The 72,089-nt window shown below is 43.9% G+C and overlaps 1 protein-coding gene across 2 annotated transcripts; it reads left to right on the top strand.

Moving 5' to 3' along the window:
• The first annotated feature begins 23,241 nt into the window (after positions 1–23,241).
• Vapa (VAMP associated protein A) lies at positions 23,242–56,996 on the top strand. Of its 2 annotated transcripts, XM_027397759.2 has the most exons (7): positions 23,242–23,398; positions 42,059–42,211; positions 43,405–43,508; positions 44,100–44,180; positions 51,317–51,439; positions 55,313–55,486; positions 56,235–56,996. In XM_027397759.2, exons 1-7 carry the CDS (start codon positions 23,320–23,322, stop codon positions 56,391–56,393), a joined length of 873 nt encoding a protein of 290 aa, XP_027253560.1. In that variant the 5' UTR covers positions 23,242–23,319; the 3' UTR covers positions 56,394–56,996. The 2 variants fall into 2 exon arrangements, with proteins under 2 accessions (XP_027253560.1, XP_027253561.1); XM_027397760.2 differs by lacking the exon at positions 51,317–51,439.
• Positions 56,997–72,089: the final 15,093 nt, after the last annotated feature.

Here is a 72,089-nt window from a genome sequence, read left to right as displayed (position 1 = left end):
TTTCAGAAACTGTTAGGAGATATAAACTGGGTTAGATGTTATTTGAAGTTACCAAATTATGAGTTAAAACCTTTGTATAGTGTGTTAAATGGGGACTCAGCTTTAGATTCCCCTCGACAGTTAACTCCTGAAGCAAGGGGTGCCTAACAAAAGGTGGAGGAAGGACTACAAGGTGCTTTCCTACAAAGATGTAGAGAAGGCCACGCCACCACACTATGCTTCCTTCCTACATACTAGCAACCTACAGGCTTGCTTTGGCAAGAGGGCCCGCTGCTGTGGATCTACCCGAAGATATCTCCTGCTAAATCCATTGAGCATTATCCCACTGCAGTGGCAAGGTTAGCCTTAAATGGGATCCAGCAATGCTTACAATTTTTTGGCATGGCCCCTAATATGATTGTGGTGCCTTACTCCAGTCATCAAGTTAAGGTTCTTTGCTCCACGGTTGACGATTGGGCCATCCTGCAATGTGGATTTAATGGAAGTATAGATAACCATTATCCTAGACATCCATTATTAGGTTTTTTCAGGGAACACCCTGTGATATTCCCAAGGATGACATCGCCTCAGCCGGTTGGGGGAGCCCCAAATGTGTTTACTGATGGTTCTATGACTGGATGTGGGGCCTACATGATATCAGGACAAGAGCCTGTGCTACATCAATTCCAGCCTGGCTCCCCCCAGATTGTAGAATTGAAGATAGTAATAGAGGTTTTTAAGGCATGCTCCTTCACTTTTAATTTGATTTCTGATTCAGCCTATGTTGTTAATGCTGTTAACATCCTGGAAGTGGCAGGACCCATAAAAGGTACCAGTCCAGTTTGCCTTTTGTTTAAGCAACTTCAACACTTAATTTGGCAAAGAAGGGCCTGCTTTTCTGTCCTACATATCAGAGCCCATACAGGTCTGCCAGGACCACTGAGTGAGGGTAATGACAGGGTTGATCAGTGGACCAGAATGGAATACATATTTGTAAGTTCTTGGAAAAGGCAAGAGATTTTCATAAGACGTTCCATGTAAATGCCAGGGCTCTGCAACGGAAGTTTCATCTTTCTCGAGCAGATGCTCGACAAATGGTTCTAAATTGTCCTCAATGCATAGTGTATCACCATCCACCCAGCTTAGGGGTCAACCCTAGAGGCTTGATCCCCCTAAAAATTTGGCAAATGGATGTCACTCATGTTTCAGAGTTTGGAAGTCTTAAGTATGTACATGTTTCTGTGGATACCTGCTCAAGCATTATACATGCCACGCCCTTATCTGGGGAAAAGGCACGCAATGTTATCGCCCACTGCCTGGAAGCATGGGCAGCATGGGGCAAGCCACAACAGCTGAAGACCGATAATGGGCCGGCTTACACAGCTCAGAGCTTCACTTCCTTCTGCCAGCAGATGGAAATCCAACTTAACCATGGTCTACCTTATAACCCTCAGGGGCAAGGCATTGTGGAACGTGCTCATCGCACTCTGAAAGATTGTTTATCAAAACAAAAAGGGGGAATTGGCCATGGCCGCACCCCCAGGGAAAGAATATCCCTTGCCTTATTTACTATCAATTTTTAAAATTTGGATGCCCAAGGCCGTTCTGCGGCTGATAGACATCAGGACCCACATGGCCCTACTAAAGGGATGGTAAAGTGGAAGGATATTCTGACAGGCCTTTGGCGTGGGCCTGATCCCGTGCTCACATGAGCACGAGGTTCTGTTTGTGTCTTTCCACAGGATCAGCAGGATCCAGTCTGGGTTCCAGAGCATCTGGTCAGAAAAGTCCAGCATGAAGAGTGTCCAGAATGCCAGCATGGTGACCCTTCTGCTCCTCCTCTCGATGAGCCGGCTGGGGGGGACGGAGCTGAGATGGGGCATCCTCTCTTTGTTTCCAAAACCAATACCGGTGATGTATAGTGCTCAAGTTTTCCCCCGCTTTTTTGCTAGTAACAGAAGTTTTGGTTTGCCCTTTTTGCATTTGGATAGACAGTTGAGCCCCATATAAGGAAATAGGACGTTTTTGCTAAAGGGCAGCCTGTGTTTTGTGTTGATTAGAAATATTAGTGAAAAGTCTCCCTGCGTGCAGCTATATAATCAATCTGCGGCCTGGTTCGAAACTCCTTGGACACCAGCCCGGGCTTCTGTAAATGCCTCTTGGATATCTGGGTGGTGGCCTAGTAGAGCAGGAGAAGGATCTCCTCCTTCGCAACCTATGTGGGCTCCCTTTTGTAGTGGGGATATTGAAGGAGATGGCAGGTTCCCCTGGACAGGCTGCCAGAGTAGAGAGATTGTCTGGGCCATGAAGAATTATTTTTCCTTTTCCCCCTGCTATGAGTACTGAATTTAATAGATCTTATTCAGGAGGGAATTTTACTAATCAGGACCCGGGATACTTCTATGAGGTTAATCCCTTTGATTTATGGCTGTTATGTGGGATAAATGGTAGCTGCACAGATCTAGCCCCTTTTTCCATGATTGGGGGAGGTGCCCAGGGAGTAGGGCGATTTAACTGGACCCTCCATAGATCGTTTGGAGACTTTTTCAATCCTCGGCCTGTTGCAAGAATAGTCAAGCAGCCTGGCACGACTACACCCTCTTATATGGTTTTGGGAGCTGGAGAGGAACCAAGTACCTTTGAGAATTTGTATAGTACCGAATATTCCCCTACCCCTGTGTGTGTGTGGCCTCCGTTTGTGTGGATAGTCAGTAATGGCTCTATGGAAGGGGATAGGTTCAATTGCTCACCAACAACCTGTTTTTATGCCCTTTGCTGGAATGCTAGTGTGTTTCAGCTGGCTGTGGTTGCTCGCCTGCCCAGGTATGTGCCTATTCCCGTGGAGGCTCCCAGCAGCATGACACTGCTTAGACCCAAAAGAGATTTTGGCATCACTGCTGCCATTGCGGTTGCCATCACTGCCTCGGCCGTCGGGGCCACGGTGTCCGCAGTCGCCTTGTCTGGCACGGTACAGACGGCTTCTGCTCTGAATAACTTGTCCGCTAATGTGGCACATGCCCTGGACTTGCAAACATCTCTTAATTCTCAAATAAAAGGAGGGCTTATGATTGTTAACCAGCGCATTGATTTGGTTCAAGAGCAGTTGGATACCTTATGGCAGCTAGCACAATTAGGTTGTGAATGGAAAATGCCAGGACTGTGTATCACATCTGTCCAATATACTAATTATACTCGAGCTGCAGAGCTGGCGAGGTCCCTGTCCGCTTATCTTTTCCAGAACTGGTCCCTGGAATTTGAAGACACTTTGAAAGAATTGACACGTGGTGAACGTGAATTCTCCCCGGGTTGATCTCTCCCTTGCCGCGGGACTGCCATCGGGGCTGGACTCCGCCATGGACCATCTAAAAGAATGGGCGGGCTTGGGGGCGCTGACAGGCCTCTTGATCTTGGTCTCCCTGATTTGCCTGTGGTGCATATATAAGATCAGAGTCACACAGAAACGGGATGCAGCCATGATTGCTCAGGCCTTTATAGCCATTGTAGCTGGACAGTCTTCCCAGGTCTGGTTGGCCGCTATTAAAAGTTAAAGTGATATTTCTCCCAACCGGGGTGCAAGGCAGAGCACTGCACGGGGATCTGCTTGTGTGCAGTTAAGCAATCCCCGGGGAGCATGTCTGACTGCAGGAAGGTTGTACCCCAAATCCTTCCCCTGGAAAAAGGGGTACCAGACGGGCCAGGGTCACAACGGGCAGAGAGCCCGTGGTTGATTCCAATGCGATGTTCCATGATTTGCATACCAGGGATCAGACCTCTGCTCTCACCCGTGTTGTTTTTAAAAATAAATAAGGGGGAACTGTGGAGAGCTGCACTTTGTCGGCCCAAAAGATGGTGCCGGCTTCTGCCTCCCACCATCCCAAGGGTGAGAGGTCTTTGTCCTGGACAATTTCTTATCTGGCTAAGGCTGGGCTTCAGGCCTGCTTCCGTGTATGTGGACCCTTCTGCTTTCGCCACGTGGCAGTCTGGGGTGGGCTACCAAGGGCCTTTTAAGCAGAGGGTCGGGTTTCCTCGGGGCCCCCAGAAGAAGATTGTACAAGGCTCCTGAAATAAACTTCAGGAAGAAGAGTTCCCGGGTTGTGTCTTTCTTGCTGGTCAAGATAGGCGCAGCAGGGGCCTATGAGTTTCACTTAGGGATACGCCTAGATCATAGCTCAAGTTAGAATTAAGAGAAACAGTTGGGGCTGGCCAGTGGTGGTACATGCCTTTAATCCCAGCACTTGGCAGACTAAGGCAGCCGGCCTCTGTGAGTGTGAGGCCAGCCTGGTCTTAGGCTGGCTCAAATTCCTTTAATCATAACACTGAAAGACACAGTCCCAGGTTTCTCACCTGCACTCTCATCTGCACTCTCTAGGAATTTACGGAATCACTGTATGGTATAGATATTAGAATGAACAGCTGTTCACCTTGACCTTGAAGAATCCTTGTGGAAAACAATGATTGTTTTGCTGAGGGGGCCTTGTATCTCTAGCCTACCCGATGCTCTTGTATTACTGTGTATTACACACCATACATAATAAAGGACTTAAGTCATAGAGGCATGTGACGCTCTCCTTCAGGAAGACATGTAAATTAGATTAGGGACCTTGATATGAGGAAATACTTTGTGTAACAATCAATAAATATACCTTTGTATGGCTGTTTGGTATCCAAGCTCAGTCTAGTTGAATCTAATTCAGTCCTCAGAAGAGGCTGGACCTTCCTGCTGTCACATAGGCCTTAAAATGCCTTTTTTCCTTGAATTGACAATGAAAGAACATGGCAACAATACAGCAGAACAGAGAATAAAGAAGGAAACCATTAAGAGAGAGTGTGAGTGTCTTTTTCCCCTAAACCCTCAGGGAGAAAAGTCTAGTATGTGTCGACACCGTGGATTCCTTTCAAGGCCCGTGCTGTTTGGAGGCAGGTGTAGTGTTGTGTCTCCCCCCAACCCCCCAGCAATAGGAAACTGGTCACTTTCTCAGTGGAATTTTTTTCTTCACTCTCAGTTCCTTGGTTTAGAATTTCACCACCAGAAAGTAACGATGCATAGCATACGAGAGTCACTATCACCTAAGTTCCATACAAAAGGCTTGGCTGGGTCCAGTGTCTATCTGATTTCTTCTCTAGTGTATCACACAATCTTCTGTAGTGTCAGCTAGAGCTTGGGGGCTGGAGCAAGAGTCACTCCCTAGTGACTGGACCGTGCAACCCATGCCCAGTTGTCTCCCTTAGGGGGTTCCTCAGTCTGTGACGACAGACAGCTGATATTCCTGTGAAGTAAGGATGCCAAGCAAATGATGCCACTCACCACTCATTGTGTATAGAAGTCACAGTCAGGACCCTGACTTCTGCAAGAAGAGAGATTCACTGAAGGTCAACTGGGCTAGCAAGATGGCTCAGTGGATAAAAGTGCATGTTACACAAACCTGATGACCTGAGTTTGTGCCCTGGAATCCACAGTGGAAGGTGAGAACTTCTGAATTCTAAAAGTTGACCCACAAATGTGAACTATGGCACGCATACATACACACACACACACACACACACACACACACACACACACACACACTTTTTTTTTTTTTTTAACGAAAAGCATCCTCAAGTCTCCTTGGTAGTCTAGAGTGTGTTTGCTTTTATTTGACTTTCAGGAATTGATGGGCCTGATAACGACTTAGGGCTTGATTCCATACAGTTTCATGTCTTCTGTTTTTTACTGTAAGTTAAATTTAGTCATGGTATCACTACACAGCCCAGGTCAAGCATCAAACTTGCTGTGGAGCCCAGAGTGCTCTGGTCTCAGGCTTGACGCCTTCCTGCCTTACCCACCGGGTGTTGCTGCCACTGCAGGCTTGTGGCACTACAGCAGCAAACCCTGCTTTTGGCTGCCATCCTTGCAGGTGTAGCTTCCTGACCTGAACCCTGAATGAACTTCCTGACCTGCGCTCTGAAAACCTTGAGCCCAGTCAACCTTGCTTGGGTAGTTGAGATTTTAAGATGCCTCAGGCAATTGCCCATCCTGTAAGACATCTTATGCAGTGGTTGAAAATCAAAAAGTGGCTTTAAAATCCTTTGCATCAGGTGAGAGAGCTCATCTGGATTAGGTGTTTTAGAAGGAGACAGAGGAGGCGCTCAAGAGAAAGGAGAAGGATGAGAGCTCCGTGTTAGTGGGACCAGGCCGACTGATAAGGGCTGGTGATGATCAGAGTGAAGAGACGGTCCCCATGGTGTCTTCTGGACTGCAGTTGTATGCTTTTTTTTTTCTTTCTTTCTTTCTTTTTTTTTTTTTTTGGTTTTTTGAGATAGGGTTTCTCTGTAGCTTTGGAGCCTATCCTGACACTCACTCAGGAGACCAGGCTGGCCTCAAACTCACAGAGATCTGCCTGCCTCTGCCTCCCGAGTGCTGGGATTAAAGGAGTATGCCACCAACGCCCAGCCAGTTGTATGCTTTTGATGGTAACTCTTGTTTTGTTCCCTTTGATGATGACACTCTTGGGTATGGTTCTGGGTCTGTGAGAGAAGCTTTGCCTTCAGGAGACACAGGCTTGTGGCCTGTCTGGCAGGGGCTCCTTGAGTTCCAATAAGTAGTGTTTTCACTTCATTGTAGTAGGTCATTGGGATAAATCAGTCAGGCCTGTTACAAAAAGTCTTTACTCCAAGCCGCCCGAGCCCTGCTGTTTACCTGAGCGCTTTCTGCCAGGCTGTCCAAGTTCCAGCTTCCGCCATGTTATGGTCCCAAGTAACACACAGAGACTTATATTAGGTACAAATGCTACTTGGTCAATGACTAGGATTTCTCATCTGCTAGCTCAGTCTTAATTATAACCATAAAGACTTATCTTATGGAGGACGCCTTCTGTTGGCGTCTTCTTCATTGGCTCACATGGCACCTCAGAGCAGAGACCAGGAGGAAGAGAGAAGGGGACGACTTCCTTCTTGCCCTTGCTTATATATGAGTCTCCCTGCTGAGTCACTTCCTGCCTGAATCACCACTTCTTTACTACATTTCCCAGAATCCTCCTTGACTCCTCCTCCTGCCTAACTTGCTGCCTCGTTGGCCAAACAGTATTTTATCATCCAATAAGACAAACACATATACAGAAGCACTTCCCCCATCACAGGCCCCATTGCTCAGTCACATGTACACTGAATTCCAGCAGGGGTTAATTTTCAGAACAGGCCCAGCTATCAGCCACTTGGATCTGGCCAGAGTTCTGAAGGTCGTTTAGACAGAGGGCTTCCTCTGTGGATGGGATGGCATGTGGATGAGATGAAGCTGTGCTATGTTGGCACAGGCTATAGTTGTAACACCAGGGTGGCTAAGATCTTTAGCTCTAAGCCTGGGTTACTGGGCTACATATCGAGTGCAGAGCAGCCTGAGATACATAATGAAATCCTGAGTCAAAAGAAGAAAAAGCAGCTCAAAATGATCCAAACAGAAGGGTTCCCTATTTTATAAGAGGTGAACAGAAGGCGTTCTGGGATACAGGTTATGTCTGGGGATAGGTATTTTTATTCTGCTTAATCATATAATAAAGAAATTATGTATAATAAGCAATACTGGAGGCCTCTACCACTCACTGTTGAGATACGTCTAAGGACTACTAACAACTGTTAGAAAATAACAAACCTGTGGGGACTGAAATAGAGAAGAGTGAGTGTCCTTGGTCCAAGGTCAAGAATAATCTAGATGACTTCCCAGCGTGTCTGTGCTCTATCTGGATGTTATGGCTTCATACTCTGATCTAAGAACAGAGATGTAGTAATAGATGTTCTGTTGGGAGATGAACTGTGTGAAGGATCATGGGTAGTGTGAGACAGGTGGTATGTGCTCAGGGCTTTGATGGCTGGTGCCATAAACTGTATTCACTAACTTTTCTGGTTGCTGTGAAAATAATGCCTGATAAATCTGTCAATGAAGGAAAGATACGTTTTTGTCTGGTGGCTTCGGAGGATACATCCTGCAATGGTGGGAAAGGCATGGTGGCAGGAGAAGTCAGCCCTAAGCAGCAGGAGTGAGAAGCAGCTGGTCACATTGTGGCGGCTGCCCAGGAGCAGACAGTGCCAGGGTGGAAGCAGAAGTGGGTATGACACCCCAAGCTCACTCCTAGCGCCCATTTCCTCTAGCTAGGTGCTATCTCCTGATGATTCCATAACCTCCTAAAACAGCAGTGCTAACTGAGGACGAGATGTTCCAACACACAGTGTGTGTGTGTGTGTGTGTGTGTGTGTGTGGCGTGAAAGAGGAAAGTGAGTATGTGTGAGTATTTGTCTGAGTGTGTGTGGGGGAATTCAGTTTCAAACCTTAACACACAATCACCTTGAAACTGGTCCAAATCTCGAAATTGCAAATTCTTTCTAAAATGTTTGATTACATTTTTCTTTTGAACACATAAGGTGTGCATATAAGGGTGTGTGTGCCATGGTAAATGTGTGGAGATAAAAGTACAACCTGTAAGAATTGGTTTTCTTCTTCCATCATTTGGGTTCCCGAGATCAAGCTGAGGCTGTCCATCAGACTTGACAAGCAAGATCCACTCAACCACCTCCCTGATCCCTAATCTGTAAAATTTCTAAGGGAACCAATATTTCAGAGAGATGCAGACATTGAAACACCACCGTCAGGACAGGGATGTTTCCCACATCTCAAGTCTGCCTTCCATCTTGATTTTATCATTGGTTGTTTTGTGGATCATGATCACAGATACAAATTGAACCTTGTTAGCTAATTGCCTCAACAGAAGTCCCAGTGCTCTGATTGGCTGGCTCATGTGCCAGTCCCTGAACTATTTGGAGGAGCTGAGACACCTGATTTGTCAGGCTTAGGAACTTGTACACACCTAGAATATGGTCAATTCCACCAACCCAGAGAAGTGAAGGGGGCAGTGCTTTAGGAAGTGGCTGGGAAGAGGGAGTGAGAACCGGTCGCTGAGATTTCAGGAAATGGCATTTGAACACTACTGCATCAGACTCAGAGCCCACACTAAGGATATGCCAGAGCCATCCTTATCTCCACTTACAAATCCCCATGAAGAGTCCAGCCCACGGAGGGCTGTTTAGCTGTCAAATTCCTCTTCCACATACCTCCTCATTTCACTTTGCTTCTCCCTGACCTTGAGTCTTAACTATATAGCCTTAAAACCAAATAGAATCTGTCTTATTCAAATGCCAATTGTGATATTAAGTAACTTTCACTAACATTGGCATAATGGATACGAATCAAAAGCGAATAGGAAACATGACCTTAGTCTGTCTCATGCTGCTATAATAGAACACCCGGCAGGGACACTTAATAAAGAAAAGAAGGACCTCATCTGCCCAGCCTCTGGTGCCTCCCAACATGGCAGAGGAGCAGAAGGGAAGCATCCTGCTCACAGGAGAGCTGACTCCATGACACCAGCTTTAACGACTTCCGCATGCGGGGGTGTACCTCTGGTCTTATCCCCATGAGCTGCACCTCATACTTTTACCTCCTCAGTCACCATGCTGAGACCAAGTTGAACAAACCCACACAAACCATTTTTTTTTCTTGTGTGGTTTTTTGAGACAGGGTTTCTCTGTGGCTTTGGAGGCTGTCCTGGAACTCACTCTGTAGACCAGGCTGGTCTCGAACTCACAGGGATCCGCCTGTCTCTGCCTCCCCAGTGCTGGGATTAAGGCATGCACCACCACTGCCTGACTCTGGGGGTCTGTTCTTCTAAGCAATGCTTTTGAAGCTTACTCTTTGCATCTGAAAATTCAATAGTGGGGTTTTGTCTCTTCCAATGTTAATGCCAGTCTTTCTGAGGTAGAAGTGGTTTCTTCAAATAAATCTTATAGAGCTCAAACTTGGAAGTTATGGTGTGTTGTTGCTTAGAATTCTATTGTTATTTTTAGCAGATAATTTCATGCTTCCCAGACATTGTAAGGGACCACGAGGGGCTACATGCTGTTGTTATATAAAGTAACCGAGGGCTGGCAAGATGGCTCAGTGGCTAAAGGTACTTGCTGCCAAATCGACAACCAAATTCAATTTCCAGGTTCTACCTGGTGGAAGGAAGGAACTTATTCCTGGAACTTTTCCTTTGAATCCCACATGTATACGCAAGTACGTACACACACACATATACACAGAGACTCTCTCACACACACACTCATACACACTCACACACAGATTCACACACACACTCACACACAGAGATTCACACACACACAGACACACACACATACACATATATACATACACACATACACACAGAGACTCTCTCTCACACACACACACTCACACACAGGATTCACACACACACACACACAGACACACACCCACTCACATACAGAGATTCACACACACACAGACACACATACACACTACACACACATGCACACACATACACACACACTCTCACACACACACAGAAACAAAGACAGAGACAGAGAGACAGAGAGAGACAGGAGAGAGGAGTGTTTCAGTAATGAAACTTTACTTAGAAATGTAATGAAATTGGGATTTCCAAATTCCAGAATGGAGAAGAAGATGAGCTATTCAAAAATCCAAACTCTGATCATTGAAAACGGTAAACGAAAGGCATGACATTTGGCAACGGCAGTCAGGGGTTGAAACAGAGAAACCTAATTACGCAGACTAACAGAAATGATGTGCTGCTTCTGTGACTGGTTGGCTAGACAGGCATGTGGTTTCTAACACACGCATTGAGGGTGTCCTTTAAGTTAAAAATAATGTAAGAAAAGTGAGCTGTGGCCCTGAGAACACAGGAAGAGCAGGGCCATTCTCCTGTGCTCATCTCTGCCCATGCTTGTTTCTCACGACTTCATCTCTCGAGAAAGAGAGGAAAGTGTGCTACACACACACACACACACACACACACACACACGCGAGCGCGCGCACACACACACACACAACACACACACACACACACACACACACACACACACACACACACACACACACACACACACACACACACACACACACACGCACACGCACACGCACGCACGCACACACACACACACACACACACACACACACACACACACACACACACACGAGCGCGCGCCCCCTGCCACCCTTGCCTCTGAAAGCCCACAACACTGTGGTGTTTGAAAAGCCAAGCTAAATGTGAGGCTAATGACTCCGAGATCAATATCTTCCTCTGACCTCAGACAGAGGAGGAAGCCGCTGGGTAGCTAATGGGCCTTGGCTTAGAAGGTACAGCAGGAGCTGGGTTCTTCCTGTAGAACGGAGGACAGAGACCTCTCTTAAATCACGTCAGGTAACAGTGGTCAGACTGTGGGGTGTGGCCCTGCTGACACAAGAGCTGAAAAACAAGAATTCGAGAAGCCTGCTTGTATAGTAATTCAACTCCAGCCCGTGTGAGGGCTGCTGCCTGAGTCCATCTCCTTAGTGACCCGACCTGGGCCTTCCCGCTGGACTGCAATCACTGTATGAGAAGGTCCTCCCCTCCCTTCTGATCCTTCTCCTTTTGTTCTTGCCTCTTCTCTTCTCCTTCTGTTCCTTTTCTCTGTCTCCCTAGGACTTGCTATACAGCGCAGACTGGCCTAAATTCAGGATCCTCCTGCCTCAGCCTCCCCAGGATTACAGGTGTATAACATGTTTAGCTTGATGGAACTGTTTGGGAAGGATTAAGAGGCAGGCCTTGTGGAAGGAGGTGTGTTCCTGGGAGCAGGCTTTGAGGTTCCAAAAGCTCGCTGAATTCCCAGTTAGCCCTCTGTGTGCAGTGCTTGTGGATTGAGCTGGGCGCTTTCAGCTACTGCTCCAGTATCACACCTGTCTGCCTGCTGCCATGCTCTCTGCTGTGATGAGGAGATTTGGACACATTGATAACTGTGTCCAGACTCTAACTCTCTAGACTTGTGACCCTCCAAATTGAATGCTTTCTTTTGTAAGTTGCCTTAGTTATGGTGTTTTATCACAGCAATTGAAAAATAAGTTGGACAATGCCACTAGCCACTAGCCATCTTTCCCTGGAATTCCAGATATTTCCATGTTTCAAGTGAACCTTCAGATTCTTAACGGATGATTGTAACTCATTGGATATCTTTGAAGGGTGTCTTTTTAACTATGGAGTGACATCGTCTATTTGGCTGTCTTAAAGGACGGGTACAGGGTTGTGAGTATTTACTTTTCTGTACAGTAAACATAATGGCTACCTGGGCTCACACTCCTATTTTTGATGTAAAGATTAAGAGTTCAACCTGGCACGGTGACACATACCTTTAATCTCAGTGCCCATGGAGAATCAGGTGGATCTCTGTGAATTTGAGGGGTGATCTACACAGCAAGTTCCAGGCCGAGTGGGGCTACAAAATAAGTCCCTGTCTTTAAAAAGAAAAAAAAAGGATTTTTTTTAGTATGCTGATGAAATTATAGTCTAGGCTTAAACAATAGCACCATAGCAGCAAATTCACTTGGGAGTAGCTCTTTTGACAGGTTGTGCCATTGAGTCCCCAGTGGTAAAGATCCACTTTTTAGTGTGTAATTTTCCTTAGCCATCAACCTGTCCAAGCCCCCTGACACAGAGTGTCTCCCTCCATGCCATCTGCTGGTGACTAATGGGAGGTGTTTAGGCAGAGGGGCAGAGCCCTCTGATGAGTTACTGTCTCCCTCTTGAGAGCAGATCATCTAAGGTGGAAGTTCAACTCTGTCCACTGTCTTTTGCCATCCCCTCCTCTTTCTGCATACCTGGCCCAGACCCAGAGCCTTGCCAAGTTTGTTCTTCCAAAGCAAACTCTTTTTCTTTGTAAGTAAGTTACCCAGTCTCAGATACTCTGCTACATCAATAGAAGATGAAACTTAAAAGAGAAACAAATAAAATGACATGTATGCATATGAACAGTTACAAAATAAATAATACTAACAGTAATTGACTACTTACAAATGGCAAGTATTATGATCAGTATTCAGGAATATTATCTTGTTTGATTTTTCACAGTGTGGTAGGGCAAAGAGTTTGATTAGCCTCATTTAAAATACTTTTATTTGGCTGGTCATGGTGACACACACTTTAGTCCTAGCACTTGGGATGGCAGAGGCAGGTGGATCCCTGTGAGTTTGAGGGCAGCCTGGTCTACAGAGTAAATTCCAGGACAGCTAAAGATATGTAATAGACTGTGTCTCAAAAAACAAAAATGTATTTTATATGTATAAGTTTTTTGCCTGTGTGTCTGTGCATTATGTATAGTTTAATGCCTAAGGAGACTGGCAACTGCCAAGCCATCTCTCCAGTCCCTTACTGGCCCCGTTTTAATTAGAGTTGAACTTAGCCCTAGACTCTTGATCCAGATGCTATTGTGTAAGGCCATCGTACATGAGGTAAGAGCTACTGAAGACAGAAGACATCAAAGACACTGTTACAGCACTGAATGATTAACCATTTGCCCTAAATGATAATAGCAAAAATTTTTATTCTTTTATTGTGGTAAGATATGTCTTAACAATCATTAGCACAGTCCAGTCATGTTAAGAATATTCACGCCCTTGTACAATCAGTCTCTAAAACTCTTTGCATTCTGTAAGACCTAAACTTTACATTCTTCCCTCCCCATGACCCCTGGGAAGCACACCCTGTCCCCATCTGTTGGGTAACTCATGTGGGTAGAATCACATTTGTCTTTTAGTTTTATTTCATTTTGAATTCTCAAGGCTCATCTCTGTTGCAACATGTATTAGAATTTCATTTTTATAAAAAGCATTTTATTTATTATGTAAACAGTGTTCTACCTGCATGTGTGTCTACAGGCCAGAAGACATCAGATCTTATTGCAGATGGTCTTGAGCCACCATGTGGTTGCTGGGAATTGAACTCATGACCTCTGGACGCCCAGCCAGTGCTTTTAACCTCTGAGCCATTTCTCCAGCCCCTAGAATTTCATTTTTTAAAACAGGATCTTGCTCTGTAGCTCTGGCTAGCCGGGAATACTCTGTGTAGACCAGGCTGGCCTTGAATTTGTTAAAATCCACATGCATCTGACTGAGTGCTGGTATTAAAGGTGTGCACCACCGTGCTCTGCCTGTTGCTTTTTTCAGACAAGGTCACACTATGTATCCCAGGCTGACCTGGAACTTACTGTGCCGCTCAGACCCTTGGGAGCTGGGGTCATATTTGTGAGCCTACTGATGCAGGGATTGGGAACTGAGCTCCCTTCCTCCCAAAGAGCAGCAAGCTCTCTTAACCGCAGAGCCATCTCTACAGCTCCCATTCGTTCTTTTTAAACATTATTTGTAAGTATGTGTAGTTGTGTTTGTGTGTGTTTGTTTGTCTCTGTGCTTGGGTGTGCAGGAGCTCAGGTGGTCAGGGCCACCAGATTTCTCTGGAGACAGAATTACAGGCAGTTGTGTGCCTCCTGATGCCAGGAACTCGGAGTTCTAGGAACTCGGAGCCTCCTCTCCGGCTCCAGCCCCCTTCCCTTTTAAGGCTTAACAATATTTGACTGCAGGCAAATATTGGTTACTTTTCCTGTCGCTATGACCAAGTAACTGACAAACTCAGTTTGAGGAAGGAAGGAAGGGTCTGCTTAGACTTGAGGTGATTCAGCCCATCATGGCTGGGGAAGGCTTTACAGTGGGGGTTGAGGAAGCCAGGTGCACTGTGTGTGTAGTTGTGTGGAGAGAGGCAGTTGTGGGTTCACAACTTGCTTGCTCCTTTCCCCCCTTTTTCACCAGGCTAGTGGATGGTGCCACCCACATTCACGTTGGGTCTTTAATCCTTCAGTTAAACCTTCCTGGGAACACCCAGCAATGTGTTTCCTAGGTGGTGCTAAAGCCAACCAACTTCATAATGAAGACTAGCCATCGTGGTACCATATACCTAGTTTTGCTACTTACTTATTTGAGGGTGAGCACTTGGGTTGTTTCCATACTTTGGATATTGTGAACAATGCTGTTATGAACACAGATGATCTTATCAACATCCCCCTCTCCTGGGGAAAAGAACTTACTTGCTCTGGTAGAAAAAAAATCTTTAAAAAGTATGCTTCTGTGTATGTGTTGGTATATGCCCTGACATTAAAACAAATAAACAAACAAACAAAAATCCGGTCATGGTCTCAAAATGGTCAGACACTTCCAAAGGCTTTCTCAAATATCCTAGATTTCAGTTTCCTTTTCACTCCCTTCTCTTCCAGTGGTTCACACATTAGGCAATGCTTGTGCGTGTTCGTTTAGACTTTTTACACATTCTGGACTAAGACTAGGACTCTAAATCGATCATTGGCCATGTTTTGACTAAGTCGTACAAAAAAGTCTTCATCATCTTCAGGAAAATCTAGACCCTTAACTTCTGTTTAAAAGACATTTGAACAGAGAGACAGAATTTGGTTGTGGATATAAGGGACCAAGAAAACCAAGTCTCAAAGGATATAGTAATACCAAATCATTTCTGTTAAATGTTTGGTTAAATAGAATTAAGTGTCTAATGAATTATATCATTTAGTCCTCATAGATGACAAAGGTGAGTTGGATTGTTGCTACTTTATGAATGAAGCCATAGAGTTTAACTGTATGGCCACACAGGGCAGCAGAAAGCTATGGTGACCTAACACTTCTTGTGCTGCTGTACAGAATGCCATGAGCAGCCAGGCAAGGTGTCAAGGAAGGCTTCCATGTTCATTGATATTTTTCTGTCTGGTTGAATTTCCTTCAAGAACAACTGCAGTTGTGGTGGGAACATTGCCAGCTCGGAGAGTGACAGGGGCTCTTCTTGCCTTTGCAGCCAACGGAGAGCGATGGGATGAGCAAAAGGACAGGGTCGGAGCAAGGACTCAGGATGGATCCAATGGAAATTTAGTAAATCAAGAGTTTTTAGAGGGCGGATAAGCTATTCAAGGTTGCTCATGTATGTCACTGAAACTTGGTGTGCTGTGGAATAATAACTCTTTTGTACACTGTGAATATGTATTTGCTCTCATTGGTTAATAAAAAGCTAACAGGCCGGTATCCAGGCAGGAAATATAGGTGGGACAGCCTATATTCTGGGAAGAAGGGTGGAGACAGAGGAGTTGCCAGCCAGATGAAGAGGGAGCAGGAGATGAAGTGCCATGCTAATAAAGGTATTGTCACCTAGCAGAGCATAAATAAGGAATATGGGTTAATTTAAAAATGCAAGAGCTTGTTAGTAATAAGCCTGAACTATTGGCTGAGAATTTGTAAGTAATATTAAGTCTCAATGTGTTTATTTGGAAGTTACTGGTGGGATAGAAACTTTCACCTACATGATCAAGGAAAGAATAGATGTCTATCCTTGCCAGATGTATGCATTGCTATAACCCTTTGGATAAACAGTGTCATCTATATTAAAAGATTCCTTGATCTGGTGGTCCTGCCACCGTATGCCTTCCTGTGGAAATTAAAGTGTCCTGTGCTATAAATAATGTGCTCAAGGTTTTTTGCTGCAATGCTAGTTGCTGCTTTAGAAAAAGAAGCATGTAGCCAGGCGTTGGTGGCACACGTCTTTAATCCCAGCACTCCGGAGGAAGAGGCAGGCGGATCTCTGTGGGTTTGAGGCCAGCCTGGTCTCCAGAGCGAGCGCCAGGATAGGCTCCAGAGCTACACAGAGAAACTCTGTCTCCAAAAACCAAAAAGAAACCAAAAAAAAAAAAAAACCAAAACCAAAAAACAATTATGTAGCACTGTGTTAGAATTATTTTTTAATTACTTTATTTTATGTGAACGTGTATTTTGTCTTCAAATATCTTTGGGTGCTGTGTGTGCCCAGTGCCTGGAGCCTGCTGAGGCCAGAAGAGAAAGCTGGATCTTCTGGGAACTGAAGTTAAAATGATTGTGAACTGCGATGTGGGTGATGGGAACCAAACCCAGGTTGTCTTCAAGAGCAGCCAGTGCCCTTAACCACTGAGCCATCTCTCCAGCTCCAGAATTCTTATAAATGCTACTAATGATCACGACAAGCTGAATATTTGTAAGAAATTGGGGAATGACACGGCACCTGGCAGGCCATGTTGGTACCCTGGTCTATCTAGCGGGAGATGAGGTAAACTTCTATTTACATGCCATCAGATGATGTAATTTATTGCATAGGCACACACACTGCCTCTAATGTAGGAAAGATAAAGAAAATCATAGTCTTCAAATTTGTTTTTACACATGGAGATTAGTACTCTGGTTGAAGCTACTTCATCTGGTCACACGAAGAAAAGAGTTCAAGGTACTTTTTGCAGCGCTTTTCCGGCTTTGACCATTTCAGGCGATGCTTCAGTTCACCTTTTGTGGGAACCTTGCTTTTTCACAGAAGTGTTACAGACATGCTACAGCGAGAACCTAGGTGTAAATCTACAACCACACAGTTGTGTGTCCTGTGATTCTTCTGACCTGGACTCAGGTAGTTATCATCTCCATCCCCATCTATTAAACAAGTGCACCTTCTCATTTCTACCCTTGAACTATGGTCATTCTGCAAACAATGTTTCCGGGTCCTGCCCATCACAACCCATTTTCTGCACCACTCAGGTATTATAGCCAGGAGGTAACATGATGGTGGCAGTTGGGTGCTCATAAAGTCTTTTTGGTGAGAGCTGGAGAAGCAGGCTTTAAACTTGGCTCTCTGGGACAAGACTGTGCTAACCCTACTGGGCACCCGTGCTGCGGCTGGAATTGACAGTGTTAAGACGCACATCTCTGATCCAGAGACCAGGAAGCAATGCTCATTGTTTCTCGTAGTCATGGCTCTTGTTGACCTTACAACAGTTAACTACCTCTGGATTCCTAGGAAACTAGCCAAGGTATTTTAAGTCTTTGTGTTCTTGCTCCAGCAGAAAAATATCTGGGAGAGACAGAGTAATGATCTCTGAATATGTCTCCTTGTTTGACGCTGTGATGGTTTGAATGGAATGTTCCCATAGTTCTGGGCATTTGAACATTTAGTCCCTAGCTGCTGTTGCTGTTTGGGGGAGTCTTAGGGCGCCTGGCCTTATTGGAGAGTATGTCCCTGCAGGCATTGTATCATTTTGAGTTTGCTCTCTCTGCTTTCTGCTTGCAGTTCAAGATGGAAGCTCTTAGTTTCTGGCTCCAGACACCACACCTCTGCCATCATGGATTCTTATTCCCCTGGAACCATAAGCCCAAATAAGCTCTCTTTTATAAGCTGCCTTGGCCATAACGGTTTATTCACAGAAATAGAAAAGTCACTGATACAAGAACATCTGATCATCAGAATCTTAGCCCCTCAAGCTCAGGAAAGAATCACCAAAGCGTTTGAGAATGACAAAACTGGGCCACTAGTTGTGCTGTCTTCCTAGTTCTTCTCTCTGGCCATACTTCCCTACTGATCCCACAGTCTATGTAATGAGCTACTGAAAATACACAGCTTACTGAGAGTCCCTATGACACTCCCCATTTTCCTAAATAGTAGATGATTTCATCCACACCCATCATCTCAGTCACCATGCATGCTCTGACTGAGATCGGTTTCCCGTGCAGGTCTCCTGGTAGAACATCCCATCATCTCAGTCACCATGCATGCTCTGACTGAAATCGGTTTCCCGTGCAGGTCTCCCAGCAAACATCCCATCATCTCATTTCTCCACGAATGTCAAGAGCATCTTTGCCACTGTCTAGCCTCCTGATCGTTCCATCCCCGTATCCCAGCCCTAACTCTTTCCACGAACGGCATCCCTGCCCATGTAAAGCAGAAGATGTCGGGCTAGCCTTCGCTGCCTCTGTTTCCCTTCCCACCTTACTGATCGCCACCCTAACCAGTAACACATTGGTTATTGATCCTACATGAAGTGATTGTGGTTTTCTGCATCTCCACAGTTCCTACCCTGGTTCAGGTCCACTGTCATCCTCTGTCATGGGTACTGTAGCAGGTCATCAGCTGGCTCTCCACTCCCACTCACTGTAACCGTCTCCACACTGCAACTAAAGAACTTTCAGAGGTCGCTCCTAAGGCTCCACTGTTGGGTGGGAGAGACGGCACGGAGATTAAGACTGTGTACTGCTCTTGTGGAGAACCAGAGTTTGATTCCCAGCACTGTGTCATGAGGCTGTAACTGTAGCTCCAGGGGATCTGGTGCCACCTTTTGGCCTCCCTAGGTACTGCGCATAAAGACGTATACACACACAATTGTGAAAAAGACTCCGTTTTTAAACCCTTTGATGGTTTCTCATTTTCATTTGATGTGGAGCAAATCATTAGCATGTTTTAAAAGAGTCTAGTTTTCCTCTGAACCTTCAAATCAGTTATCACTGACCGCCTTATGCTCTAGAATTCTCATTTCGTCTCTTTACTGAAATCTGAAAAAAAAAAAAAAACAACTTAATTATTCCACGTTTGTCCCTATGGGTTGAATGTAAGCCTGGTGGGTAGGAACCATTCTCAGCATTAGTCCCCAGCATCTCCCACAATAGGAGGCATTTAGCAATATTTTAAAACTTAACACTAACAACGTGTCAGTACTGGGCACTGTTCCATGGTCTTGTGTAGTAACCCATTTAATTCTTGTGACAAATCTGGACTGTAAGCCTTATTGTTTTACTTGGCAGATGTCAGATAGGCAAAGGAAGATGTAGGGAGTTGCTAGGATCCCATAGTGGAAACCAGGACTTGAACCAGACAGTTCAGATCTAATGTTTGTGCTTGTAACTGATTCTCTGTTGTTAGTCTTAATGTTTATTAGCAGCACAGCCTTCAAAACGTTCATGGATTCAAGTAATTCGGGGAACTGCTCATAAACAAATTCGTTGTTATAGAGCACTTCTATACTGAAGGTTAAGTTTACTTCTATACTGAAGGAATACTTTTGATGGATTGTCTGAGCCGGGATATTGCAGTGTAGTCCAGGCTAGCCTCAAACCTGCAATTCTCCAGCTTCAGCTTCTCAATTGCTGACACATGTATGCACCAGCATACCCAGATAAGATAGGTGTCACTTGTACAAACACCTTGAGAAAATATATCAAGCCCATAGAGATAATTGGTCTAAAGGTGAATACAGTTGCAATAACAAAGTTTTAGTATCTCTGAGGCTCATAAAAATTTAGAGTACTGTATTTCTGTATATGTTTATAGACATGTATTTAATGATACTAAAAAGACTTTTCTGTGTGGTCTGAATCAATCTAAGGAGCGAACAAACATTAGGTTCCATGTTTTACCCTTCTGTTAAACAACAGAAGTTGATTAGTTTTCAACTGTTGCCTGGACTACTGGAGTGTCATCTATGGTGGCTGTGGGAAGATTAAAAACACAGAATCTGTGGCTGGAGAGATGACTCAGTAGTTGAGGGTACGCCCACACTGGGCAGCTCACAACTGCTGCAACTCCCATTAAAAGGATTAAACACTCTCTTCTGGCCTCCTCCATGGGTATCAGTCATGCACACAGTGCACATGCATACATGCAGGCAGTCACACATACACATAAAATAAAATCATTTTAAAAACATAGAATGTAAAGTTGGGCACTGTCCTCCTTCCTGGGTTAGTTCTAATACTGGCGTGAATGCTCTCACCTGTTTCCATTTCCAAAGCTGACAGCGGAAGTAACCCTTGCCCACGGTTATAAGACCAAATAGTGTGATGATGTTTTTAAGAGTTCTATGTACTACAAGAAAGACACTAATAAATGCCAAAGCGCAGGTCACTTAAACAGCGTGCTCTTTATGAGCAGTGGGTGATTCAGGAGCAGCACTCATGTCCCAATAGTAACAGAAGATGAGTCCTAACATGTTGTATGTGTTCCGAGAGATTATTAGCTATTGAGATTCTGACAGCGCTTCCTCCTCCTCCTCTTCTTCTTGAGACATGGCCTGATATGCGGAGGTGGATGGCCTGGAGCTCATTATGTAGACTAGGCTGGCTGAGAACATAAAAGACCACATGCCTCTCCCTTCCGAGGGCTGGATTAAAGAGAGGCACCACCATGCCTGGCTTCTCATAGTTTTTAAGGGTATACGTACACGATTTGCTTATTTATTTATTTATTATTTATTTATTTTTAGTAACACCAAGGAACACTTGATTCCAGTTGTAAATGACTTAGACAGGAAGAAGTTTCTGTAATTCACCCAATTCAGGTGGGGGTGGGGGTGGGGAAAGTTTTCCAACAGCAAAATGTTTCTGAATGTACAAACAATCAAAAACCCAAACCAAATGAGTGAAAAATAACCCCCCTTTAATGCATTGTGGATTATCACTGTAGCCTGTGTTCTGTGCATGTCATCTTGCCACATATGTCTAATGATTTCTGCCTGAAACACCGAGGCTCAGATGTGAGATGGCCATGTTGTGAACTGCAGTGCTTTTCACTGTAATTTTCTAGCATTTAAAAAAAGGCTTATTGTTTTTAGTTATGCACACATGGATAGGTCTGTACACGAGTGCAAATGCCCTCAGAGGTCTGAGGCATGGGAGGAGTTACAGACATCTGTAAGCAGCCTACCATGGATGCTGGGAACCAAACTCAAGTCTTCTGCAAGAGCAGTGTGTGCTTTTAGCTGCTGAGCCAACTGCTCTGCCTTATAAACATACTGGCTTATTAAGGAAAAAGACTTAATATTTTCCTACTATTGTTTCTTACCAAGTGTCAAATTTAAAAAATCTTTGGATTGCATCCTGTTAGAATGTTTGTTTTTAAAAACTGCAGTTTGGGTTACTGACTTGAATTTCAGTGGAAAAAAAAAAAAGCCCCTAAATAAATTTGGCTGGGGATTAGGATAGAATTTCCAACTATTTCTGAAATGTTTCCAAACCTATTTTTTTTTTTGCCATTTTGCACTAGGTATTTATATGAAATGATTTTCTGCATTGGTAATTAGAAATCAAAATAGCAGTCAACTCTAAAATTGTTGAGTCCAGAGGCATCAAATATTTAGCCAAGAGTAATTTTTATGGAAAAAAGACGAACAACCGAAGCTATCTCATTTGTATACAAACTTGTTTTTGTCTTAAATGGATAGAGTTTTTGGTCTGTCTTATTTTTTTTTTTAACACACCAAGTAAGGAGTGTCATTCCTTAAAGTTCTTTACAATCTATTATCAGTGTTTGCTTTGTACCACTATTATGTATCCTAGACACCCAGAGTGGCATTAAAAACTTCTCAGCTGAAAAGGGGCAGTGCACTGAAAAAGTCTTAAGCAGCTGTGGTACCCTCAGGGGTGGGGACGACCCATTCCAACCCTGGCGTCCTGGGGAGTCTAGGGTGCTTCTTGTCGCCTGGAGCTTCCTTAGAGATTTAAATGCAGGCAGCACCACAGGGCGCAGCAAAGGTTTATTTATCTGTGCATGTTTTACAGCGCATCCATTTGTTGTGTTTGCTCCTCCTGCCAGCCTCTCTGCTGCCTGGCCTGCTTCTCCTCGCGCACAGGCTCTGTCTCCTCAGGGGAGGCGGCCGGCACGCTGGGGGCCCGCCCGCTCGCCCGCTCGCCCCTGCCCGCGGGCTCCCGTTTGCTTTGGGGCGGGGTGCGCGTTTCTAGGTCCGGCTCTGCTCGGTTGCGGGTAGACGAGGGAGGGAGGAGGCCGGCTTGGAACCCCGGGAGGCCCGAGATGGAGGGCCCCGCCGCCTTCCCACCGGGACGCGGGCCCGCGGAACCCTTCTCCTCCTCTCCCAGGGCCGACGAGACGCCCCGGGGCCAGCCCGAAGCCAGCGACCCCGCCCGCCCGCAACGGACCGGACCGCCGCCTCCTTCCCCGCTCCCAGCAGCCCCCGCGCGCAGGCCCCGCCCTCCCGCCGCCCGGAGCATGCCGGGAGCCGAGGGCCGCGGCGCCTTCCTGACGGCCTCTCGTTCGGAATTCCGCTCGGAACGCCGTGAGGCCCCCGCGTCGTGGGCGCGCCAGCTCGGCACTCCGCGCTCGCAGCTCCCGGGCACCGGGAACGACGCTTCTCGGCCGGGCGCCCCGCCCGCCCCGCCCCGCCCCGCCCCGCCCCGCCACGACTGACAGCCGCACGGCGCCGGGAGCCGCAGCCCGGGCCGGGCCCGCGCAGGCGCATTAGCCCCGCCTCGTCCCGGTCAGGCCCGGAGGGCGGGCCGGCGCGCGGCTCCGGGCCGCGGCGGCGCGCACGTCGGCGCGTCCAGCCCGTCACGTGTGGGGAGCCGAGGCCGGCAGTGCGCGCGCGCGGCCGCGGCGGCTGGTGTGGGGTTGAGTCGGTTGTGACACCCGGAGCTGCTGGCGCGACAGGCGGCCCTCGGAACCCGCGGCCCCGGCGGCAGCAGGCGCGGAGCTTCGGCAGTCCCGTCGTGAGCCTGGCCCCGTCCTAGGGCCCCGCCGGCGCCGCCCGCCGCTCGCCGCCCGCCGCCCCCGCCCGCCGCCGCCAGCGAACCGCCGCCGCCGCCGCCGCCGCCGCGGGCGCGCGCGCCGCCGCTCTGCGCTGTCTCCGATGGCGTCCGCCTCCGGGGCCATGGCGAAGCACGAGCAGATCCTGATCCTCGAGCCGCCCTCCGACCTCAAATTCAAAGGTGAGCCGGCTGGGACGCGCCCGAGCGGGGCCCGGGCCGGGGCCGGGCGGGGGCCGGGGTCGGCGGGCGGGCGGGCGAGCGTCTGGGCGAGGGAGCGAGCGAGCGGGCGGGGCGGCGGCGGCGAGGCCGGGTCGGTCGGGCCGCGCTCCCCTCCCCCACGCCCGCGCCTAGCGTCGGCCCCGCTGCGTCCTCGGCCGGCGCCTCGCTCTCCGCCGCCGCCCGCCCGCTCGCTCGCTCGGGCTGCGGAGGGAGGGGAGGGAGCCAGGGCGCTGCGGAGGGCTCAGCCCGGCGCCGCCGCGCGCCGTCGCCATCTTGCAGCCCGCGGGGCGCCGCGGGGAACCCGCCCGCGCCTTGCTCGCCCACCACCCGCCGCCGCGCCGGCGTCCCTTGCCCCCGGGCGTTGCGGGCGGCGGCGGGAGCTGCAGCTTCGCTCGGCGTCTGCGGGCGGCCGTCGGTGGCCACGGGCGAGGCGCGCAGGGCCGGGCGGGGCGGGCGCGGGCCTGGCCCCGGGTCTCCCGGGTCAGGTGCGGGGCTCGGGGGCGCCCCAGGCCCCCAGCGCTGTCGGGCTGGGACTGACCCCGGGCGCTGGCAGGGCCCCAAGCGCGCGGCGGGAGGCTGCGTGTGCGTCAGCTCGGGGTTTGCAGCGCTCTAGGTCGCGGGTAGCGGGTCCCCGGTGTCACCCGGGCTCCCAGCCCCGGGGTGCGGGGAGGGCGGGGGAGCACGCCGTCTTTTTTTTTTTTTTGCCGAGGGGTTCGTTCTCGGTGTCGGCGACTCGAGCGTTTGCGGTTTCCCAGCATACCCCGAGAAAGCTGATAAGGTGCCACGCCGCGCCGGGGCTGCTGACGGTGGAGCACGGACGGTTCAGATCCAGGGCCCTGGGCGTCTCCGTGTGTGTGTGGGTTTGTGGGCTACGTAGCGGGGAGAGAAGCTTGAACCGTACAGCGTACTAATTTTTAAGGTTTCCTGATAGGATGTGGAGCTAAAAGGACCTGCTCCTCCCTCTCTTTAGCTAATACCTGGGGTTTTAATTTTAGGAACTGTGATGAGAACGATTTCCCTTGGGTTGTTGCATGGCAGTTCTAGTATTAAAAGAAACAGTGAGTCCATGATTGTGTAAGATTGAGTCCGAATGAAAATAGCTGGATTGTCCCCGTGGGAACCATTTTTAAATTATATTTTAAATAGTTTAGGACTTACAAAGATTTTGATGTTTTGCTAGCAGTACTTCCTACACTGCAGGTGTTCGGTGCATTTACAGGTTTCTCTGAATGGAGACTTACAGGATTCCTCATTTGACAAGAGCTTGATTTTTTAAGGCAGGGCTAATTAATACCTTTGAAACTAGGGGTGGTCAACCACGCTTCTAATCCCGGCGTTTTGGAGGCCAGCCAGGAACCATGGAACGTTTGAAACAAGACTGGGTTACATAGACACTAGACAGTGCCTCAGAACCTCAGATACTTTGCGTACATTTTGCTGCAGCAAATTTCTGTTGCCTGATTTTTGGAAGGGGGTTGGGTGGGGGTATGCAGAGAAGTCCTTCAAGTGTTTGTACTAAAGTAGTCATCATTAGTTGAAGCGATTTAATGTAAATCTTCATGATGCTGTAGTTTGCTTTCCCCTTTGACAGTTCACGAGGAAATTTTCTGAACTGCATAGCCTGTGTGAAAAGCATTTTAGGAGGCAGGTTTTAAAAACCAGAAGAAATAGTGCATTGTGCTTTATCCACTCGTTTCTTTCTGACGTTAAATAATTCCAACAGGCTATTGTGTTATCAAAATAACAATCCAAGACTAGTGAGGGAGACCAAAAAGATGATATAAATGGTGTTTGAGGAAAGCAGCTTTTCTCCGAAGGAATGAATCTTTTAAGGGAAAAGGTTCTTGTGAAGCGGCCGGGGGCTGGGGAGAGTTATGCAAAGGGAGGGGTAAATACTGAGGAGAGGAGACTTCAGACTTAAAGTGCAGGTCCTTGTAAAGGTGGGCCAAGCAGAGACGATAGGGAGAGGGCGAAGTAGGAGTGTGACATTTGGGGTTTGGCGCTTTCCTCCTTAACGTTACTTTGTCAGTCACAGATTACTCTGTACAATGGAGACGTCTGTCTTTAAATGCACAGCTCTACACTAGTAGGGTGATTTAGGATCCAAGTGTGCATCCTTTGGTGACTATATCAGAAATTATTTAACTGATTTTTTTTTTTCATTTAGTGTAGGTTGTTTACGCTTTTTCCTTTGCAAAATTCTTTGATTATTTGGTAGGTTTATTTGAATTATTTGGATTCAACATTTATGTTGTGATGGTACCTTCAGGAGTGACTCATTCAACCATTCTGAGATTGACAGTTCTCCTTTAACATGAGTAATGACTTGATAAGAGTTATTACTATTCACGATTTTGGAAAAGCAGGTATATTTTTTTGTGTGTATCTCCATCTTAGTAAAATTTTAACTAGCAAAATGTAGAAAACCTTTTATGGTTGTAGAATGAATTCTGAAGCATACCTTTTAGTGCTTTTGTGCATAAAAAGATCGTAAAACATTTTTTTTGACCCTACCAGCAATTTGACTAGTAATTTAGATTTGAAATTAGATGTTTCATGGAAAAAGCTTTTTTGTCCTTAAAGTTTAATGTATTACAAAATTTGTTGTTTAGTGTAGCATTTTATTTTTCCTAGATGATAACTGTAGGGAAATTTGAAGAAGAAAGGTTTGCAAATGTTAAAATAATTCCAAGTGTATTCTTCCTCCTCATGGTAGGGAGTACCAGATGAATGGAGAGACCTGTGGTAGGGCCACTGTCAACTAGCAGTTTCCCATCTGAGACAGGGCTTCTGTTGTCTAGTCCAGGCCCGGTTTGGACCTCAGGACAACCAAGAGGATCTTGAATTTTTTAAAATTACTTTTATATCTTTTTCTTTTTGGATTTATTTTTATTTTGTATAGGTTTTTTTCCCTGCAGGTATGTATGTGCACTACTTGGGTGCTGGGTGCCTGTGAAGGCCAGAAGAGGATGTCATGTCCCTTGGGACTGGAGTCACAAATGATCATTAGCTGCCATCTGGGTTCTGGGAATTGAACCTGGATCCTCAGGAAAAGTAGCCAGTGTTCTCAACCATCTCTCCAACCACCTCTTAAAATTTACAAAACAGAACAAGATACTTTGATTTGTGACAGTTTTGCACACTGCCACAGTTCATACACAGTGTGTCTTGATTATTCTGTGTTCTACTCCATCTGACCCCTCCCCCACGTTCCCCTCCCAATTCTCGACCTCTTTTAAAACAGATTTATTTGTGCTATTTATAGGTGTGTGTCTTCAAGTGGTTTTGTGTACATGAATGCAGGTGCCCTTGGAGGCTGGAGGTGTAGGACTCCTGTAGGACTCCCTGAAGCTGGAGTTACAGATGGCTGGTGAGCTGCCTGATGTGGGTGCTGGACACTGAGCTCAGGTCCTTTGAAACAGCAGCCAGTGCTGTTAACCAGCTGCTTAGCCATCTCCCTGTGCTCCCACTGCCTTAAAAAGAAGTGTGCTGAGTGTGTGTAGGTGGTGCTGTCCACGTCTTGTTGGTGTGAGGCTGTCCTCAGGAGCACAAGAAGCCCACTAGCTGCCACCTCCTTTCCCCTTAAAAAAACCTGACTCCCTTTCTCAGCAGAGGTCAACTGACTGGACCATGTGCAGGTCTTGTGACTTTGGAAGTGCAGTGGCCCTGCCATGTCCCCAGAAGGCAGCATCTCATAGCACTCTTCATTTTTTTCCCGCTTCCTCTTTGATATCCTGTAATCCTTGAGGGGAGTGTAGCCCATTCAGGACTGAGCACTCCCTGTCACTAATCTTAGCACTTTGGCAGGTTCTGAGTCCTGAGTTAATGATTGCTTATTACAAAAAGCAGCTTCTCTGATGCAGGGTGATGGCAGCAATTATGTGCATAAGCAAGAGGTCAGCAGGTCAGCAGTGTGAGCATTTAGTAAGACAGCAGTAGTGGGGTTCCACCCAGGGCCCAAGAGCTCTCCAGCAGTGGGCTTTTGACCAGGGTTACAGTCTCAGATCAGGGTTCAAATACAGCTAGAAACTGATTGGTTACTCCCATATTAGTCATGCCATTAATGCACCAATGGGCGTATCTTGATTGGCAGGTTGGCGCTGTAGCTTGTAGGGTCCAGTGTTTAGTATCTATGGATATCTTTTCTTCCCAAGTGACCTGCATAGTTTTTTTTTTTTTTTTTTTTTTACCTCTTTTGAACTGATTTCTTTAAACCATCTCTGTTTGTAAACTTGTTAATTTTGGAGTTAATTCAATAATGAATTTGTTACAAGTTAGTGTTGGAACTACAATTGTAAACTGTCCTTGTTTTTTGTGGGGCAGTTGTAACGGGCAAGATCCCAGTTTTCAGATGAATGAAATGTAGGGGAAACTTGACAATTGGGAACTGAGATTCCAATCGTAAGTAGAAGTTACCTAGAGCAGCATTTCTCAATCTGTGGGTTGTGACTCCTTTGGCAAACCTGTTTCCAAAAAACATATTACAATTCATAACAGCAAACTTAGTTATGAAGTATCAATGAAAACAATTTTATGGTTGTGGGTTGCAACAACATGAAGAACTCCATTAAAGGGTCACAGCATGTAGGAAGCTTGAGAACCAGTGACCTAGAGGAAGAAAGGAAAATGTAGGGACAGTGAGTATTCTGTGGTAGGGGCCACCTGATGTCAGTCAAGCTGAAAGGCTTCCAGGTGGCGGCAGGAGTAGAAATGACCAAGGTAGTTCTGTTTTGGTAGGTCAAAAGTTTCATCTTTTGTCCTAAGCCACTGAGGGATTGTGTGTGTACTTTAATTTGGGGGGTGGACAGCGATAAAGGTGGGCTATGGTATTTTGTGTTTTACTAAGGACCACTTAATGGTTGCCATGTAAATTGGTATTAGAAGTGAGATGGCAGTTGGTGTCGGAAATAACGAAAGGTCAAGATAGATGTGTGCACTGAGAGATTGATAGATGGAGTTCGTAAAATGGGAGAATGGTAGTACTTACTGTTTACTGAACTGAGAACACTGGCTGTCTGCTAACATTTTCTTTAGGGTGTATGGGAGAAGAGTAGGAGGAAGAAGACCAGGCTTTACTGGTGTGACATGTGTGTTAAAACTAATGCCGAGGTGCCAAGTAGGCATTTGGTTTTTTAGTGTAGCGCAAATTCTGATTGGTCTTAATAATAATAACTTGGAGTCAGCTATCAGGGCGTGAAAGCTGAAGGATCAGAGAAGCAGAGCGGCCAGCCACTAGAGAGTTCGTTCTCACCTCTACCAGTGCTCAGTCCAAAAGGGTGACCTGTCCTCACACTGCCTCTCTCTCCACCCAGCCTGCCCCTCCTGTCTCTACCTCCTTAGTGCTGGATAAAAGATCTGTGATGTCAAGTGTTGGGATCACCTTTGTGTGAGCTGTTTCTCTTTTAGACTGATTTGAATCTTGTGCAGACCAGGGTGGCCTTGAACTCACAAGAGGCCTGTCTGCCTCTGTCTCCCAAGTGCTGGGATTAAATAAAGGTGTGTACCACCACTGCCTGGCCTCTTTGGCTAGCTAGTGTGGCTAGCTCTGTACTCTGATCCCCAGGCAAGCTTAAGCTTGATTTATTAGATCATAAACAAAATATCACCACATGTAAGCATATAGATGTGGATTAATTGAACTTCTGGGGGATAATTTTACCTGTAATTGCATTTCTCCTTAAAAAAAAAACTTGGGTCTTGTAGCAATTGGGTTTCTCACCTGCCTGTTGCACGTGCTGGTGTTTTGAACTTTCACAGTTCTAAATAATGAGAGCTAGGGTATTTTGTAAAGAGTTGACTATTTGTAGAGTCAGTGATACGTGTAGGGTTTTTTGAGGGACATTGCTTTTGAAGATTTGTGGCTGCAGTATCAGAAAGTCATTTAGCTTGGCTTGTTGCCGTTGATGGCACAAGCTTATAATCGTAGTACTTGGAAGGAAGGCGGAAGGAAGCAAGGGAATTTGGAGTTGGAGCTAGCCTGGGCTACATGAAACACAGTCTCAAAAACAAACAACAACCACAACAAAACATAAAAAGGAGGTGGGAGCTAGGAAGATGACTCAGTGAAGTGCTTGCCTTGCAAGCATGAGAGCCTGAGCTTGGATTCCTAGCACACCTCGGGGATCCCTGGGGCCTGGCTGGCTAGTCAGTCCAGCTGAGTTGATAAGGTCCAGGCCAGGGGCAGATTGTCTGAGAGGGAGTGGATGGTGTTCCTGATGACACCTGAGTTTATCTTGTTTCCACATGCCTGCATGTGTGTGCCTGCTTTGTGTACACACACGCGCATATGAAAAACAGCAGAAACCACCTAAAGTCATTTCAGTCAGGTAGGGAAATACAACAGTAGAACCCATCCCTCCCCTTTATTTCTAAGTTTTGCTATTGTGATCAGCTGTGGTCCCAAAAAAGAAAGGGAAAAATCCAGGCATAAATAGTTCATAAGTTTGCATTTGTGTCCTGAGGGTAAAATCCAGCTTTGTCTTGTTCCTTCTTGCCAAGGGCCTGACTGTCTGTTGGACCAGTTATTTCCACACTGCAAACCGGCCCACCAACCAGTTCCTTAGACAGTTTCTTACCAGATTGTCAGTATCACAACACTTGTTTTCAAGGTGCCCTTACTTTATTGTTACTTAAAAATGGCCTTTAAAAGAAATCAGCGGGGTGCTGGCAATTTATGCCCAGTGTTTCCTTTAAAAGTACAAAGCTCTCAGCTTACTAGGGAGGAAAGGAACCCTATGCTGATATTGCAGAGACGTACAGTTAGAAAAGGCCTCTGCATGAAGTTGTGAAGAAGGGAAAGGAGTTTTTCATTGTGCTTGGTTTTGCTGTTGTACATCAAATGGTGAGAGGGAATGGCCATGGTGTGTGATACAGGCTTAGTTACGATGGAAAAGCATTACATTATACAACTTGGTATAGTTTTAGGCAACTGGTTTTGATTTTTTAAGCATCCATTTTGGGGGGGAGGGTTTGGGACATATCCCCCAAGGATTTGAGGTTACGTGTGTATAACAAATTGGAAAAACTTGATGATGTAAGCTCTCAGAATTTGGTATTTTCTAAATTGTTAGCATTGGTAATTGGTGCTATTGCTTTAATGTATCAGATGCCCCTTTCCCAAAATTTTGTTAATGCACATAAGGTATTAGTTTTTATCACTGTGACAAAGTATGGGGCAGATAGCCTAGGAAGAAAGGCTTATTTCTTCCACTCAGCTTAGCAACCCATCAGGGTAGGGAGCTGCTGACAGGAGCTTGAGGCCCCATTGACTCCCTGGCCAGGAAGCAGAGGGATGAGTGCTTACCTGTGTTTTGTATTTAGTCTAGGAATTGAACTTGTGAAGTGGTGCCTCTCAGTTCGTGTGGGTTCTCCACCCTCGGTCAACCCTCACTGGTGTGAACACAGGCTTCTCTGGTTACTTAGAGCCTGTCAAGTTAACAGTCTTGTCCATCACAGGTGTGTAACGTGATGTTGTGGATATATAGAGAGAGTAAATGGCTGCACGATTGAAGCAAATTAGCTTGTCCCCTACCCCTTTTTTCTTGCCGCCTTCACCCCTCCCTCAGTTAAAGTTGTGTCAGTCAGGAACCCAGGCACAAGGCGGTTGGGTTCCTTGTGCATCACTAGCTCTCTAGACTTGTTCATCCCACATGTCTGCTACTTTGTGTGCTTTGGCCTCCTTCTCAGCATCATCCCTCCTTTTTCCTTTTCAAGTTTTCTCTAAAACTTGTATTTTAGGACCCAGTCTTATGGGTGGCCTAGAACTCGGAGCTGTGCCTGCCTCTGCTGTGTGAGTGCCGTCACCAGGCCAGACTTAAAAAAGCTCCCTTAGCCATGCAGAAATGGTCTGTGAGGGACCCTGGTGGCCAGGCACCCTTTTTACTTTATTCATGAGCTCTTCTCCTTGTTGGCTTTGTGTCTTTGGAGGGACTGTCCTGGGAGGGCTTATTTGCTCTCCTGTGATGGAGGATTTGGTGTTCTTAGAATAATAAAAACTTGCTTTTGGAAGAAAACTAAATGGAAAAGGACTATTACTTGCAGACACCTGTTTACTTACTGGGTTTACTATAACTGGAATGTGACTCAGATCACTCAAAATTTTAAACTTAGGAAAGTTTCTAAGTATTAGTACATTGTATGCTTTTTAAAAAATGTCTTAATAATGTAAGCATATCATTAATAATCTTGATTTACTTATTTGTGTGTTTTTGTTTGCCTTTTTTGGGGTGTGTGTACTGGAATCAAATCCCAGCCTTCATGCATACTAGGCAAGCATTCTGCCACTGAGATATAGCTTTAGTACTTGCCTAAGTACTTTTAAAACAAATATTCTTTTTTTTTAAAAGATTTTATTTATTATATATACAACAATCTGCTTCCATGTATATCTGCACACCAGAAGAGGGCACCAGATCTCATTCAAGGTGGTTGTGAGCCACCATGTGGTTGCTGGGAATTGAACTCAGGACCTCTGGAAGAGCAGTCAGTGCTTTTAACCTCTGAGCCATCTCTCCAGCCCCTAAAACAAATATTCTATAGCCTACATTTCATTTCTTGTTAGTTGAGATGGTATTTCTAGCAACAAAAGGGAATATTTTCTTTGCTTATCATTATATTCTTATTTGAAACCCAACAACAAATCTTTAATAGTGTCTAATACTCAGTCTGGAAATTTCCCAGTTGTACTTCTGCTTTTAGTTGTTTCTTTCAATATGCGCACTGAATTAGGTTGCTGTCTCCTATCTAGATGTTTTAATGTATTTTCTGTTAAGTTGTGAATTGGATTAAAGGGGCTTGATTAGTCTTGGATTTCATTATTTGTAGATCGTATCTCAGTCACATCTGTTGTTCTGCTGTAGTGATAAATGGGTGACAGTCTTATCCTTTCATTGAGAAGGTATATCTATATGACACATTCATTGTAACAGAAAAAGCTTGAAGAATGGAATGCTCTCAGTGTTTACATAGTTTTACTTTGTTTTCTGAGATTGCTACAGTGATTATGTAGTGGTTATAATGAGGATAATATAATTTATTCAACTTGGCACCTTTGGGAGATTAATTAGAGGTTTTCATTTGTTCCATATAGATTTCCCTTTCTCTCATTAATAGCTTAATTATTTCTTCAGTTTAACAGGAAATGTGTATAAAGATTGTGGCATAACATTTGTGAAAGCTGAACTCGGAAAGTTGAACTTGTCAGACACTGATAACAAGAAAACCTAAAACAAAGAAATATAAAGGAGTGATTGTACACTTAATGAGCTATCACCAAAGATTGCCAGAGCCACAGCCTTACACAAGGGTCACCGTAACCTTCCTCAGAAAGTCCTTCTTTCTGTAAGGGTGTTTATTCAATGTCTAGCCGCTTCCAAACAATGTAATCACCTATGTTTTTAAAGCTTCCCCTTACTCTGGCTACTTGAATATACACCACTGTTTGTTTAGGAGTGTTCATTGCAATGCTACTTCCAAAAAACTTGTTGATCTTGGGAGAATCTCTTTGGTTTAAGTTGACACAATAGTGCTAATTTACAATTTAAATTGCACTTAAAGTCTAATCTGAATTGACAGGATGATTCAGTGGGTAGAGACACTTGTCCCCATGCCCAACAATCTTGCATTGGTCCCATGAGGAAGGAAAGAAAGAACATAGAAGCTCACATTGTCCTCTGACCCTCACATTTTCACTATGACACCAATACACATGTATTCACCACACACACAAATTAAAAGCTAAATTTTTAAAAATAAAGTCTAATCTAACAACTTTGCAAATTGTTAAATCAAACTGCACACAAATGTGATATGTTGCCATCAGTTGCTGACTTCTTGAAAATTTCGTAAGATGTGTTTCATGATACTTATTTCTCTGAGAATTGCTCCAGCCCATAGGATTAAACAAGTAGGTTTAAGGTCCCTGTTCCTCAGATAGTGTGGTTCAGTGGACCACTGTTTTAGGATTAAAAAAAAAAAATTACTAGTTGGACAGTGGTGGCACATGCCTTAAATTCCAGCGCTCTCTTGAGTCAGAGGCAGGCTGACCTCAGTGAGTTCAGGGCTAGCCTGGTTTACAGAGCAAGTTTCTGGACAGCCAGGGCTACACAGAGAAAGAAAAAAAACAAAACAAACAACAAAAAAGTACTAGCAAGAACATACTTACAGGTGAAAAAAAGTTGACACTATATTCACAGATTTGACATCTCAAGATTCAAACAACTGCTCAGAAGGTATTTTTAAAAAATTAAGTCTGTATTGAACATGGATAGACTTGTTGTTATAGCAAGCATGTAGTAACACCTGACATAGTATTAACCTTGTATTTGGTATTGGCATGTAGATAAACTTTAAAGAATAGTGGTGGGTTGTATATAGATTATGTGTAAAAAATGTATCTGGCATTTTATATAATAGATCTGACCTGCACACCCGCAGATTTTAGTGTCTGTGGTTCTGGAACCAGTTCCCTTTGTGAGTTGTGGGAGGCCTAAACAAGCAGTTTCATTGGCAAAGGGAAGATACACAGTTGGCCACTGGAAGGGCTAGCTTTTATATATACTGAGGACTGATAAGTTAAAATGTTTATGCCTCGACTTTAGACACTTTAAGGTCTTACCCACTTAGTGACAGATTTTGGTCAGTGCACACAGAACAGAAAGCAATTGAGAAGAGACAGGTAGGCAAGAAGATTTTTATGGTGCTTGCTTTTTCTTGGATGTAATCTTTGTGTGATGTTAGCTCTTCTTCATTTCCCATGCCACGAAATTGTTTCCATCTTGAATAGTGTGCTCTTTAGCTGGGAGTTGGTGGCGCTCGCCTTTAATCCCAGCACTCGGGAGGCAGAGGCAGGCGGATCTCTGTGAGTTGTAGGCCAGCCTGGTCTCCAGATCAAGTGCCAGGATAGGCTCCAAAGCTACACAGAGAAACCCTGTCTGGGGTCGGGGGGAGTGAGCTCTTTAAAGTAGATGTTTGTTCTCTGTTGTTTTCCTTAACTATGTTTGGATCTTACAATGTTTGGAAAACTGGTTTAGACCAGTGTCTTCCCCCTACCTTCCCCCCACTCTGTGTGTGCATGTGCACGCTCAAACGCTATTGAGGCTATTCTTGGCGACATATGAAATCCTCTAAAAAAAAAAAAATTAACAAAACAAAAATGGAAAGTAATCCCAAATGTTTATAAGTTAAATAAAATGTTTTAGAATGGAATTACCGTCTGCCATCTGAAGACACCTTTAAGATAATAAGCTGATTATAATGTCACTTTTAGAGATGAGGAACCTAAGAGATCAGAGGCTAATTGTTTTGGGGGAATCAGTCACATAGTTAATTAATAACTTTAGATTTTAAACCATTTAGTATTCTACCTTATATTGTTTTTCAAAAGCTGTAATACATCAATAACAGAAACCAGTCTCTCTTCTCCCCAAGAGCTTTTGAGAACAATGAAAAGAATAATTGTTTCAACTTTTAATTAAAAGTGTTTTCTTTTGTGAAAGAGACAAACAGGTTTTGGACTTATTTGCCTATAACAACAATGCAGTATTGGAAAGTTGTTTAGAGAAAATAAAAGACATGGTTCCTACCCATTGGTAACTTTGAACAATGAATTTAGCCTATTGTGTGGGCAGACCTGTTAATCCTTCGTCACTGACGACCTCTGTGTTAAGTCCATCTGATGAGTTTTTCATAAGGTGTTCGGAACCCGTTTACTTATATAATGCATGGATAAATTAGTGCAGCAATCAGTTTAAATAAAACTTTAAAATTTTAGAGGCTTTTGGGGGAAGAATAGAGGAAAGAGAGCAAGATGAGAGAAACGAGATCAGAGGGAGCCACTGTAGGCCCGAGAAGGGATCAGGAACCAGGGAGATCTCCAGAGACCTACAAGGATGACACGATCTGACAATCCAGGCAATGGTGGAGAGGATAACCTAAAAACCCTCCCCCTAAAATGAGATTGATGACTTCTCTTTATGCCATCCTAGAGCCCTCACCCAGTGGCTGATGGAAACAGAGACAGACATCCACAGATATACAATGAGCCGAAATCGGGAATTTAGTTGAAGAGAGGGAGGAATGAAGAACGAAGGGGTCTGTACTAGGATGGAGAAACCCACAGGAACTGTTGGCCTGAACAAGGGAGAGCACATCGACCCCAGATGCTGTCCAGGAGGCCTGTACAAGACTGATCCAGACCCCAGAACATAGATGTCAATAAGGAGGCCTCTGCACTCCAGGGAGCCTCTGGTAGTGGATTAGTATTTTTCCCTGGTGCAAAAAGGGACTTTGAGAGCCCATCCCATATGAAGGGTTACACTCTGGCCCTGGACACATGGGGAAGGGCCCAGGATCAGCATAGGAAGACTTGGTGGACTTTGCTGAGCTCCCGTTGAGGGCCCTACCCTGCCTGGGGAGTAGTGGGTGGATGGGGTTGGGGGGATGGGCTGGGGGTGGGGGAGAAAGTTTGGGGGTGAGGGGAGGGAGAGGGAGAAGGGACTTGAAATAAGCTTGTTCCCTATCTAGAACTAATAAAATAAAATAAAATTAAAAAAAAAATTTTTAGAGGCTTCAGTCTCTAAATTAGTTTAGCACTAATTTCAGGATTCATATTTCAGTGAAATTTTATACAGGGCCATTTTTTAGTGTTTTAACTAACCCTTTCTGAAGAAGTAGAAGACCCCTTTGGGGCTGGAGAGGTGGATCTGAGCACTGGCTGCTCTTCAGGGGGTCCTGAGTTCAATTCCCAGCACACAGTGGCTGCTCACAGCCACAGTTTGAGAGGTGCAGATGCACATGCAGACAAGATGCCCATATACATAAATAAGTCTTAGGAAAACTCATTTTGTTCTTTTAGAAACTGGGACATTTTATTTGTATAACAGTATTTGTACAGTAATACTTTACAGTAATTGATGTCAGGCGTTGTTGAAACTGCTGGAGATACAGCAGTGAATGAAACAGAAATAGTCTTCATGACATTTCAGCATAGTATGGAACAGGTAAATAAATTAAGGTGACTTCTTTAAGAAATCTGTAGGGACTGGAAAGATGGCTCAGCAGTTAAAAGCACTTGCTGCTCTTCCAAAGGACCTGGATTCTATTTCCAGCAGTCCGTGGCAGTTTATAACAGTGGAATGCATTTTCAGGGGATCTCATGTTCTCTTCTTGCTTTCCCTGGAGCCAGGCAAACACAGATGTACAGGCAGTCAAAATACACATAAATTTATATATTTATTTTGGGAAATGTTTAACATTGACCTGTGGGGCCAAAGGAAATAAATGTATTATATAGTGCTAATTTGACTGCTCTAAATGCCCCAGAAATCTACATGATATGCTTATGGAAGCAAGTATAGTTGAGGCTCTGGAATAAGACCTGACTCAACTTCCACTCTTCTGGAGATAGATAGGGTCTCTTACATAGCCCTGGTTGTCCTGGAACTCACTGTGTGGACAGGCTGGCCCTGCACGCAGATTTTCCTTCCTCCTGAGAACTGAGATGAAAGGTGTGACTCGACACACCTGGCTTAGGAAACTGTTACTTACACCTTATTGGATAAAACCTGTGAAAAAATACTGGGGAAGTCCTCACTTTTTTTTTTTTTAAGATTTATTTATTTATTACATATACAGTGTTCTGTGTATGGGCCAGAGGAGGGCACCAGATTGAATTGTAAATGGTTGTGAGCCACCATGTGGTTGCTGGGAATTGAACTCAGGACCTCTGGAAGAGCAGCCAGTGCTCTTAACCTCTGAGCCATCTCTCCAGCCTGGAAGTCCTCACTTTTATTTATTTATAGAGACTATCCAGCCCTCCTTAGAATTTTTACCTTTTGTATTCTGATAAAAGTACAGTAAAGGTATAGTATAGTCAAAGTAAAAATGCAAAGTTAGAATGATGTATGAAGAGCAAGAGTTACTCAGCTATGTTTCTGGTGAATGGTAATTCATCAGATATGTATTGAGTAGCACAAAGATTCAGCTTGTTACTCAGAATGTACTGTGTATGTTTATCTTACTGATTGTTAAATAAAATACTGTTTGGCCAATGAGACAGCAAGTTAGACGGGACTAGGAGTGAAAGAGGATTCTGGGAAATGTAGTAGAGACGTGATGATCCAGGCAGGAAGTGACATAGCAAGGAGACTCATATTTAAAGAAGGAGAAACAGAAAGCATGTCTCTTTTTCCCCTCCGCTCTTGCTTCAGCGGCACAATGTGATCCACCGGCAAGGAGGGATGCCAATAAGGCATCCGATGAGATAAATCTTATAAAATATATAGATTTATGATAATTGAGACTGAGCTAACAGATGAGAATCCTAGTCATTGGCCAAGCAGCATTTGAACCTAATACAAGTTTCTGTGTATTCATTTGGGCTCTAACTTGGGCGGGCGGCTGGCGTAAAGCTCACACGTGGCGGTGGGGCTCTGGCGGCTTTTGGCGGAAAGATTTATCATAACAGTTACTTTCTTCTTCAGTTTAGTCAGCAATGAATTGAGTGTTCATTTAGGGTTAGGGTGTATAATGTAGAATGGTGGGAAAGTATGTATGGATTATATTTCACATCAATTGTAGAATCAGCCACGATTTTTTTTTTAAAGATGTATTCTTTGGTATTGAACTTTGCTCTTATGTAGAAGCTACTAACAGTCTGTACCATAATGAAGAACTGAAAGTCTTTGTCAACGACTGTGAAAAGACTGGAACTTTAGCTTGCTACAATTTCATGGGTGTTAGGAGACGTGGAGACAGCTGAATTTCAGGAGTAAAAGGACTGTTACTCCTATTACTGCAGGAGCTTCCTTCTGTAATTGTGTCTTTTCCTTAGTTACCCCAGATTCAGATTGGAGTTATCCTTAGAGTGGCTTTGCACAGAGCTCAGAAACTGAGCTTAGAAAACCTTAATCTTTCATGGTGTGCTGCATGGAAATTTACCTGACCTTAGTTGCAGAGTATCTGGGGCAGTGAGCATACCTGATCTGATCCTCAGGAAGGAGGAGGTGTCATCTCATAGGACTATGTCTTGAAAGGAGAGGAACACATGCAGAAATAAATGCTAGACACTCAGAGCATTGTGTGCTCAAAGAGTTGCATAGAAAATGTCAGGACTAAACATGAAACGGCACGGTGTTGGTGGAATCCAATCTGTGTATGTATGTGAGTGTTCACGGTGTATTTCAGATCCCTTATATAGATTGTCATAGTAAAGGAGGAAGCACAGTTAGCTGAGCTTAGCTTGACAAGTGAAGAAAAATTTATTATCAGTAATTAACATCACTGGGGATGGATGAAGTTTTTAAAACTTACAATGGTTCTATTTTTAGTTGTACTTTTAGAACCATAGTCAGAATTCCTTAAATTTTTGTTTAGATTTTATTTTCTATGTATGACCCTTTCTAATGTATGTACGTTCACTCCATGTGTGCCTGGTGTTGACAGGAGTCAGAAGAGGGCAGTCAGTCACTGGGCCCTCCACCGAGTGGGTGCTAGGAACTGAACCCTGGGTCCTCTGCTGCCCGAGATGGTTTCTTTCCAGCTCTGGCAGTCCTGGAACTCACTCTGTAGACCAGGCTGGCCTCAGACTCACAGAGATCCACCTGCTTTTGCCTCCCATGTGCTAGAATGCCTGGCTCACGAAAAGTAAACTGTAGAGCCATCTCTCCAGCCCTGTTAGGACTTCTTAAACTACTTAAAAGTCTCAGTTCCAAATCTTTCCCAACTTTTCCAACTTTCCTGGACTTAGATGCATTTTGGCTCAATGCCAATGACGGTGGAGTCAGGCCAGTGAATCACTGGTGAATGTTCATAAACTAATAACATGAGTTGCATTGGTTACTTAGGCATGGCGTAAGTTTTGTAATGGTGACCTTTTTAGTGCTGAAAAAAATTCCTGTTTTAACAAAGTCATCCTCAAAAAGAGATCCCCCCATATTTGTATTATATTTTGAAATAACAATAGACTATCAAGTTTAAGACATAGAGAACAATGTGACCAGGTAACACATTGTTGTTGGAGATTGGGGCAGAGTAAAACCTCCCATAGAATATCCAGAAAGCAAAATAGCCCGGGATAGTTGGGCCCTAACGAGCCTCTAAAAGGATGTATCTCCTCGCTCAAGATTCTATCACATCTCAGTTTGTCACTCTGGGGTGTAGGCCTGGGATGGGGGGGAGGGGCTTCAAAACCCATAGTTCTATAGCAGGATGAACATTTGAAAGTTCAGTAGAATAGGAGTGTAATTATTCTGTGGGACTGACTGCCTGACATTGGAGAATGTTTACCATTCTATATCCCTACTCCCCCTGTTGGGCCTTTCAGCTATAATGTCAAGGCCAAAGGTTGTGTTTGTACCTTATAGCACCTTCAGTTTATATAACCTCTTTCTGAGACATGTAAAGGGATTTGTGTGTCTGTGTCTCTGTGTGTGTCTCTGTGTGTGTGTGTGTGTGTGTGTGTCTGTGTGTGTGTCTGTGTGTGTGTGTGTGTGTGTCTGTCTGTCTGTCTGTCTGGTAGTGGGGTCATAACAGCTCCTATAATAGTCTTAGCTTTTATGAATTTAGTGTTGAGTGTTGGTGGATAGATGTCCATGCATGCTTTCAGGGTAGGTTATAACTTTCATCAGATTTTCAAAGAATTCTGTGGCTTAAAAATGTGGGCCAGATGTTACTTTGAACCAAGCAGCAGTCTTTGTTAGCCATAAAGCTTGGCCATTTTGCTCATGGTTATCAGTAGTCTTTACCCGTCCCTTCTAAGAAGCAGCGGTGAACTTAACCTGAGGCTTGCCAGTGGAACAAAGCCCCCAGTTTACTCTCTTTAGGTGTCTTCTTATGGGATTTATGGCATTGTTTTCCTAAGGTGAAAATGTCTAATTAAGCATTTTGTTTGGGGAGATTCTTTGTCCTTTTAATGTATTATTTGATCTCTGCTTTTTTTTGGGGGGGGGGGTTCGAGACAGGGTTTCTCTGTGGAGCTTTGGAGTCTATCCTGGCACTTGCTCTGAGGACCAGGCTGGCCTCGAACTCACAAGAGATCCACCTGCCTCTGCCTCCTGAGTGCTGGGATTAAAGGCACATAAAGTTTTTAGGAGTTTGTTGATTGAAAGTATGTATCTATTATTAACATCCTATGCAGGCTGATCAAGCCAAAGAGCCCACCTGCCACACTCAAGCTCACAGTTACTGCCATGACTTGCGCCATGACTTGTGGGTATTGAGACTAGCAAGGAGGGAACGCCTTGCTTCATCCCTTTCAGATGTTTATTTCTAGTGAGTTGTATTGTAGAGATGTTAAATCATCTGCTTTTTAAAGAAATAAACAATTGGGGAGCAACAAAGGGTATAAGATAGTCTACTGAATGCACTAGTAACTTAGAATGAAACAAGCACTTGAGAATAAAACTTGACTTCTCAAAGCTTGGACCTACCTCTTTTTCAGTCATCTCACTTTGTGACGGAGTTCCTTTTTCATGTTAAGCATTAGGCAGACCTGTTTGTTTGTGTCAACTGTAGTCTATAGTGACTCATTTTGCTTTTCTTGGGAGCCTTTGTCGTAGACAATTTCCCAACATTCAATCAAACTTTATTGGACATGGCTGGAGAATTTTCTCAATCTGGATTTCAAAGTATGACATTCCAAAGTTTTAAAAACAGCATGATGTTTAATATTTAAATAAACAGGGTCAGTGGTGACCCAGGGTTAAGAGGGCTTGCTGCCACTCTGAAGGCTAATGTTCAATCCATGTAAACATACTCGAAACACCAGTAAGTAACTGAAACAAGGATCACATAAAAATAGGCTTTTATCATAGTTGTCTTTGACAAAGAAAAAACAAAAGCATAACATTGATTTTTAAAAGACCTTTTAAATTTTTGGAGTAATTAGTGATACAGGCTTATCGTTTTCTATTTGACATGTTCTTAGGTGTTTTTTTAATCTTCTCTCTTAAGAAATTCTTGCTGTGTAAACTAGATTGTATAAAGTCTTGGTTTTTCAAACAAAAGCAAATAGGTCTATCTTCACATCTCATAGCCTGCTTTAAAACAATGAGGATGTACTGGTTAAGTAGAGCTGGATCCGATGTTTGAGTTCTGTCCTTGTCTTTTTGTTGAGTACAGAACCACAGCTGTAAGACAACAGCTTTGTATCTAGATAGCGGGTCTGACACATTGTTGTATTTATAAGTACTCAACAGGTATTGGGAAAAGCTTAAGTACTGTCAGCTTTTAGTGCGTTTGGGCATAGAAACTTTACAGTTGGCCTTGGGAATGTGAAGACCCCTGGGGAATTCTGTCACTTGTGTGGCAAGAACACTGTAAGAATAGAATGCGGTTAACATGGTGGCTCTGGATGGAGATGCTTTTTGCCAAGCCTGAGGGCCCAAGTTCGGTTTCTGGTACCCACCTAATGGGAGGAGAGCACCCATCCCCAAATGCCTTCTGATCGCCATAAAGCTCTGTGGCATGTACAACACATAAACTTAATCAGAATTAAAAAACTAAAATCATATGGTTGAATTTATCAAAAGATGGATAGAGACAATTCTTATTAATTTAATCTTGAATTCTGCTTTTGATGTGACTCCAGTTTTAATTGTCTGTCTGTCTCTTTTAACCTTACAGGCCCCTTCACAGATGTAGTCACTACAAATCTTAAATTGCGAAATCCATCGGATAGAAAAGTGTGTTTTAAGGTGAAGACCACAGCACCTCGCCGGTACTGTGTGAGGCCCAACAGTGGAATTATTGACCCAGGGTCAACTGTGACTGTTTCAGGTAGCTGCTAGACTTTTGCAGTTTTGAATATTGACATTTCATGACTTTTATTTAATAGTGTTTTCATCTGTTTATATTTGGCTTCAGTTTTTGTTTAAAGGCTTTCATTGGGTATCTTGCCATTACAAACATTTATTGAAGCTTTATCCCTCTTGTTTTGTATGTAGGTGTGTGATTAATTATTGTCAATTTGGAACATCATATCTTCTATAGCTCACCACCATATTCTGTGTTCTTACTAGTTTATCTTTGAAAAAACAGTAACTCTTTTTCTTTTTAAAAAAGCAATAGTTCTCAACTCCTGCTTTTGTTAATTACAAAGGGAGCAGGAAAACACATGGAGAGAGAATCTATTTGTCATGTCAGATCATGGGGATCAGTTTGGGGAGCATGGCAGAGAAATGAATGTATTAAAATCCCAGTGATTCCTGATAATACTCTGAAAATTTTAAGGTCTCAAATTATATAAGGCCCATTGGGAATATTTAGAAATAGAATCCAACTGCTGCAAAGACGCCATATGCAGTCTTAGTAATAACTAATTTATTGTTTATTATCTGTCTTGGATTTGTATCACATAGGTTTAACATGCAGATTGAACTCAGAGCCTCGAAACTTCTGTAGGCTAGTCAGATATAAAGACATAAAACATGAATGATATGGGGGAATAAAGTCTAAACATTAAATTATGATTTCCTTTGTTTTCTTCAAATTAAATCTAAACAAATGAATACACTCTGAATAATTGTTTAAAATCCAGTTTAGAAAAATGAGTTACAGCCGGGTGTTGGTGGTGCACGCCTTTAATCCCAGCACTCGGGAGGCAGAGGCAGGCGGATCTCTGTGAGTTCGAGGCCAGCCTTGTCTCCAGAGCGAGTGCCAGGATAGGCTCCAAAGCTACACAGAGAAACCCTGTCTCGAAAAACCAAAAAAAAAAAAAAAAAAAAAAAAAAAAAAAGAAAGAAAGAAAAGAAAAAAGAAAAATGAGTTACACTAGAACAGTGCCTCAGTGTCTATATTAAAATATCACAAAAGTGAACTTAATAATTGAAAGTTACAAAGTTGGTTGTGTATCTTGAGTACAAATGGTATATTTGAGTGTTTGAACCTATCTTTATTTTCCTTAAATTTATGTGTTACTGGGTAGTAGGAGATAAAATGTCAAAGATAATGTGTCTTTTCTTTTTCTTTAGTAATGCTACAGCCATTTGATTATGATCCAAATGAAAAGAGTAAACATAAGTTCATGGTACAGACAATTTTTGCTCCACCAAATATTTCAGATATGGAAGCTGTGGTAAGTAAGTGTAGAAGTACATAAATTATTTGGATATGGAGATTTAAACTTTGGGTTTGTTTAGCTCTGAACAATCCTGATTTCCTTGCCAAAAATTAAATACCTGTAAGTCTGTTTGGAACAAAATTTAAAGAATGGAAAAGTCTTGAAATACTGTTTTCTTAGATACCATTTAGAAATGTGTATTGCTAATGACATTGCCCATTCTTTTCATGATAGTTTTATTTGTTTTATTGGGTGTGTGAGGGGGCATGTGAGGGTCCGAGGGCAGCTTGGTGGCGTTGGTTCTTTCAGTCTAGCATATGGGTTCCTAGGGTTGGACTCAGGTTGTCAGTGTCGGCAGCAGTTGCCTTTCCCTTTTGAGCCAGTGTCATTTTCATTGATGGTGATGCAGGGTCTGCAGCGTCTAAAGGTTGAGTGGGTAGACTGTTGTGCAGCTGTTAGCAGGTGTTCCAGCCTTGTACCCCAGCTGAGCCATACCTCTAACAGGGTTCTGAGCTTCCATGCTCAGGCTTCAGTTGTCCCTGTAGATAAAAAGTTTGCCACAATCTTCTCTCATCTCATGTTTGTTTGTTTGTTTTTTTTTTAAAGTGGAAAGAAGCAAAACCTGATGAATTAATGGATTCTAAATTGAGATGTGTATTTGAAATGCCGAATGAAAATGATAAAATGGTAAGTAAGAACCACCAGATAGTTGATTACCAGCATCCGAGTTTGGACTTAGGTTGACAGGTCTAATGAGACTTACCTTTAAAAAAGCTTGGTAATGCTGTTTGCGTTCCATAATATTTTGTTACTTTTTAGGTTCAAATTTCAGGGTGGGAAGAAATTCTAGGAATGCTCTCAAATCTATTTTTTGGAATAAGATAGGTATAAATAAATATAATTAGGAAAGATTAGATTAGAACCTCTTTTTGAGTAACTGTATTAACATTCTTGGGATAAAATAAAATTTATAGGAATAAATATGTGTTGTTTTTTTTTTCCAGTTTAGCCTTTGCTAGGTATTTTGAGTATTTTTGTTTTTTAATCAAAATCAGTTTTATTTTTTTTTAGTAAATTGTGTGTTTATTGACTAGTAGTAAGAAGTTATGCTTTTATGGCCTGTGGGATAGATGTGTTTAGAGTAAAAGTGGACCTGTGGTCTGTAGGGTGGGCACGGTTACTTTATTCCTGTCTTCTTTCTGGTTTATTTAAGAATTTTGTTGTATGAGTGTGGTTCTTTCCCTTCATGTATGTCTGTGTACCACTTGTGTGCTGGTGCCCTCAAACCAGAAGAGGGCGTAGGATCCCCTGGAACAGGAGTTCCAGCCAGCTGTGAGCTGCTATGTGGGTGTTTGCTGGGGATGGGACCCAGGTCCTCTGGAAGAGCAACCAGTGCTCTTAATCACTAGGCCATCTCTCTCCAACCCTGCGAATTTGAATTTTCCTGTGGTTAGTAGGAGGGATTGTTTTTATTATGTGTGTTAAAATACATAAAAGAAAGGGGGTAGATATACTTGGTATAATACGGTTTATAGTCTGACGTGATTCTTGCTTTGCTCTAGTAACAGATTTGCTCTGTTCAAAAGTAACCCATTTAAGAAAGCTAAAGTGAAGATGCTCTTGTTCATTAGGTATTGGACAAATGACTCACTGAATTTTCAGCATGTGAATCTGAGTTCTAATTGCCAAGAGTAGAAAGTGCGGTGTGCATACTTTTTATATTAGTTTCCTTTTTCTTTTGGCTCAAAAATGTTAACATTTATTTAACAACAGCAAAAGTAATAAGTTTATCTGGATTGACATTACTGTGAAATTACATTTGGATCTTATTTCACTTGAGGCTTTTTTTTTAAAACCATTAATAGTTTATTAAACACAGATCTGTTTATCTTTCATCCGACTTCCATTATACTCTGGATATTGGACAAGTTAAGACTGAAAAATTAAGTCTGGGGGCTGGGCATTGGTGGTACATGCCTTTAATCAATCCCAGTACTCGGGAGGCTTAGGCAGGCGGATCTCTGTGAGTTTGATTGAGGCCAGCCTGGTCTCCAGAGCGAGTGCCAGGATAGGCTCCAAAGCTACACAGAGAAACCCTGTCTCGGAAAACCAAAAAAAAGAAAAAAGAAAAAAAAAAAAAAAAGTCTGGGGAAGTTAGAGCCTACACTGATGTGATTCAGAGAGGTTCTTGTTGCTTTAAAACCAGCAAGAAAAGGAGGGGCAGTGGAGCCTGTCCCCCAGACTTTGAGGGAGAGCAGGCATGCGGGTGTACAGAGAAGCCCACAGCCCACCGCTGGGGGAAGAGAACCCTGGGGGTTTCTCTGCCATGGTGTTAATGTCAGTATTCCCCAACACTAGCAGATCCTGAGCCCCCATAAGCTTCTAGTAGGATGTCTTCCTGTTATTTGGACTGCTCGTATTTGTTGTGTATTAAATTGGAGCATCTGCTATAGAGCCAGAAAATGAGACAAACGTTGGCGAGAGAAGTATACACTGAACACATGACCGGCTTTTATAGTTGCTAGGTCATAAACCCCTGGATTTTACTTGTCGTCATTGTAGCCCAGAGAATTGGTTATTTCTCTTGCCCCAGCTTCCCAATGCTGACATCAAAAGGGTGGCACCATACCTGGCTTTCTGTATAATTTAAAGATGCATCCTAGACATTTGATTTTATTTATTAACATGCTTATTTCTCTAAGGACTTAAAGATCCACTGGAGAAATCTAATGGTTTGATGCTATTATGCCTTTAAATTTTAGGGTATTTACATTCATTAAGCTATCCAAGCAGCATCCAGATTTGTTCATCAAATGTCATTAAAATGTCCCTTTTTGTAGTTTGTTGAATTGAGATGAAATCCAAGTAATACAGATTTATTTCTTTAATTTAGTGATTTCCTTTTTGCTTTGCTCTTCCAGAAGTAATAAGTGAACTGGGTTTGCCTAAAAACTTTGTTGCATGCTAGGTTTTTTTTTTTTTTTTTTTTTTTAAGATTTTTGATTATTTGTGTGTGTGTGTGTGTTTCCCATGTGCTGTGGGTACTTGATGTGTAGAAGTCAGAACAGGGTGTTGGACCCTCTGGAGGTAGTTACAGGTGCTTGTGACCCACTTGATGCTGGGGTGTGAGCCTGAGTCCTGTGGAAGAGCAGCAACTGTTGTTGACCACTGAGACATCGCGCTAGTCCCCACATGGTGGGCTTGTACCATTGCATTCTTGTGTCTTGTAGTTTCTTGGTGTAATATTTCTTACTGGAAATTGGATCCTAGAAGCTTGATAAAATTTAGATTGGTTTTTGGTGGTGGCTGTAGATGTTGTTTGTGAAGTGCAAAGCCTTAAAGTGTAGCATTTAGGTGGACACTTTGCTTGTTCTCTACTTACAAGAATTTAATACAGCTTATGAAGATGAAGGCACGTTAAATGGCTGAGTCTTTTTTGTGCCCCCCCCCTTTTTTTTTTAAAGATAAGGTTTCTATGTAGCCCTGGCTGTCCTGAAATTCACTATGTAGACCAGACTGACCTGTAGCTCACAAAGAAGACTGACTTGCTGTGTTTAAAGGTGTCTGCTACTATGCCAGGCTTACAGTTTTTATATGTATACATATTTTGAAGATCTCATACATGTATCCAATGTGTTTTGATCATAATGACCCCCTTTCCTCTTGGATCTTCTTGTGTGTTCCTTTTTCAACTTTATGGTCTTGTCGTCAATCCCCCCCCCCCCCAGCATATCGGCTATGGTGAGGTGTAAGCTTTCTCCTCTCCTGCCTGTCTCCCCTCTTAACTTTTCATGTAATCATATATAGTGGATTACTGTATACACAGCATGCAGTCCATGCCTTCAGGAGCTGGGGAGATGGCCTGGTTGGCGCAGTACTTTTGGGTACTAGGACCCGAGTTTGAGTCTCCAGCTTCCTGTAAGAAGCACAAGAGGTGTTGTGTGTGTCTGTGACTTGAGCCCCGAGGCTGTCTCTAACCACTGCACACTGCAGAGGACACACATATTCCTGAAGCTCACTGACTCCATCCTTGCTGAATCAGTGAAGCCCAGGTCCAGGAGAGAGACCTTGGAAAATAGACACCCAACCTCAACCAAGGGCCTGAATGTGCATGAATATACCCCTGTATATACATATAAATACCCCCTGTAAATACTCGCCCCCGCCCCCCACGTATGCATTCAACAAGCATCTGTTCTAACGTCACATACAGTTACTACATCATTCTTTGATTAGTTGGTTAGGAGGCTCTTTAGGTTGGTTCTTGAGCCATTTTGATCCAAGTAACCACTAGTAACTTTCTTTAATTTTTAATTACACACATTACATACATGATAGGTTTCATTGTTAGATTTTTCACAAGTGTACACTGTACATTTTGATCCTATTCATCTCCCATTACCCTCCTTTTTTTCTTCTGCCCACTCCTGAGATCCTCCTCTTTCTCCAGCTGCCCTACGTCTGCTTTCTTGCCACAGAGGCGGGTGGATGGTGCCAGTTTGTTTACAGGGCTGCGTTAACCTTGTTGATGGTGAGTGAAGAAAAAGACCTCTCCTCCATCCAGCAGCAGTTAACTGAGTGTAAACCCTAGGATGGATGGCTTGGGGCTGCATGAGCTCTGCAGCGTTCTGTGACAGGCTTGGGCAGCCGCAGTCCCGTGGGTCTCTGTAGGTAGTCACAGCTGCTGTGAATTGAAGAGCATCACATTTGTGTCCTGTGGGGAAATCAGAGCTTCACACTCCATTCCCTTTCCAGCACTAACAGTTTTCTTTCCCGCATGTTTTTCCTAGAGCAGTGTAGAGGATTCGGTCTCTGTCCTGTAGGGGTTAGCATTTGGCAGTCACATATTGTCAGTATTTTGACCAGTTACAAGTCTTTTGTCACTATGGACTTAGGAACTTCTTTTTTTTTTTTTATTTTTTTAAGTGTATGCCTTTATGTTTGTCTGCACTTCTTGTGTTCTTTGGTATTCAGAGTCCAGACAGAAGAGGGTATTCAGTCCCCTGGACCTAGAGTTACAGGTGGTTGTGAGCTAACTTGGAGTACTGGGAATCTACTCTAGGATACTCTTGGGTCCTTTGGAAGAGCAGCCAGTGTTCTTAATCTCTGAGACATCTCTCCAGCCCATTAGGAACCTTTTCTGATGTGATGTGGCCTAAAATTTTCCAGGCCCAGACTTAGAACCATTCCTTAAACTTTGGAAGTGTGACAGTGGCTGCTCATGTCTATAATCCCAGTTCTTCAGAAGCAGGAGGATTGCTATGAGTTCCAGGTCAGCCTGTGCTACAGAGTAGTTAAGACCATGTCTTATAAAACTAAACCAAACAAAACTCTGGGTACTTGTGGTCAGGATGACCGTGGATGGACAATGACTCTATCACTGTAGCAGCAGGTCCTTATTAGACCTCCTGAAGTATGGTTTTGACATCACTATAGAAGGAGTTTATAACTGGTCCTTAGCCTTGCTGATAGATTTTTGTTTTGTTTTGTCGTTTTGGAAGACAGGGTCTCTGTCCCAGGATGGCCTGGAACTCTCTTTATGTGTAGGCTGTCTTCAAACTTGTGGCAGTCCTCCTGTGCTTGTCTTTTAGGAGTGAGCTCTTACGATAGTTGGTGGGTGTTTTTACATGTTTAGAATTCCCATTTCAAGATTCACATATGAGATGTGGTAGGGATATAGCTTAGTGGGTAGATGGCAGGTTTAGCATACCAGGAGCCCTGGGCTAGATCCTAGTAGCCTGTAATCCCAGCTACTCCAGAGGTTGAAACTGGAGGACAGTTCATTTCTGGAAGTGCTCTGAAAAATACTTTTGGAAAAATGGTTCTCTTCTCAAGCTCACTCTGCTGTTTCTACTCACCTGCAGATTCTCCAACACAGGTTAATTAGTGTGGTCTATGAGGGGTGCACTTTCGTTAGGTTGCACGTAGGTCCTTCTGTCATGTGTTCAGTTTAAGGGTACATATCATCCTTTATGGAAAATGTGAATCCTCAGATCACTTGATCTAAAGTCTTGATGGGCCGAGCGGTGGTGGCACACACCTTTAGTCCCAGCACTTGGGAGGCAGAGGCAGGCAATTCTCTGTGAGTTGGAGACCAGCTTGGTCTACAGAGCGAGTTCCAAGACAGCCTCCAAAGCCACAGAGAAACCCTGTCTCAAAAAAACAAAACAAAAAGTCTGTCATGGTAGATGAAAATGGGAAGTTTTTTGGTACTGAAACTTTTTTGGTACCTAAAACTTTTTTTTAGCTGTCTAGAAGTACACACAAAACACTTTGCCCATATTACTCTGTTTGCTGATCATGTTCAGTTCAGTATTATGTGTCTGAAGCTGATGAAGGTGCTAAAAGTCAGTGTCCTGACATTACCTTCTTTTTAGCTTTTTGCTAAAATCATGCACCCCTTTCTGTATGATTATCTTAGGGTTAGTATGAAATTTGTGTTTTTGGAAGTTTAGGTATTGTTGGATAATCCTATATGCTTAGATGCAGTTTTGTCAGTTTGTTTCAGGTATGGTTTTGTTAATCATGTCTTGCACAAACTAAGTACATTTCCAAATGTGCAACATCAACAAAAACGTTACGAAAAGGTATATTGGCAGTGTGTGTTTATTAGAATATATAGTATAAACCAGATAGTTTCAGTTTGTAATTACTCTTGTCACACAGTAAATTGACTTATTTATATTTGCTAAGTGGGGCTGGAAATTGAACTCTGGTCCTGCAGCATGCTAGGTAGGCACTCTACCACAAACATACACCTTGAAGCTGGTTTATGTGATGAATTAAGCAGAGTATGGCTTAGTTTTTTAATTAAGCTGCTGGTAATAGCTACAGTTCAGTATGGTGGCACATGGAATTTGTATTATCCTTGTTTGGTGTATGAAACTGGGGGAGCCTGTGTAGACTTTCATATTTTTTTTCTCTGTATATGTACATTGTGAACTAATTGCCAGAATCAGTCTCATTAACGGCCACCACACTTGCCTCAGTTACTGGTAGTATTTTTAAGGATGGAATGAGGCTATATTGTTTTTGACCTTTTATAACCTATCAGTCTGAATTTGAGTTTTAAAAACATAAAAAGCCTTAACTCTACTTGATATTTTCCTTATTAATTAAGTGTATATATTTAGTGTACTTGCTCTCTACAAACATCTGATAGTAAAATACTTTCTGCAAAAGCTTTTGCATTAATGACAACAAGGGGTCCGAATGGAGCAGGAGTCAGGAGCCTTCTGTATTTCAGAGTACATGCTACTTTTGTTGAGACAGAATAGATTGGATGTCTGTTAAATACTATTTTGTGCCAACCTTGTTGAGTTACTCTATGTTAACTATACTAAGAGGACTTGAGGTAAGTTGGGAACTGTGGATTTACGATAGGCTAACCAGAGTGTTAATCAGTCTTTGGGTTTTAATGGCCTGCTGTGTGTTTGGGAGGTGACGGGGCCCTGAGAATAAAAGAGGCCTACAGATCATTAGCAGTTTTTAGCTTTCAAGGGAAAAATGTTCACGTCAAGTGTTATCAAAGGTAAGAGAACATGAAGCTGAATATTTTTCAGATAATGACAAGTATGAGTTGTTTTTGTTTTTAAAGTATATACATTTAAGTGGAAGTATGCAAAAGGCCATACCTAGTTTTGTGTGAGAAATAATACGAAAAGCCAGTTTTGCTTTGATGTTCTGTTTCTTATGCATTATTTTTATGGAATAAGATGTCAATGTTTTACAGGCTAAAGCTATTTGTGTTAGTCATTCCCAATATCATACAGGAGAAATCAGTTTGGTATGAATCTGAGAATATTTTTCCCATGCTACCTCAGGGTAAAACTCCACCAGGGATTGCTTCAGCTGTCACTTCAATCAGCACCGTCAGCAACACAGTTGCAACACCTGCCAGTTATCACATGAAGAATGATCCCAGGGAGCTAAAAGAGCTGAAGCAGGTTTGTCATAGGAGCTAACAGAAGTAGGCGTCTACTAGTGTTAGTAAGTTAATGTAGATACCTTACCTAAGGAGATAAGTAATATTGAGTGTATTAAAGGTTAGAATTTTAAAAAGCCTTTTTGAAGCAATATCTCATGTTGCCTAGATTGGCCTCTAAACTCATTGTGAAGCCAAGGATGACAAACTTCTTACCCTCCTGCCTCCACTTAGAAGTGCTGAGACTGCACCTGGTTCTGTGTTGGGGCTGGAGAGAGCCCAGGACTTCTGCATGCGGGCAGCCTACTGACTGTCACCATCCTCAGCATTCACACTTGAAGCTGATTTTAAAATTACAATAGGGCTGAAAGGTACAGGGACAGCTCTGCTCTGAAACAATGGTCAGTGGAGTCACAGTTGGACATAAAAGTGAACACTGTTGAGTTCGTGTGGCTTTTCCCTTGAACGAGATTTGGGGAGCATATGCTGAAAATTGAATTTGTAGCTTGTTTGAATTAGCCTAGAAGGTACATAGTAATTAGTGAGAGTGAGAGCTGGCAAACACTGCTTTTCAACAAGCATTTGTGTTTGCATAAAGAAAATACAAGAATAGTAACCTTTATTTACCTGTAATGCCCTGGGATTTAGAAAAAATTTTCTGACTAAAATTGAGGCCATAATTTACCTCTGCATGTATATCGTTGAATGCTAATAAGGTTAGGGTATCTGAGTTTGTTGGTAGAATGGGTTCTGTGTAATTCTTTTAAGCATTTATTACTTACAGGAAAGTTCAGAAATGTTTATACGTTCTTGTTCTTCTGATTTGACTTAGAATAGGATATACATAAAAGAAGGCTTTAAACATTTTTAGATTTCATTTTACATGTGTGGGTGTTTGCCTACATGTTGTGTGTATGCACACCACTTGTACCTTATGTCAGTGGAGGTCAGCAGAGGCATCAGGTCCCCTGGAACCAGGGTTACAGATGGATGTGAGACACCATGTTGGTGCTAGGAATCAAATCCAGGTCTTCTGGAAGAACAGCCAATTTTTTTTTTTTTTTTAAACAGTTGAACCATCTCTAGCCCCCTTACCAAGGCTTTATTTTTTATTTTTTTCAAGACAGGGTTTCTCTGTGGCTTTGGAGACTGTCCTGGAACTAGCTCTTGTAGACCAGGCTGGCCTCGAACTCACAGAGATCCATCCTCCTGCTAATAAGGCTTTAAAAATACCTTTCATTAGCTGAGTGCATTGGTGCAGTTGATGTACACTAGGGAGGCAGAGACAGGCACAGAACTCTCGTGAGTCCAGGGCTAACCTGGTCTGTATAGCTAGTTCCAGGCTATCTAGGACTGCATGGTGAGACCTGTCAACAAATCTTTTATCTAAATTTTTAATTCTGTTTGGCCTTATATTTGGAATTATTTTTTTGTAATCATGGGCCTAGAGAAACCATGCATTTGCTGTTAGATTAGGAAGAAAAAACATTCAGAGAGCATTGTTGTTCAGATACTTCAATTCACAGATTAAAACTTTAATTCTGACAACATAGCCATACACCGTCTTTATGTATTGACAACCCTTTACTCAACACAGTGATGAAAATGTCCTTTAGTTCCTGTCTTCACAGAATGCATTGCAAATGCTTGTAGATTTGACCTTGACTTTCTATGTGTAGTCCCTAGCTCCTTTCTGATAGCCCCTACAAAGTTAGTACAGTGGAAATCTCTGTGTGGGGCTACCGCAGACAGGCAGAAAGAATACAGTGGTGGAGAATGTATGGCATACAGTCTTGACACTGTAGCCTATTCTCACCCGAGGTGCTAAGGTTGGCTTATTTCATGGTCCTAGTCCCCTGTCTGCTGGGATTAATGGTGAGCATTACACCCCACATTTATTTGGGACTTTAATTTTTTATTTTAAAGTCATTAGAATTCCCCTCTCTCCACTACTAGCTTCATATATATCATTCTGTAGTCAACACTGGGCCAACAGTATGATTTTCTTCTGCATTTTTTGCTCCTGTACTTGGGGTTGAGCCAATGACCATTATGTGTGTGAGGCAAATGCTCTGCTGCCCAGCACTGTCTTCGTTGTTAGGCAACACTTGAGGACTCGTCTGTTGTTGAGTACTGCCTGCCTTACAGAGGGAGGCACATGCTTTCCCCTTTGAAATTCAGGTTGGGTTGTGCAGGATGGGGTATGAAAACTCAGTTTGAAGTGAATTTTAATTATTGTCAAGAAAATAGAGTAAATATTTTAGCAAAATATATCAGGTACAGACTTTTTATACTAGAGATGGACTTGGTTGGACATTAGGGAGATTGCGGTAAAGAACAAATGTCAGCAGGAGAAACTCAGAGCAAATTGAGGTAATTAAGTCTCTTCACACTTGAAAAGTGGGAAATGTGCGGGCAGGTCAGGTAGTCAGGGTTGTGCACTAGAACCCCTTGTTGCCCTCAGAAAGTACTGGCACGGGCAGCTTCAGGAAGAAGACTTGGTTTGAGGAGCAGTGCAGTCTAGCACCAGTAGCTGGTAGTCTGCAGGCAGGAGACAGCGGTGAATGCTGGTGCTCATTGCTCTTCCTTTTTTTTTTTCTGTTGAGGACCCGCCCATGTGACGGTGCCACTCACTCACTCACTCACTCACTCACTCACTCACTCACTCACTCACTCACAATTAGGGTCTGTTGCCCCATCTCGATTAACCCAGTATAGAAAAGAAAGAATTTTGCAGCCCTAGGTGATTCTAGACCTGTCTGGTTGACAGCATTAACACTGTAGTCCCATTGGCCACCAGAGTGGTTCTGCACAGTCTCTGATCCTGGTACAGATGACTGCTGTGTGATGCTGTGAAATGTAATTTGGTAAATGCCTTGATCAGCAGTTTATATCTGCATAAAGCTTGCCCTTTTTATGTATTTATTTGTAGTGTTTATGTCTGTCAGTAGCAAACCCAAGGTCTCCTGCTTGCTATCAGATGCTCTATTACTGACTTAACCTCCTATGTCTTCTAAAAAATTTTAGCAGTTAAAAGTCTAAAATGAAAAAGGTGACTTTATATTGGTGATATTATGGTGTGGGGTGGTATAAATGATATTGGGATGAAGGAAACAGTTTGGACCACAGTCTTAGAAACAATGTTAGTCAGAGGATTAATTTAGACCTTGTAGTTTTGAAAGTTGTCTTAAGTTACTTCTTAAATAGTATACCACAATGAATCACACTAATTGGACAGTTTACTCTTTGAAGGATCATTTGTGCTTAAGACCACAGATAGCTTCCTCCACTCACTGCAGTGATTTGCTTGCTTACTGTTTCAATATTTGTGTCTTTTAGCTCTTTTATTCCATTAGTAGACATTAGGGTTTAGATTGGTTTTGGCTGTATGTTCTTAGGTAGCTGCAAAGTTTATTGGGATGACCATGAGGCTGCCCTGTACCTTCCAATTCTTAAAACCTCATTTGATTGCAGAATCAGACCATTGACAATTGCCTGGAGTTAGCATATTTTCTTAGCCTGACTCTTCTTGGCCAAAGCCTGTGTTTAGGGGTAAATAACAAGAGAGAAATGGCTCTTCTAGCTTTTGCGATTCTGGATGAAAGAATGTAGAATATCAAGTATTATGATACCTTTTAAGTGCTGTGTTAAGGTAAGTACCATGAGTACAGAGGTAGATGAAATAGGCTGCTCATTTTGATTTACCTAACTACTGGTATGTAGTGACATACTCCATTGAAAATTGTCTACAGATGACCTTATTTGAAATAAGTTGAAATTAGTTGAAACTTGTCACATTTAGAGCATTTTTAGAAAAAATGTAGAGTTTAGATTTTTATTAGTTAAAATCCATAAATGTTTTTAGTTAAAGATTCCCAATGTCTTTGAAATACAGAATGATATGGAACCTAGCAAAGCTGTTCCACTGAATGCATCCAAACAAGACGGACCCCTGCCAAAACCGCATAGTGTTTCTCTCAATGATACGGAAACAAGGAAGCTGATGGAAGAGTGTAAGAGACTTCAGGGAGAAATGATGAAGCTGTCAGAAGAAAACCGACACCTGAGAGTAAGTTTTCCTGCTTGAAAATGTGTTAATTGGAATGAAGGTAGAAGAATGACTTATAGAAACTTAACCTTGGGTCTATGTATATGAAACCATTTCAGTAGGAAGGGAGCAGTTCCTTCTTTTACATGGAGTAAGATATTACTAACACAAAGCACAATTATCAGTCTAATTGAGAGCTTCCTGAACCCTGCAATGCAGTCTGTGTGCCATGGTAGCCTTTCACACATATCTTGATGTTGGTGTGATCATATTAAAACTCCATGGTAATGGTATTTCACCCTAAAGTACACCTCTTCTCTAAATCCTTAATATTTTGTCTACTACAAAATAAGTCTGCCATGTGGGTTTCCAAGTTGTAGTGAGTCAGTGATCCTGCCGAGTGTAATGCTTTTGGCTGACCGCTGTAGTCAATTTATGATACCACAGGACGTAATGGAAGTAAGCTTGCATGGTTTGATAGGAATATACTCTTTAACTTGTATTTTAAAAGTCAGTGTTACTGAGGTGTAATTTACATCACATGACTGTAGTTGTTTAGGCAGATTTATAGTTCTTCAGCTGTCACTTTAGTCCAGTTGTAGACTTCTTCACAGTTCCACAGGTTCCCAAGGAAGACTGCAGTTAATTCTCGCTCCTATTCCTAGCCACACACATCTGCTGATCTCCTTTCTGTCTGTAGGAACTTTAGCTTTGACACTCACCTGCATGTGTTACCTGTTTAAAACTGTGATTTGTGTATTTTCCCCAGGATGAAGGCTTAAGACTTAGAAAGGTAGCGCATTCGGACAAACCGGGATCCACCTCAGCTGCACCCTTCAGGGAGAGTGTCACCAGTCCTCTTCCTTCTCTTCTGGTTGTAATCGCAGCCATTTTCATTGGATTCTTTCTAGGGAAATTCATCTTGTAGAGTGAAGCATGCAGAGTGCTAGTTCTTTTTTTTCTCTCGACCAGAAAAAGATTTGTTTACCTACCATTTCATTGGTAGTATGGCCCGCGGTGACCATTTTTTGTGTGTACAGCGTCATATAGGCTTTGCCTTTAATGATCTCTTACGGTTAGAAAACACAATGAAACACACTGTTGGGCCCCTGGACAAATTGTACATTACCAGATCATCACTAGCAGGTGTCAGTTGCACATTCTGTCCTTTATGAGATTCATAAATAAAGAATTGTTCTTTCTTTGTGGTTTTAATAAGAGTTCAAGAATTGTTCAGTCTTGTAAATGTTATTTTAATAATCCCTTTAAATTTTATCTGTTGCTGTTACCTCTTGAAATATGATTTATTTAGATTGCTAATCTCACTCATTCAGGAAATGCCAAGAGGTTTTCTGTGGGGAACTGGTGCCTCTTACTGTGTAAATTTTCTCTTTCCCTTTGCTAATATCATGGCAGAATTTTTCTTATCCCTTGTGAGGAGGCAGTTTGTTGACTGAGTTTTTCATCCTTACGATCCTGTCCCATGGTATTTAACATAAAAAATAAAACTGTTAACAGATTCTTGCTCGGATAGCTTGTTTGTGTCTGCCAAGTCATTAGGGCTGGGCTGGGCTGGGCTGGGCTGGGCTGGGCTGGGCTGGGCTGGCTGGGCTGGGTGGGGTGGGGTGGGCAGGGCAGGGCAGGGCAGGGCAGGGCAGGGCAGGGCAGGGCAGGTTTGGGGTGAGCCAGAAAGTCTACTCTTCAGAAATGGGCCTTTTTAATGCTATATTTTCTCTTGTGTGAAACTCTTCCCAGTACTTCATTACTTGTAACTTAAAGGTTTTGAGACTAAGAAACAAATAGCTACAATTTCAGGCTAATGTAGGTATTTTGGAATACCACAGTTGGTTTTAAGAGATAAAGTGCTATAGAAAGTCAGCTCTGATGACTCTTGTGTGTGCCAGCTGGCTGTTGTTCAGTTCACTCCCTTCTTACCATGGTTTCTTTTCTGTTATTTTGAGACAGCTCTGGAGTCTATCCTGGAACTCCCTCTATAGACCAAGCTGGCCTTGAACTCAGAGAAGATCCACATGCCTCTGCCTCCCAGTGCTGGGGTTAAAGGCGTTCACCATCACTGTCTGACTGAAGGATTTAGTTTTTGAAAATCAAAACTTTTATTTTTGCAAATTAGTCTGTTAACATGTGAAACACAGTTGCATTTCAAAAGAGTGTGTGTGTGTGTGTGTGTGTGTAATTTATTCATACTGATACAAACAATTTTATAATCAGAAAAATATACCGTTTTCAACTGAGTATAGTTTATTACAGGTAAATTTGTATTCTCAAAATAGGTGTTGGTTTTGTAGAAGTTTAATTCTCTTGGAAAAGAAATTGGGTTGCAAGGCTTAATATTCAGTGAAGTAACAAGTCTGCACATTTTATGCAAGAGTGAAGTCTTCTCAAGTGTTAGTTGCCTTTTAATTTCTCAGATTATAATGGCTTATATATAATGTATTGTTATACTCTATGATAACTCTTTTATAAAACTTATGTACCAGTTAACTTGTAGCATGAATAATAAAAACCCAGGGACAGATACTGGGCTTGAAGCTGAAGATCAGAGAAGCAAAGCAGCCAGCTACTAGAGAGTTCTAATCTATCGATGCTCAGACCAAAGGGTCGATCCATGGAACCTTAGATTGCATCTCCTGACTGCACTGCTCTCCACCAAGCCTCAGAATCCTAGGCTCCCCCCCCCCCCCCCCCCCCCCCCCCCCCCGCTGCAAAGAGCTCCCTAGTGCTGGGATTAAAGGTGTGAGCTGTTTCTCTTTTAGACTGATCGACTCTAACGTAGTCCTGGGTAGCCTTGAACTCCCAGAAGTCCATCAGCCTCCTGAGTCCTGGGATTAAAGGTGTGGTCACCACTGCCTATCCTTTATTGCTGTGGCTTGCTTTGCATTCTGATTCTCCAGGCAAACTTTTATTACGACATATCACCACATTGACAGAAAAAACAAAGCAACGAAAAACCAGAAGTTAATGCTTAACCTATTACTAGCTTGCTTCTGCAAGGAATGTCCCCATTGCAATATGCAGTACTGCCCCAGTAAGCTCCCTCCCCTTTAACTGGAAAAGATGATAAAAATCTTACATTTTCATTCCATAAGTACATAAGCAGCAGCTCCGTTTAAAGTCCTCTGTAAGATCAGTGTTGGTGGTAAGTTCAAGTTTGGTATTGCTTAAATTGCTTTTTAAAGGGAAAAAAAAATCCTGTTTATGGAAATGCTCCCTGAAATTTAGTTGTCTCTCAGCCCCTTTGTTTTGTAGTTGAGGAGGAGTCTGAGGCCTTTAAGGCCTGAAGAGAACGTCACCGATGTCTCACAGGCTCTTAGAGACAGTTGAAACCAGAAGTCTGGTTTTCTGATGGTAGCAGTGAAAAAGTAAAACTTTTAATTTGATGCACAGCTGAGATAACAGTGTCATTAATGGAGACTTCATACCATGGCCACCCGCCGTATGTATGCTACTGTGTTCAGGTTGCAGGGTCCGCCCTGTTGATGGTGATAGTTGTAAAGTACATTGTAGTGCTTGGTTTTGAGGTAGATTATAGTCTATATAGCATCTTTTGAAAATTCACACGGGCCCCTCTTAGCTGCCTTTCTTTGGAGTTGCTCTGGTTCTATAGGAGACTTGATTTCTTGGTTCTCTTTAATTGCTTTGATGTAGGTGGAATTTTTGTCGGGATTGCCAGCTCCAAAATAAGCATTCAGAGACTCAATATTACAAATTCTCTGCCAATAACTCAGGCCTTAAAAGTTACGGTGTGTGGATGAGTTGTTTCAAGAGGTGGTTAAATGTCACTTTATTTTCACACTGGGACAAGGTGTTTGAAGTCCTGTGCTCCTTAGTCTTCAGCAGGCTATGGGGGCAGTGGAGGTTTCAGCCTGCATTGACAGTGTGAGGAGAAGCCACACCCAGAGAGTTTCATTCACCAACTTGGGGATGCCTAGTTGCCTGGGGGTTGGTGCTAGGAGCTCAGAATATTGATTCCTAGGGAAGTGACTTTGTAAATAATCTTCCTACGTTTCTCATAGCAGAAATTTGTATATTTTTGAAGCAGTTCACAAAAATGAATAAAGTGGAGTGTGCAGCTCACTGTTAATTGCTGTTCATCATAACTTCATTGTGATACTGATACTAAGAAAACCAGAGATTATACACAGCTGTGGTCTGCTTTCCCAGAAAAAAGTGTGAGGACTAACGATTTTGCTTAAGGGTATGGGCATTTCATGATGGCACATTTGATTGGCTTGTAGGTTACTTCTACTTAATTATACTTTTCAGTTATATTTCTCTTAAGAACTATTTCTTAGTTTCCAGTTGCTCCTGTATGTAAGAAACTTTGCAATTAATATTCAAAAAGGGAGCGGGAAGTTATTTTAAATATCATTTTGTACATAGGCCATTGTCCTAAAGTCCAGGTTAGCAGAGGTTTTTAATTTGCAAATGTGAACTATCAGTGCAAAACAACTGAGAAATTTCATGAGTTGAAGTTGTAGTGATTTTTGTGACTTCACTGAAGTAGTTTACTTGGTTCTGTGTCAGTGCTGGAAGTTTTTAAAGTGGAGCATGCTTTTCTGAGTGCTTGCTTTTTATGTGCCAGCCCTCACCTGTGTGTCATGTTCTCACAGACTTGAAGAGAAGGGCTGTTTTGTGGGTAACAGGAGTTTGGTTTAGAGCTTACCGTGCTAGGTTAGTAAGAGATTGGGTGGTCAGGGAGCCTGGCCACCTCACTGAAAGAGATCGTGCACTGGTCCAAGGTAGACATCTCAGTGTGGGGCTGGTGAAATAGCTCAGGAGGTAAAATGCTTGCCGTGCAAACCTGCTACTCTGAGACTAATCTCCAGAACCCACAAAAGATGGGAGTTGTCTTTCCCCACTAATAATTCAGATTTTTAAAAAAACCTTAAGTTTGAACTGGGTGAAATGGTTCCTTTTATGAAAGGAAGGTGGCAGGATGGAAATTCCCAGGAGGTGAGTATATTGATGAATATGCTTAAAGGTTCGCAACATGAGATTTATAATATGCCAGAACTCTGTTTATAAGTTTTGCATCTCAAGGTGACGAGGGGGAGGTACACATAGATAGATGGAAATAGATAGTGCTCATGTCTCCAGCAGGTAATGCCTATTTATTAAACACATACTTCATTCTGTCCTAGAACAGTGCACTCGATGGCAGTAGAGAATGAGGTTAGGCATTGCACCGTGCATTTCCCATTCAGTAGCACAAAAACAATGTGAGCTGATGACTTCAGAATTCTTTCCTTCCTCATTTGCTTTCTTCCTTTTAGAGTTTTCCTCAGCTTTAACCACTTATTTTTCCTGTTTGCTTTAGATTTTTTAGGGGCCAGAGTTATTGAAGGTATACTTGAAGTCCTTCTGACTTAACCTGAGTTCATTGTTTCAGCGTTATAGTTCATCCTGTATGTAATCACGAGTAGGATAGTGTAGTAGTTATGTTTTGGTTTGTCACCTAGGTGTGTCCCTTAATGCCCTGGAAGTAAGTGTTGGGCATCTTTTCCCTTGCTGCCAAGGTTAGAACTGAAGTGGTCCCAGTATGTAAAGCCCTGCCACACCACACCCTGAAGCCTGTTGGTTGAGCCAGTGCCTGGTCTTGACACAAGGTCTGCTGGGTCTGCTGGGTCTGCTGGGTGTGGGGCTTCCCCACACTTTGAACTTTTATTTATTTATTTATTATGTAGACAACATTCTGCTTCCATGTGTATCTGCACACCAGAAGAGGGCACCAGATCTTAAAACAGATGGTTGTGAGCCACCATGTGGTTGCTGGGAATTGAACTGGGGACCTCTGGAAGAGCAGTCGGTACTCTTAACCGCTGAGCCATCCATCTCTCCAGCCCCAAGCACAGATAACTTTTCACTGCCCTGAGTATCTTTAGGAAGACTGGTCAGGATAGTTGGTTGCCCCTACCCCACCTCCGGAATGCTATAAGTCTGTGTCAACCAAGGACATGGCTGCTCCAAGGTATGAGTGTGGAAGGGTTGTTCCTGTATCTGAGTCAGAACAACCAGAGACATCTGAAGAGTCCATAGCAGAGAGAAATGAGCATGGCTAGCAGATTGGGCCCTGCCAAGAGAGAGGATGAGAGGGAGAGAAGACAGAAAAGGCCCAAGAGTGCATGTCTGAAATAGGGTAATAACAGAGAACCTGGGGCAGGAGAAGCCCATGCTCAAGTAAGGAAGGGCCAGGGTGAGAAGAGCCAGGATGCAGCTTGGACTCTGAGCTGTGACACCGTGGGGGCTGGGGGGCCAGCATGAGCTTTGGTATGCTAATAGGCACCACAGGTAGCCACTTAGCCTTCTGCCAGTGATAAGGAAATGATCCTGAGGAAACTTTCCTGAGGAATTCTAACTACCCGAATTTTGGGTGGAGTTTCCTTTGGGCCTGACAATGTCTATGTTATAGGCATGATATATATATATATATATATATATATATATATATATATATAAAATCATTGGGTGGACTCCATTGGGCCTCTGTGTTTACAGGTGGGTGGAGTGGGGTGTTTTAGGTTTTACAAAATGAAATGGCATAAAAATCAAATTATTAGGAAATTCAAGGTTTGAAACGTGATTTTCCCTACAATCTCCGTAAATTCATACTACTACTGTGTTTTATTTTTATCATCTGGTATTCCTTAGTTTGGATATTACTGCATTAATACTGGGGTCTCCCTAGGCTCAGTAAGGGTGGAGTTGATGGGGTATGATATGATTATACTGTAGTGAAATAGGCTGGTGTGGGGGAATTGTTCTGGGAAGTTTCATATCAACTTGACAAAAACTAGAGTCATCTGAGAGGAGGGATTCTCAATTGAGAAAACGTCTCCATAAGATCAGGCTGTGGACAAGCCTATAGGGCATTTTCTTAATGAGTTATTGGTGTGGGAGGGCCCAGCCCATGGTGGGTGGGGCCATCCCTGGGCTGCTGGTCCTGGGTTCTATAGGAAAGCAGGCTGAGCAGGCCATGGGGTGCAAGCCAGTAAGCAACACTCCTCATGTCCTCTCCGTCAGCTCCTGCCTGCAGCTTCCTGCCGGAGTTTCATTGTTGCTGCCTTGGTTTCCCTCAGTGGACTGTGACTGTGATTCAGGGTAGCCCCAACTTGCTTTGATCATAGTCATGGGGTTTCATGACAACAATAGTCACACTAAGACAGGGATCCTATTGCCAGGAAGTCAAATAAAAGGAAATGGTGCCTAGTCATCAGAGCCCAGGGTGGCCAACTCAGAAGGTGTGGGGGTGGGAGAGGCTATGAGAGTATCGGATGCCATGCTTACATGGCATTTCGGCTGAGAACTTGGAGCAGCCGTCTCCTTTTGACCAAAGGGAGGTTTGGGAGTGGCGTGGTGGACTTGGCTTGATGGTGTTCAGCTCATCGAGATAAGTTGAGGGCTTCCTTTGGTCTCATTCACTAAGGAGTGCAGAGTTAAAATGACTGTGTTTGAAAATCTCAAATCAAGGAATAACATACCCAAAGTATGTTTAGCGGTACCCATGGCTGGAAGCTTGAGAGTGGTCACAATGTGGTTTCAGAATTTGGGGGCTGAAATTCAGGCTGTATAGCTGGCCAGCCCCCCAGTTACCATGAATGTTGTGATGCCATTGATAGCATAGAACTTCAAATACTAAGTCTGAATGATTATGTTGGGAAGGAAGCTTACTGCTGTGACTTAAGGCTGGAATGAAAATAATTTGCAGCTCTGACTTTCCATTTTACTAGCTTTGGCTTTCGGTAGTTTGTTTCACTCCATCTCAGCTACAAAGATGTACACCTCTGAGCTGGGCCAGTAGCCCAGTGGTGGTGTGTGCTCAACATTCGAGAGGCCTGATTCAGCCTTGCAGAAAAGGCAGAGCTTGGAGGCTCACTGACTGTCGGTGATAGGTGGACAGATGAAGTGGGGACTTGTGCCAATGAGGCCATCTGAAATTGAGCACCCGTAGAGCGGCGGCAGGGATGCCGTCCTGGGTTTTGAGGATGGACAAACTAGAACTTAGATTTCAACCAGTCCCTTGACTAGTCATGAGCCCTTGAATAGCTTATGAAGCCATTCTGAAGTGCAAGCTGTGTAAATTAAAAAAAGAAAAAACTTTTATAGTGTGTGTATGTGCACATGTGTGCCCGTGTGTGTGCTTGTGAATGTAACAGAGGGTGTCCATGTGCCAGGGCCATGTGTATAGGCCAGAGGACCACATTTGGGAGCAGGTCTACCATGAAGTCTAGGGCTTGTGTGGCCAGCACTTTTACCCACTGCCATCTTGCTGGCCAACACTTGTGACTTTTACACTTTTCTGCTAATCTTGTGTGGTTGCAAAGACTTAGTTTTAAAATTCTATTTTTACTTTTTCAATCATATAGGCAGGATGTTACTAGAATTAAAAATCTGTAACTTAGCCTCCTTCAATCCCAGCACTCAGGAGGCAGAGGCAGCCTGAGTTTGAGACCAGCCTGGTCTATAACAGCTAGTTCCAGGACAGCCTCCAAAGCCACAGAGAAAGCTGTCTCAAAAAACCAACCAAGCAACCAACCAAACAAACAAACAAACAAAACCCCGTAACTAAGCAGCAAAGGATGCCATTAATCTAGAAAATGTAAGGGTACTTTAGGAGGCATTCTTTTGGGTGTGCAGTGTCACCTGTTAGGAATGTGTGCTTCTGACTGGTGATTCCTTTCCTGAACATGAAGGTACCTTAGATGACACTAATCCACTGTTACGAAGTTTTTATTTCCCACTTTCTGTTGGCCAGTTTAGTCTAAGAGCGTGAAGTTTTTATATAGTGTGATGGAATGTCCTGCCATCCGTTCCGCTTATATTGGGATGCGAGTCACCCTTTGTCTAGCATATCCGTGTTGTTCACACTCCATGCCCATTAGTGGCACTTAGTGGGCCTCTCGGCTATCAGAACACAGTGCTGTGGTCAGGCCTTTCTTATTTTACTCAATAATGGCCCCAAAGAACAAGAGCAGCACAAAGGGGCTGTAAGGCCTGGATAGGAGGAGCAGAGCAGCCAGGCGGCTCCCCTGGGAGCTGTAGTCCTAGGGTTAGGCAAACCCGACCTACTGTCCCTTCATGATGGTGCATGTGTACCTACACAACCATGTTTTTCACTTTCTATACAGTGAAACAGCACCCACAGTATTTAATATGGTTACAGGATAGGTTTTGTATGAGTTGATTTTGCCCAATGGTAGACCAATGCTGGAATTCTGAGCATTTTTAATGAAGTGAGGCTAAGCTACGATGTTCCTCCAATAGGTTAACAAAATATACTTCAGCTCACGTTTTCAACCTTTGATGGATTTGTCAGGATATGACTCTGTTACAAGGTGGTGAGCGTCTGCATCCGCAGAGTTCAGCACTGCCTTTGGTTTCATCTGTCCTGGTCTTGGGATGTCCCCATGGATAAGGCTGTATTCTATAGGTAAGTCTGGACATTAATGCAGGAAGAAAAAAACTTTTAATAGCTCCATCCACAAAGTAACCACAGCCCTTTAAAGGTTTAAGTGTGTGTGTGTGTGTGTGTGTGTGTGTGTGTGTGTGTGTGTACTGTCTTGTATGTGCACCATTCAGTCCTCCCTGCCCAGGTCTTCAGGATGCGTTGCCATCTTTGAGAATCTTTTTATGACTTGCTGCCACAAAGCTCTGGGTCACCTCCCACCTCCATATGGGCTCAGGCCCACTTTATTTTACTCAGCTCTTGTCCCCTGTTGTGCTAAGATTGCAGTGCTTGGGAGTGTGTGTGTGTTCATGGCTGCACTCCGCTGCCTACGGCACACAGGGAGGCTCACCAAGCCTCAGTAGAGAGAACGTGGGTGGTGGGGGCATAACATGCCCAAGGGTGGAACTAACAACGTCATATGTCCCTCTGCCTTGAAGTTGGCACAGTCTGAAGCTCTGTACTGATTGGGTCCTATCCCTCAGACCTTTTCTAATGGTCTTCAGAGTTCTAGAGTCCACAAGCCTCCTCTCAGCTGAGCTGCTGCCTAGCTGCCACCTAGCCAGCCCAGATGCACTGCACAGTCTGTGCAAGGATGACCCTGAGGAGTCAGAGAAGAGGCTGCTTCTCCCCTCACACCGGTGACGGCTTCTGCTCCTTGCTGGCGCCATTTCTAGCTATCTGTTTCCCATTTATACTGTTCTGTACTGACCCAGACCAGCTGTAGCAGGGTTCTGGACAGGATCGGGGTGGGGATGGGATGGCAGGGCGGCGGGGGTGGGGGGACGACGACGAGGGAGTGAAAAAAGCAAGATAATGAAAGAGTCAAAAGCTGGGGTCAGGAGGGCTGCTGGCCCAAGCCAGCAAGTTTATTAAGGTACACAGCTCTTTTTATAACTCTCTGGGGTGTGTGTGTGTGTGTGAGAGAGACAACTCAGGATATTTCAAGTTCACCTTTATCAAGGTGAATTCTGGAATGGCAAGCTGCATTTCAATCTCATTTGACCACATACATATGGAGGAATGTTAAGTGTTAGTTTCTGGACTATAGCTCCCCCAAGCCCTGGGTCCAGTCCTAGCTGGTCTGCCTGGCGTGACCCTGGCGAGGTGAGGGGAAATGCCCTATCAGGGCCTCAGGGCAGTCCCCAATCCTGTCTGGTCCCCGACGCTACTCATTGGTGGAGGCTGCTTATCTCCCTGAGCTTCTGACCCTTGGCTCTTCCTCTGACTTCCTCAGCAGAGATTTCCTCCCACCGGTGCTGCAGAGAGTGGCTGGCCACACCTCTCAGCTCTAGGAACAACCTCTGACCTCATTTGCTTGCCTTCACCTTCGCAGTCCCTCTCCTTTCTCATAGAGAAGAGCCTTTCCCTGTTCTGATGCTCATGTCCCATTCAGTTCATGGTCATCCACTGTCCTCCCTTGGGAGCTAGGGGCTCAGTTCCCTCGCCCCAGGACATCCAGCACACTGGGACAATCGGGAACCTGTTTGAGCGGCACACTCCATAATCCCTAGGGGATGCCTACAACCTCAGATACTATCAAATGTAAAGTTTTTATGATAGTGGTAAATTTGTAAATTCGGCACAGTAAGAGATTAGCTAAAAGTAAACAGAGTTTGAATAAAATTCGTGATAATGTGATACCTCTCCCTCGAAACATCTTGTTCTGCTTTTTTACCAAATTCATGGCCTTTAGAAGAACATCTGAGCTCTGAGGCCATTCGAAAGTAAAAGATTGCTTGAACATAGGCGCTGGGATGGGCTGGGACAGAGATTTGAGAACGGAAGCAGCTTCTAAGTGACGAGGGGCGGGGTAGCAAATCATCTGTGGCCAAAAGGATGACTCATGGCTTGGGTGGTGTTTGCTGCTCTAGAAGTGGTTCCAGAGTGGAGCTGATGACTGATGACGGAGGCAGAGTAAAGTCTCCTGCAATGGCCAGCTCTATGCCGAGCATCAGAGTCACCAGAGTGATGTGTACCATCACAAGGACAAGCGGCTTGTGGCATAACCATTTCCCCACAGAGGTATAGAAACTAATAACTGTAGCTAGGTGTAATGAACAAAGTCAACCCGGGGCTCTCAAGGACATTCCAAGAGCAATTCCGTGTTTTTGAAGAAGCTGAGGTCACAAGACTTTTGTTGTCTGACAAGCACTTAGACTCCTCCTCACATAACTCCATTCTTGGGCTGTGTTCCGGCAGTGAGGGATAGTGGGGGCATCACCACATTTCACCCTACCACTTAGAACAGGGCCCATACACCCCACCGCTCAGGTTATTGTGTACATTGCTTGTGTTGCTGGTCAGTTGTCAAGTGTAATTGCTGGCCAAGGGGAGAAAACCGCTTGGATAAAGGTCTAAAAAGTAACAGTAAACATTTAAAACATGAATTATTTATTTCTGGAAATTTCCATTTAGCGTTCTCCAAATGTCAGTGGCTGGGCTGATGCCATAGGCAGCTACCTATGAGAGGGGATGATAGACTATGTTTGGGTGTCCGAGCCCCCAAAATCTTACTAGCTTAATTTTAGGTACATGGCCCTGCTAAGTTTGAAGTCTCCACTGGAGGTAGCTGTGGGCCCTCCATCCAATGGCTCCTGTTATGTTGTAGGTCAGAATCAGGTTTGTGGGATTTTCTGAGGACATTCCAGGTTTGATGCTCAAAAGCCACACCCACACCCTGCTTTCCGGTCCTTTCCTGACCTTAAACTGTGTGAACCTAAAACGCAGGTTTTCACTTTTCAGGGAAATCCATCCAAACCAATTATTGTAAAACTTTGTCCTGACACTAGATGGCAGTACCATCCTATTTCTGGAAGCCAAAACCATTGCTTCCAGGGCTGCTTAAATTTTTGCCTGAAAAATCTTTACATCACCTCCATATTATCAAACATTCGCTGATAACACATAAGAAATTATTAATTCTTTGACATACACAATCTTACCATTTATTACAGATGAAAGCAAATTTGCACATTGCTGACAGGAATGTGCTTATTTTACTCAAGTCTGGGGTGAACACGTGGTGCTGCGGATGGAGACTGTCGTCACATTTTTCAGAGCTGATCAATGTCTTGACTTTATCATCCACCTTTATCATGCCACTCCGGATAAACGTGTAGTGTACAATGGGAGAATCGTGTTTAAGGATTGTAAATTCTGTCCCAATCACAGGCTAAAATTCATTTGACAACTTTAAAAATTTTTTGTATTAGTTCAAATTAGGAACAAGTTTGCTTCACATGTCAATCCCTTCTCCCTCTGCCCCCCCCTCCCCCACCCCTCCCCCTACCTATCCCGAACCCACCTACCTCCACTTCCCAGTCATTTGACAACTTTTAAAAAGATGAAACAATGCAGGAACTCAAGCAACTTATTTGTTTGGGTGTGTGCATGCGTGTGCATATGTGTGTGTGTGTGTGTGTGTGTGAGTGTGTGTGTATATATATGTGTGTGTTCGTGTGCATATGTGTGTGTGTGTATATATATGTGTGTGTGTGTATATGTGTGTGTATATATGTGTGTGTGCGCGTGTGCATGTGTGTGTGTGTATATATGTGTGTGTGCGTGTGTGTGTGTGTGTGTGTGTGTATATGTGTGTGTTTGTGTGTGTGTGTGTATATGTGTGTGTGTGTATATGTGTGCGTGTGCGTGTGCGTGTGCGTGTGTGTGTGTGTGTGTGTGTGTGTGTGTGTGTGGTGATACTGGAAGTCAGTGTGGAAGTCTAATTTCTTTTTTCACTATTCAGGTTCAGTAGACTGGATTCATGTTTGGTTTCATGGTTTCAGCTTTTACCTGCTGAGCCATCTTGCCAGCCCTCAAACAGCAATTTTAAAAATCAAATGTTTTACTATAACAGTCAAAGGATACCGATTTGATACTTACATGATACGGAATGATGGTGGTAAAATAAGGTTTTCTGTGATGTGATATTATTTTTTTTTAAGAGCGGGAAACTGTTAAGCACAGTAACAACACTGCAGTTCATAGCATCCAGGAGTCTTGAATCCGAACCCAGGTGTTTCTGGGCTGCGGCTGTGATGGCCTGCACTGTGCCAAGTGTGCGGATTACGTGGTGTGATGTGGGCAGGCGCTGCCAGGGCCTCTCAGAATCATCTCAAGCTTGATTTTGAACTAATGACTGTCTGTGTGTGTCGCTTCAGGACCTTCCCTGTCAGCAGATCCCCAGCACCTGCCTCCGGTGTGTGCTGTCACGTGGGGCTGTGGCCCACAGTTCAGGAGGCTGTGCCAATGTGAAAATTCCTTAAAAACAACCCACACTGGAAACATAACCCAGGGATTTCCCTTTCTTTCCCAACGCTACTGTGATGAGGCCGAGGGAAACTTTCCTCTGGATCCTAAGGATAGCACACATCCCCACCCCACCCTACTTTAGAATTTATTAGCCAGGCAAAATAAAGGGTTTTTTTTTTGACATAAAATTGGGCTAATTAGAGTGATAGTGTGGGTAAACTCTTGTGATGAAAAGACACTAGCGTATCATTGATGTAATTACCGACTTTGAGCTATGTGATTCATTTTGTTACAGACATTAATTTTCATAATGCTCTATAATTAGGCCAGGCGTTATTTTCATCCTCACTTGTCCTTCCCCCGAATGCTGAATAACAGGTTAAACTCTGAATCTACATTTACTCTCCACCCCAGGGTAATGCGGTGGATTGTCCTGTCCACTGGCTGCCCAGGGGCAGCAAGGCTTGAGTGGGGGTGGAGGATAAATGCAGATTAATAATCTAAGAAGGAAAGCCCCTGCAATTTTTATTGATAAAATGTTCTGTACAGTTGTCTTTGACTATTCTGCTCGGAACACTAATGAGAGTAGCCTCATTGGCTATGAATTTGGAAACAGTTTAGACTGTTCAGCAGCAGGCGGTCACACTGCTCTGGGTTTGTGCTCATCTGTTGGGGTAGGCGCTTGCTTCCTGTACATGGTCTCCACTTCCTATAAACACCACACTACCAGACAGCTGAGCGCCGTCAGTTTTGATCAAAGTTGTAATTCGTGAGTGTCCGAATTGTACCCTATGAAAGCCATCTGAGTAAGGTGACGGCCATGGGGTAGGTGAAAGGTGTGGGCCTGGGTAAGTAAGTTTCCAGCAGGTAGATTTGGCTTTGCCAGGGGAAAGGGATAGTTCACCCACGGAAGGACAAAGGGTCTCTGTGTCAGGGACTAATGGGGCACAGGGACAAGAGATACTCTGCGAATTAAAGATAACAGAGTTTCAACAGTGGAGGTCCAGCAGCTTTGGTGTGTGTGTGTTGTATCATTGGGAGGGACATAACAGATGGATGGTCCCTCAACTGGTTAGAGTTCCCACCAATGACTCTGTACCTTTGAGCAAGGTCTCTGCTCCATCTTGAGAAAAGACTTGTCCAAATTTGATCCTGATGCCTCTCCAGTGAAAATGTTCCAACTTGCCAACTCCGGCCATTTGGTGGTTTGAATAGGTATGGCCCCTATAGACTTGGGTGTTGAATGCTTGGCCCCTAGGCAGTGGCACTGTTAGGAGGAAGTGTGACACTGGTGGGAGGGTAGGATTTGAGGTCTCATATGCTCAAGTTATGCCCAGTGTGGCACATAGTCTCTTCTGCTCCCTGGGGGAGGATCCAGATGTAGAACTCTCAGTGCCTTCTCCAGCACATGTCTGCCAGAAGGCTGCCATGTTTCCCACCATGACGACAATGGACTAAGTCTCTGAAACTGTAAGCCAGACCCAATTAAATGTTTTCCTTTATAAGAGTTGCCATGGTCATGGGGTTCACAGCAACAGAAACCCCAACTATGACACTGTCCATGTTGGACCTGAAGCTGGAAAAAGGTTGCTAGCTCTGTCTAAAGTCTAGCAAGGTAACCTACACCCGTGTTGGGGTCACTAACCTGACTCTAGAAAATCAGAGCCCTGAACAGCCCCGATGACTTCTGCCTGGCAGGTCCAGGTATTGGGAAGAGAAGAATGTACAGTCTCGGGGGAGGCTGCCACCATTGGTGACTTCAATCAAGGCTCTAATGGCACATACTTTGACTGTACTGATGGAGTATATACCTGTTATCCGGGGGGCGGGGGGGGGGGGGCTGCTGGATGATATTCCTGACTGTAGACCTAGATACTCTCCTTGGACCAGAGGTAGAACAATACTTGGGCCTTCCCAAGGGAAAGAGAAATTCCATCTTACAATGTTATTAGAGATGGCCCCCAATGGTGCTACTGCCACAGGAGGAATTGAACTCAGGATCCAACAGGTACGACATAGCCAGCTGCCCAACCAAATTGAAGAAGACTTCAGGCTAATCCAGCACCAGGAAGGTCTAGTCGCCCTGCAGAGCCAGACAGACCACTCCCCGCACTCAGCAGCCATGGTCTAGAGGGCTAGACTTACTCTCAGCTGAAACAGGCTGTATGTGTTTTCCTAGGAGAAGGATGTTGTCTCTATGCAAATCACTCAGGGACAGTATAGAAAATGCTAGACAATTGTCAGATCCAAGCAAGGCTGGAGACAAGACCAAAGGATCTCGCTGGGGTGAGACCTGGGTCTCCTGGAGCCCCCGGCTGCTCCTGCCCCACAACCCCAAATCAGGGCTTTGGTTATGGTTCTCCTGGCTACTGTTTGGTCCGTGCCTTGTAAATCTTCCAACACATGTTACCAGAACTGGGAGAGTAGCAGCTCCACCCCAGGTCCTCCGGCAGCAGAGGGTTCCTTTGGAAGGTTCGAAAGGGACCCTGACAGAGGAGGAGGAAATTCCTCAAACTGTCACTTATGAAAACAATGAAAATTCCCCAGGGTGAGAGAGTTCCATTGAACTGACCCCTCCCCACTTGTGCTAGTATCTCCAGGAACACAAGACACTGAGAGGGTGGGGTGACTGAATTTTAACCCTGCTCAGCCAACCCCCCCCCCCCCCCCGTGTTTCTGTACTTGTACTTCCTGCTGGTTTGCTTCTGTATTCCCCCTAACAAAAGGCTCCCAAACCCAAGGCCGGGGGTTGACACCATGACAGTGTGATCTGGGAGCCAGGATAATAAACTTTCCTTTCTCAAGGGGCTACGGCTCAGTGACTCAGTTTCCTAGAAATTTCCCCCACAATAACACCCTCTGTCTTAGTTACATTTCCTGTCACTTTGATAAAATACTTTGGCAAAA

Source organism: Cricetulus griseus, chromosome 2 (genome assembly GCF_003668045.3).
Source record: "Cricetulus griseus strain 17A/GY chromosome 2, alternate assembly CriGri-PICRH-1.0, whole genome shotgun sequence".
In the NCBI taxonomy this organism is placed as follows: Eukaryota; Metazoa; Chordata; class Mammalia; order Rodentia; family Cricetidae; genus Cricetulus; species Cricetulus griseus.
This window is presented reverse-complemented; position numbering and strand designations above follow the sequence as displayed.

Coding starts and splice junctions, on each gene's coding strand:
- Vapa (XM_027397759.2), top strand. CDS start 23,320: ATGGCGTCCGCCTCCGGGGCCATGGCGAAGCACGAGCAGATCCTGATC. Junction 51,440..55,312: donor AGCTAAAAGAGCTGAAGCAG/GTTTGTCATAGG, acceptor TTTGAAATACAG/AATGATATGGAACCTAGCAA. Junction 55,487..56,234: donor AAGAAAACCGACACCTGAGA/GTAAGTTTTCCT, acceptor TATTTTCCCCAG/GATGAAGGCTTAAGACTTAG.